At 40.3% G+C, this 72,089-nt stretch overlaps 2 protein-coding genes across 4 annotated transcripts in view; both read right to left on the minus strand.

Annotated features, from left to right (window-relative positions):
• Window positions 1-10,701: 10,701 nt before the first annotated feature.
• Window positions 10,702-23,670, minus strand: LOC143026292 (cathepsin B-like). The gene is made up of 4 exons (XM_076186426.1): window positions 23,514-23,670; window positions 17,229-17,349; window positions 14,803-15,015; window positions 10,702-11,777 (listed from the first exon to the last, which is right to left on the minus strand). Exons 2-4 carry the CDS (start codon window positions 17,337-17,339, stop codon window positions 11,103-11,105), a joined length of 999 nt encoding a protein of 332 aa, XP_076042541.1. The 5' UTR covers window positions 17,340-17,349; window positions 23,514-23,670; the 3' UTR covers window positions 10,702-11,102.
• Window positions 23,671-30,749: 7,079 nt separating this feature from the next.
• LOC143026293 (uncharacterized) overlaps window positions 30,750-72,089 on the minus strand; it is a 78,525-nt gene continuing 37,185 nt past the window's right edge. For 2 of the 3 annotated variants that reach the window (XM_076186428.1, XM_076186427.1), the window contains 8 exons: window positions 66,844-67,058; window positions 65,125-65,305; window positions 64,853-64,943; window positions 49,647-49,811; window positions 47,080-47,207; window positions 41,010-41,099; window positions 33,539-33,751; window positions 30,750-31,817 (listed from right to left, as the gene is read on the minus strand). In XM_076186428.1, the coding sequence (XP_076042543.1) occupies window positions 31,541-31,817; window positions 33,539-33,751; window positions 41,010-41,099; window positions 47,080-47,207; window positions 49,647-49,811; window positions 64,853-64,943; window positions 65,125-65,305; window positions 66,844-67,058 (1,360 nt within the window). In that variant the 3' untranslated portion in view covers window positions 30,750-31,540. The remainder of the gene's footprint in view (window positions 31,818-33,538; window positions 33,752-41,009; window positions 41,100-47,079; window positions 47,208-49,646; window positions 49,812-64,852; window positions 64,944-65,124; window positions 65,306-66,843; window positions 67,059-72,089) is intronic. The other variant, XM_076186429.1, reaches the window with a different exon arrangement.

A 72,089-nucleotide genomic window follows, 5' to 3' on the forward strand; every position in this document is an offset into this window, starting at 1 on the left:
GTCTTGCCAACTAACCCCTATTCATTTTATATTTAGTTTATTCATTACAGTTTTATCAAAATAAATGTTTACATAATTCATCGGAAATTTGTTCTCATATTTTTGTTGTAGTAGTGTTCCTCATTGTTCTATTAATATTTTCTCATTTTCCTCGTTATGTTCCATCATATGTAAATCAGTTTAAAGTTTCTTTCTACCTAGATCTGATCTAGATAGAAACTTTTCACTGAATGAATGATCTAGTAGATCATTCATTCAGGCTTCGAGGTTTTACTTGAGACGTTTTTGTCAAGTGATTCATATTTTTGTTTACAGAATTGTCCCTCGCTGTTCTATTAACGTTTTCTCATTTCTTTAGACACAGTATATTTAGTTACATATAACATAAGAGTTTTAAGGATCTTTTTTTATTTTTAACGACCAAGAACCAGTTTATTAGTCTGTCTGTAGACTATGTACTGTATGTACTATGTATAATGTTGGGTTCACTGAGTTTTAATCATCATTCGCCAGATCTCCTGCTTAGAGGTAACCTGTGTGTTTTATATTACTTCTTGTGTTTAAAAGATCTGATGATAAGAGTAAACTCCTCGAAACGTAACATTTGAAAATCAAAGATGCTAGCTCAAGTACTACTATACAATCAAGGTTTTCAATCTGCTCGATTTGGTGACATTCCCTCGGGACATTCATTTACATTCAATTACTTTATTGTACATCTTGACACACACTCAGAAACAGCCAGAGTAATAGACAGTTGGAACAAGTTAGATGAGAAAGTGGTGTGTGCAAAAACAATACATGAATTTAAAAATTGTTTAGATAAAATGAGAAATGAAGACGGGACCCCACGAGCATAGCTCCCCTTCCCGTAATATACAACTAGGTAAATACAAATAGGTAAATACACGCACGCTCAAACAAGAATGGTTGTTCGGTGGCGGATTTTTAACGCGCTGGCCCCGCGAGCTAGAGATCAGGAGTTCGATTCTCCGGCCGGGTATAGTTAATATTGGTTTGGAAAGCGATCCACAATGAGTCAGCACCGCCTTGGTGTGTTGGCACTTCTGTGTATTGTAAGAGATTTGCTATCCGAAATTGACTTAAGTTTGATGAGTTTGCTACTGTCAATGCAAGAAAAGTGAAAATTTAATAATGTATACAAGAACACATGTATGTAGTAGTACCTTACCTTAACATATGTAAAATTGATAAGGTTTTGTTTAGAAATAAATGTTTACTAATGGATAGTTGTTATTGTACAATGATATAAATGTTATCATTATTTCAGGCCATATTTTAAAAAATCTTGAAATTTGCCTTAGGGCCACAAGAGCCTTAATCCGCCACTGCTATGTAGTTATATGCGCCCGTGTTCTCTATACATTTGTCAATGTCGTGTAGGTGTGTGGAGGTATCTATGTGCGTGCGTGTGTGTGTGCATGTGACTTAACAAAGTTGTTAACCAGCTAGTTCATGCATCTGTGATGTCAGAAGTTGAGATAGTACCGTTGGAGGAAAGTGAGGAGGGATTGTCAAGGAGGTTTAGAATCAGTCGACCTCAAAGAGGTCAGATACGAATATGAATAGTACAAATTAAATAGAGTAGCACAAACGGGTGTGAGGCTGACAAAAACACTGGTTGTGTTGGCTCACTTTATTGTGCAAACTGCGATTATGTCTCGAAGTCAGACGGGGAAGAGAGGTGGCAATTACTCTTTGTGGAGCAGCAACGCCTTGCTCTTTGTGGAGCAAAAGACGCCGTGACCGGCCTCGTTACCTGCATAGATCTTAATGGGCAGAAATAAAGAAACGACGGGAATACAAAGTGTGGGTGTCCACTACACCACTCCACATAGCAACCATCTAACACAAGTGTTATAACAATACCCACCTTAATCAATATTCCTTTGTGGCCCATTATTTTCCTCTCCCAAAAAAGTCCTTTTCCTGGCATCTCCTACTGCCTCTCTTTACCCATCTCTTTATTAAACAAATCTCTTAAATACTTTCTCCATATTTCCCGTACCGCCTTCCCTTTCATTTGTACCTTTCCATCTCCACCCTTGACCTTTTCTCTGCCAGACAACCTCTCCCTTCATACATTTCATTTCCCTCTAAAACAGTGGTTCTTAACCTGGGGTACCTGTACCCCGAAGGGGTATGAGACAAGATAGCCCCAGTGCAATGACACTGTATATTTACAATGAGAAAGCAAAGCAAGGTTTGTATCACAAATCCTTTTCATATGTTTGCATTGTATTTAAATTGGATGGGGGTATGGGATTTTTTTTTAGAGATGCCAATGGGTACTAAGGGCAGTGAAATAGGTTAAGAACCACTACTCTAAAACGTCTATTCATTCTTTTTAAACTTCTCCGTCAAACGACTGACCTACATTATACCTCCTCTTTCCTCCCTCACATCTCGTTTTGCTTCTACTCTATTTATGTTGTACTTCTCATATGCTTCCTCATTTCTTCTTCACAACCTATCACCAACGCCATTTTGTGGGAATTTTCCACACATTTGTGTCTGAGAAATTTGCTCACATGGGATGTTTTGTGAGCAAATTATATGTTACAATGAACTTATTTGCGTCTGTATAATCATTACTTCTTTTTTGTGGGAAAAAAGTGGAATCCCAGATTTCCTTGTGGGAATTTTGTGGAAAAAATCTCGCTCATTTGTGGGAACTGGCACAGATCACAGTGGCAACACTGCAACCTATATCTATGTGCTTCTTTCTTCATCAACACTGCCATCACCTTTTCATTCCTCAATTCATTGCCTCTACCCTCTTCTTCTTTTCCCTCACCTCCTCCTCATTCCACGTACCGTCTTTGCGAGCTTTAGCACTTCCTCCTTACAGCATACCCACTGTTCTTCTACTCCTGTTCTTTCTTGATCTTTCACTAAATACTGTATTTTTCTCAGCTTTGCTTGGAAATAGGCAAGAATTGGTTTACTATTAGGGTGGTCGATGAATGGAATAAACATCCCCCCCAACTTTATGGATGGGGGGGGATGACAGGTGATGATGGATACGGAGCTGCTTAGTGTAGGCCTTATGGTCTCTTGCAGTCTCCTTTATTCTTATGTTCTATTTTTTTTTTCTCCTCTCGTTTCCTCCCTTATCTAGTTTGTTTACCTTTCCCACTTCTCTGCCCACCTAACTTTTCTGACCCTTCTACATAACCTCTACTTCCAATTTCCCTTCTAACAATCCGATGCACTCTCCTTTGAATACGTTAATCCAGAATTCTTCCAATCCTCATTTTGGGCACCGTTTTATAGTTCATTAATGCCTCCTCAACTCATACCTACCACTCTGCCCCACGTATACTTATTCTAGTAGCTCTTTTTCATTACTGCCTTCATTGTCACAATTTTCCTTTCATTGCACATTTTAACAAATCTCCGCTATAAACGTAAATATCCACTCCCCCCCCCAAAAAAAAAATCAGGTTTGCCACAACTGACAGGGCTTTGACCTCCCAGGGGTTTTTCACTTCCCATTTCGTGGAAGTGGGATGGTGAGTTTATATATATATATATATATATATATATATATATATATATATATATATATATATATATATATATATATATATATATATATATATATATATATATATATATACTGTGTGTGTACGCATGTATATGTACTCGTATATATTTATGTATGTATATGCGTTGGTATGTGTGCAATGTAGGATTTTAGGTAATCTTTAGTAAACATGATGAGATCATTTACTATCATGCTACTCATGTAACTTACTTTAGCCCGTTTCCTAACTGTACCTTTTGCTCTGTTCGGATTTAACATTCAGTCTTTCACGTTCTATTTATACCTTATCTCGTGTGTGAAATCTGTGTTATTTTCTTTCCTGTAGCCTCTGGAAATATGTTTCTTACAATGATGTTTATGTGAATTTATTTATTTTGAAATATCCAAAATAATTTTCTTTTTCTTCTGTGTATCCTGACCATATGGAGATATTCAGGTTAACTGCTCACATACACAGCTCAGAACTTTTATTTTAACTTTATATCTAAATAGTGAATTACCTTTGGGCTTGAAATAACCTGGGGCCGTATACACAAAACTTGTTAGCACTAACAAATAGCTGTTAAGGGTAACAAATTCCTGTTAAGACTAACATTTAGCTGTTAAGCACTAACAGTGGATACAGAAAACTTGTTAGGGCCTTAAAAGTACTGTTAAGGTAAAAGTGGTGTGGAGGACTATTAAGCTCTTAACAAATTTCTGTTAGTAGAAAAGATGGCGGAGCAACAACAACAAATACAAAGACGACGGCGAGTATGTCGACAGCGACGGGACATATTTAACGAGTACAATGACGACGAACTCATCAAACGCTTCAGAATGAACCGTGCTGGTATAATAACAATGACTGATTTAGTGAGGGACAAACTTCAATCCCGAACAGAACGGAATCGACCACCGAGTCCTGAGACGAAGGTGGAAATTACCCTATGATATTTAGCCACAGGTAAAATGCAGCAGCGACGACTTTGAGACCTCACAAGCAACAATCAGCCGTGTCATTACTCAAACAATTGATGCACTATCAGAACCAAGAAGCGCAAGTAAAACAAGCAGAGTTCATGGAAGACTGTAGGTTTCCCGGTGTTGTGGGTACCATAGATGGCACAAATATTAGAATTGTGGCTCCAAGTGTAGATGAACATTTATATGTAAACAGAAAACGATACCACAGCATCAACGTGCTTTGCCATGCCTCCTTCTTGTCCTTGTGTCCTTGGCTTGAATCGCCCATTTATAATTATTTTTTCCTCCATAATCACGTTGACCAAGAGGAGTGTTTCCTCTTGTGACCAGTTTGGCTTCCTTTTCTTTTTCTGTGATTCTTCTGCCATGTCTATATCCTCTGAAATAATTGTTGAGTCATCTGTCGGAAGATTTGTCTGTGGCGCGGCCGCCTACACAATGCGCCTTCGTCCAAAAATATCTGTCGTTGGTTAATAAGTACTCCTAAAAAAACCATACATACGATATTTATGTGCTATCATGATACTCTATTAATAGATTTTGAACAACTGCATTAATAACACTGTTTTATGTGTGCAATTTTTAATAATACGTCCATTTACACGTTCATAAGCTGCTAACTTTAGCACTGTTTAGCGCAACTTGACAAACAACTGTTTACTAGCTAACAGTTGTTAGTTAAGCATTGGTGTATAACTTTTAGTAGTTTTCTGTTAGCTAGCAGAGATTGTTAAGGCTAACAAAAAAGTTTTGTGTATACGGCCCCAGAATAACAATATTGTTTGTTTGGCAACTGTGACGTCACGAACGCGGAATGTTTCGAATAGCAGAAGACGCAATTAAATGAAGACAAAACTGTTTTTTGACCAATTTGATAAGATGTAGATGGTGGAATTATATAGAATACTGTCAGTATGTTTTTTTATGTACATTAAACTGTAAATACAAAAAGTTATGGAAGTCTTGATATCTGACCATTAAAAGTCAGATATCAAAACTTCCATAACTTTTTGTATTTTCAGTTTAATGGACCTAAAAAAAAACATACTGACATTATTATTTATAATTCCACCATCTAAATATTATAAAATTTGCAAAAAAAATGTTTTGTATTAATTTCTTTGCGTCGTCTGCTATTCGAAACATTCCGCCCGTGCGCTTCGGGGAATTCCGCGTTCGTGACGTCACAGTTGCCAAACAAACAATATTGTTATTCTGAATATCTAGACTTCGGAAAAGTGGTATGCGAGGCGCAATTAAAAGTGAATTTTCTGAATAAATTCGTCTGTTTATTTGTATGCTTTTAAAAAGTACTTTTTCGAGCAACACGATGATTTTTAGCGAATGGTATATGTTGATATCTAACCTTTAATCAGTTATCAATTTGATCTTATTACTTCACTACACATGTTTAGGCATGCATAAGCATATAAGCATGTCACTACCAGTATACTTCTCATTTGGAAAATCAACCACAAGGTTATCTGTGAAATCCTTGTATCAATAATGGGAATGTCTTTCAATACCTCTGTATTGTGATTCTCATCAGTACTCGTACTAGAAAGCTCAGTCAATTTAATATGGGGGCAAATTCAACTATTCACTGCCTCCTGCAGATAATCTACCATCTTAGGTTATTCAACTTGCACAGAGTACAGATCCATAACATTTGCTGAATGCTGTACTTTCATAAATCAACCTTCCTAATTCATATTTCAAGTCCAAACTTGTAACCAAACCATTTATCAAATTCTCCACTAGTTAAATCTTAGAGCAAGTATCTTTCCTTCATTCTGCCTTCTCCTTAGAACCTACCATTCCAATCTTCCCCATTCATTAGTAATTGTACTTTAAATTATTGCATCAAACACTATATTACTTAAAACCAATGTAGCTAATATGCAATCTTGCTTGGTTACCCGCCTTAGGGCCATCCTTTTGTTCATCTACTACTTGGACAAAATTTACATAAACTTTGTCTTGTTCTAAATAAATACTCAAACATGAAAATATTATAAAGATATCTCTATAACTAAATCTCCAACTCCTTTCCTAACTTTGTTGTTTGAGGTGACCTCTTCAGTACGGACAAAAATATCACGGGCAGCATTACCTGCCAAACGTACGATGTGTCATAATAATACTCGCATCATAAAATATAGTCACTGCTTATATTGATCGTTCTCTCTTTCACCCGTGAATATTGATAAACATAGAAAATGTGATGAAGACAGTTTAGAGCAGTGGTTCCCAAACTGGGGGAAATTTTAAGCTCCCAGGGGGAAATAATTACACTACCTCCTAACTAAAAAAAATCTCTGATGGATTTTCTCATGTCTGAGAGAGAGAGAGAGAGAGAGAATGCCTGTATATCAGTATATTTGTACATTTGAAAAATAGATTAGTAGATAGTCACAGTGTATTTTAACTAGTCTTTCCCTGCTACACATGAAGGGGGAAATCTGGATAGTTGACCTGGGTGCAGGGGGAAATGACAGAAAAAAGCCTGGGAACCACTGGTTTAGAGAGTATGTCATTACGTAGGGGCAACTACAATAAATATAATCAAGACGCCAATATGGCAGCCTCGCGTATCCACTTGCTCCTCCTGCCGCCTACGTATGCGGCACCGTATGGAAGGGGTTAAAGCATTTTGGCCTAAGAGTTTGAGTTGGATATATGATATCCTTTTTTTTTGTGGTGGAGGAGGCTTCTTCATGTGTTTTAATTTTCTCTTATTTTCCTCTGTTCTGGTATGGTGGGCTTGAAGCTTGTTTTGGAGTAATGCTTGTTTATGATGTTCATGTTGCACTATTGCTTAGATGTTTTTTTTTTTTTTTTTTGTCTTGTGTTGCAATTATTGTTTCATTGATGGGAGGGCTTAGTTTAATTTTTTTATTGTTTTTACCGCTCTCCATATTTTTCTGTTGTCCGTCTTTTTCTCAATTTCCTCTCTGTTGTTGATTTGTTTTGTGATGTCACTGTTGCTTTGGTATTTCTTTTTCTTGTTTTGTGAGGGTGTGGTTTTTTTTTTTGTTATTTTTTTTTAATGAAGCTATCTCGTGTATAAAGTTTGGATTGAAGTTCTTTTTGTAGCATTTGGGGATGTGTATTTAACTTGCTTTGAGTGATTGTTACTATTTTGTTGGCAGCTTTATCCTAGGATAGGAATTTGTCAACAAATTTTCCTATAATGTGTTCAGAATACTTTGGTCAGTTTACTTTTTGGTAATTTATGAAATCAAGTAGAATTAAAAAGGTAAAAGATGCAGATGGAATAATGATAATGGAAGAGACAGCAGTAAGAGGAAGATGGGTAGAGTATTTTAGGGAGTTGCTAAATGTGAAGGAGGATAGGGAGGTAAAGGTAGTTGCAGTAGGAAGTGCTAAGAAAATGACAGTGATGAATGAGGAAAATGAGAGAGAAATAAGGAAAGATGACATGAAGGCAGTTATCAAAATGAGGACAGGTAAGGCACCTAGGTTAGATGAGTGTCTAAAAAAGGGAGGTACAATAATGGTGGACTGGCTGTGAGGTTGTTTATTGTTTGTTCAAAAGAGGATAGAGTGCCAGAGGACTGGAGGAGTGCCTGTATAGTTCTGCTTTACAAAGGAAAAGGAGACAAGTGTGAGTGTAGTAGTTTCAGAGGGATTGGTTTGTTAAGTGTAGTTGGGAAGGCTTATGGGAGGGTTATGAGTTATGATTGAAAGGATTAGGAAAGGAACAGAGGGAGTAATTGGTGTGGAACAGTGTGGGTTTAAGAGAGGTAGGGGTTGCATGGATCAGATTTTTATACTATGGCAGATATGTTAGAAAGCTTTAGAAAAAGATAAGGATATTTTTTGGGCCTTTATGGATTTGGAAAAGACTTATAATAGGGTAGACAGGAAGGCACTGTGAGAGGTATTGCAGATATATGGGATAGGAGGAAAGCTGTTAAAAGTAGTCAAGAGTTTTTACAAGAATAGTAGAGCTTGTGTTAGAACTAGAAATAGAGTGGTTTGAGGTAAAGGTGGGGCTTCGCCAGAAATGCGTCATGTCGCCTTGGGGTGGTGTGAGAAATGCAAGGGTAATAGCCCAGGGATTGGAGATGGTTAAAGAAAATTGAGAAAAATGAGTGACGAGCCACTTGTTTGGTGACGACGTAGCACTTGTAGCAGAATCAGAGGGATTAAGGAAGTTAGTGACAGAGTTTGGGAAGGTGTGCAAAAGAAGGAAGTTGAAGATAAATGTGGGTAAAATTAAGGTGATGATGTGTACAAAGGGAGAGGATGGCAGCGAGTTGGAAATGAGTATTAAGGGTGAGAGACTGGAAAAAGTGATACTCGTACTTGGGGAGAATGTAGTGAAAGGGAGGAATGGAGGTAAAATGTAGATTGAGAGAAGCAAATAAATGCCTTGGGGGATTAAAAAGTGTAATGAAAAATAGACTTGGAAATGGATACTAAGAGGAGATTGTACAAAGGGGTGTTTGTGCCGACAGCACTATATGGGGCAGAAACATGGAACAAAGAGAGGAAGAGTTTGTGTTTGAGATGAAATACCTGAGAAGTATGGTAGGGTTTACTAGGCTGGATGGAGTGAGAAATGAGACGAGGAGGAGAACAGTGGTGAAAAGGGAGTTAGGAGATAGGGTTGATGAAAGAATATTGTGATGGTTTGAACACATGGAAAGAATGAGTGAAGAAAGATTAGTAAAATAGGTGTGGAAGGTAGAGGTAAAGGGAGTGAACATGAGTAATCAAGGATGAGATGGTTGGATGGGGTAAAAGGGCCATTGGGAAAGAGGGGAATGTCTGTTGAGGAAGGGAGAAGATAGAAGATATGGGTGAGTGGAGAATGGTTGTGTATGGATTATGCTGTGATGCATGAGAGTGGGTGGGGGATGGGGGAGTGAAGGAGTATATGTGAATGATGTTTTGATGCAGCCTGAAGGGATTTCCCCCAGTCTTCTCTTTTTCTACATGAGAGGACAAAGAGGGGTGGGGGTCACTGATTAAATGAAGCAGCCTTGCTGTGGATGTGCTGTCTTGCTGCATTGCTTCTGACCCAGGGCAGTGGGCAAGATGCAGGGATGACCTGTCATCCAGGAGAAGCCAAGAAAAGAGGGAGGGAGGGATGGTGAATGGGAGTGGAGTATGTGGGGATGAAATGGGTGGGAATGGATTTATGCCTTTGACTTTGGCTACCTCCCTTGTAAGGGGGAAAAAGCCATTGGTATATGTATGAAATTTCCAGAAACATGGAACATAAGAGGGGATAAGTTTAAATTTGTTGGAGAAGTATGGTAGGGGTTATTAGGTTGGATAGAGTGAGAAATGAGGTGAGGAGGAGAGCAGGGGTGGAAAAGGAGTTGGGAAATAGAGTTGATGAAAGATTATTGGGATGGTTTGGAGACATGGAAAGAATGATTGAGGAAAGATTAGTAAAAGAAGTGTAGAAGGCAGAAGTGTATGGAGTGAACAGGAGCAACCGAGGACAAGATTGATGAATGGGGAAAAAAGGGTTGAGAAAGCGGGGGATGTCTGTTGAGAAAAGAAGACAGAAGATAGGGATAAGTGGAGAATGGTTGTATATGGATGATGCTGTGATGCGGGGGTTTGGGATTGGTTAAGCATGAATATTCTGACGCAGCCCAGAGATTTATCCCCTTTTCTTTTTCTGCATGAGGGAATGGAGAGGAAGGGGGTTGCCGATTAAATGAAGTGTCGTTGCTGTGGATGTGTTGTGTCTTGCTCCATTGCTTCTGAACCAGGAAAATGGGTGAGATGCAGGGATGACCCATCATCCAAGAAGAGCCAAGAAAAGAGGGAGGGAGGGGTGGTGAATGGAAGTGGAGTGTGTGGTAATGAAATGGGTGAGAGTGGATTTATGCCTTTTGACTTTGGCTACCTCCATTATAAGGGGGAGAAAGACCTTGGTATATGTACATATGTATGTAAAGTTCTCTGTCTTGGATTGTAACTTTTCTTCTAGTTCTCTGGTGATCTTAATTGGAGAGTGATCAGATGATAGGTCCTGTATTATTTCCCATGTGATTTGGGTTTGTATAATACACACACATATGGAAGGACCAGTATATAAGGAAAATAGAGAAAAAGTTTGAAAGGCCCCACAGATTTTCACTGTTTTGTTTGTATGATTGCAGAAGAATTAAATTAGGTTATACTAAGTAAAGAACTTTATTGTTTAAAATTCTCACATATCTTACAGCTACATATGTATCACAAGGCTTTATTCTGTCGCCCAGCTTATAAAGACTTCTTAAAATGCAAGGACAGAAAAAGAACAAGCTTAATCTTTATGTAGACCTGGGACTGAGTGTTGAGCAAGAAAGGAATGTTGCTTCAATTTCCATAACATTAAGGCATGGCCTACCCACAATTCCATAGCATAATAAAGGTATCAGTGTAAATCATAAAAGCCAACTACCCTGTTTACACAACTTTCACCTCAAAATGGCTAACACTCATCCACATGGAATAGAAACATAATTCCCAAAATATTACAATACAAAGGGACAGAAAATATTCAACTTATCTTTAACTATCATGGGAATTGCCTTTAAGCCTTCTGAGCAGGTAAACCAGCGGTAATCTCGCTTTCAATACCACAATGGTCAGAACCTCGCAGTATCTTGAAGTACCCATTGTCACCCCAATCAGTATTCCATGAGTTAGCACAGAGCCAGTAAGGTACCCCATCCTCCTCACCCCACCCCAGAACTCTAATAGCATGTCCTCCCAAAGGCAAGCCATGTCTGTGCTGATAAACCCCTGACTTGTAATGCAGAAAATCAACATAAACAGTGAATGCACCCTCTACAGGTCCATTGGTCATGATTTCATATTTGATCTGTTCTTCATCTTGATCAATGCTATAAGCCTTCCTGCCCTGATGCAAGTCCGATTCATATGGCACACTGTAGCTATTCTCGCATGTCATGTGGCATTTGGGAGTAACACCTCCCTCAGAACATTTGGGACGCTTTCCCCTCACATGATGCTCACAAGGGGCTATTTCATATGGCTGACAACCCTGTGTGGAATTATAACTTCCACCTGACACAATCCCTATATGAACCCAATAGGTAAAAGCTGCACCTGGAAATCCACCATTGCAGCCAAACCCACATTGGTGGCAACATGACACCAGATTTTCTGAAGAAAAATGGAAGTTCTCCTCTCCCTTACTATGGATGCATACCCGATCACTCATTGCTTCCACAGCTCCAAAAGCCTGAAACCAACAAAAAAGTCATCAATGTGTGCATAAGATGTGTACATGTGTACATACCAAAAGGCCCTTTCCCACTTGTAAGTGTGATGGCAAGCCAAGGCTTTCCACCCTTCACCAATACCCATACACATCCAACACCCTTTCGTTGTCCCTTTTATATTAGCTCCTTGCAGATAAAGAGCCACCCTTGTCCTCTGTCTACTGCCTGGATTAGAAGCAATGCAGAAATATAAGCACCTCCACAGCTTCATTAAATAGTAGCCCTCCCACCTCATCCACTCAATAAATTACAAAACAGACGAGGAAATGAGTTTGGCCTGCATAAATTCATCATCCATTCATACTTATCTCTTGCCTTCTCTCTCCCCCCAGCTCAACAGACTTTCTCCTTTTACCTAAGCCCCCTTTCACCTTATCCATACATCCCATTCTTGGTTTTCCCCTCAAGTTCACTCCATTTACTTTTGCCTTCCATACTTTTTGTTAGTCTTTCTTCATCCTTTCCATATGCCCAAACTATCCCAATATTCTTTGATCAAACCAATCTGCCAGTTTTCTGTCCCATTTCTCACTCTATCCATCCTCATAATCCCAACCATGCTTTTTAAACACCATCTCAAACACATTTCAACAACTTCTTTCTGGTTCCCTTAAATTCCAAGTTTCTGCCCTCTTAGCATTGTGGATACAATTGCATGTTCATACAGACTGTACAATGAAGCTAAAGTGCCCAACACCAACCATCAAACATAACACCAAAGTACTCAATTACACAGATGACCTGATAATAGTACTTAACACGTGCAAAATAATGGCTAAGAGCATGAGTTTAAAAATAAACTAGAACAGGGTCTTAGAAGCAATAGAATGGAGTCTACCCTTCTTCTACTCCATTTCTTCATTATCTTTCGCTATTTGCATACCTTTCAGGTTCACCTGGTAGTCTCTTTCTCCTCATTCAAGTTCCTCATTTTCAGCACCTCTCTGACTCTATTTTCTTCTTTCTTTACTGAAACTCAACTCTCAATTTCTCTTCCACCAGATAATAATTAGACATTCCACCACCCCCTCATATGAACACATCCATGTTCATAACTCTTTCAATCCTTCTTTTGGGCACCACTACATAATCCAGTTATGCCCTCAACTACCCTCCCACTAGCCAATCTATACCATGTATACATGTATTTACTTTCCTAACACTATTCACTATCATTTTCCTTTCAATATACATCCACTATCATTCCTTACTACCACATCATCTCCCCATTACTCTATTTACTGGCTTATCTCCTACTCTAGGTTTAAGATCCCTCAACATTCACATTCCTCCCAAAAACAGTCATTTACATAGCTAAGACATTTCCTTTGCCTCACTATTCTATCTAGGTCATATGTACTCACACTACATAATCCAATCATGCCCTCAACTACACTCCTACTAGCCAATCTATACAATGTATAATTGTATTTACCTTCCAACACTGTTCACTATCATTTCTCTTTCAATATACAACCACCATCATTCCTTACTACCACATCATCTCCCCATTACTCTATTTACTGGTTTATCTCCTACTCTAAGTTTAATATCCCTTAACACTACATTCACATTCCTTCCAAAAACATTCATTTAAATTTCTAAATCATTTACCTTCCTAACACTTTGGTGGAAGGTAAGTTGAGAGTGGAGGATAGATGGAGAAAGAGGAAAAGGACAGAAGGTAGGGAAATGTCTAGAGTAAATTGCTTAAATGAGAAAGAAAAGGAGAAGTAGTACAAGAAGTTGAGAGAGGAGTGGGAGGAAGTGAAGGATAGAGTAGAACTAGGAGTGAAGGAGGAATGAGGATGCTTCAAAGTGGGAGTCACAAGGTGCACAAAGTTGGTGTGTGGAACATGGCGGATGGGAAGAATTAGAAGGAAGGGTGGGATGATGAAGCAAAGGTTGTAGAAGAAACAAGCATTCACATTCTAAAATGGTTACAAAATAGGACAAGAGAATCATACGAGAGGTACAAAGAAAAGAGTAGTAAAGCTTAAGATAAAGGAGGCAAAGAGAAGAGCAGATGTGAAATGGGGCAAGATTGTGAGAGAAAATTTTGAAAGTAATAAAGAGATGTTTTGGAAGGAAATTAAGAGAGGAAGAGGAGGTGAATCAAGTAGAGAAGAAAAGGTAAAGGGTGCAGATGGAGAGATGATAATAGAAGAGATGGCAGTAAGAGGAAGATGGGCAGAGTATTTTAGGAAGTTTCTAAATGTGAAAGAGGATAAGGACTGAAAGGTAGTTGCAGTGGGAAGCACTAAGAAAATGACAGTGATTAATGAGGAAAATGGGGGAGAAATAAGGAAAGAGGAGGTGAAAGCAGTTAAAATGATGACACCTAGGTTGGTTGGGTGTCATGTGGAGTGTAGTTGAGTGTAGTTGGGAAGACTTAAGGGAGGGTTTTGAGAGGTTTAGGAGAGGAACAGTGGGAGTAATTGGTGAGGAAAAGGTGTATTGAATCTAACCATAAGAAATAGTATTGATAAGCTTTTCTATGCTACACCTACTTCCTGCATGTACAGGTTTACAAGGTGGATAAAAAGACACAAGTTTGGGTCTAAATTTACTCATGACTAATTTCACACTAGTTTCCTATGAAGAAGCTTAGTGCATAACTAATCAGGAATACACTCAGACCAAGACTGGTGTCTTCTGTATCCACCTTACTCAGTTTGTCATTATGTCTAAACATTTATAAGTTTGCCTTGTATTCAGTGTGGCAATTACAAGTAATCAAACAACACTACCATATTGGACCAAAAAAGTACTAGAGAACTAACAGATTTTACGGGAAAAATGATTAGGCTCAGACAAGGTCAAAATACAATAATATAAACTACAGTCAGAGAAATAATTTTACATTAATGTAAACTTTGTTGATTGTACTTTCTTGTACTCACTGCACACAATATAAAAAAAAAATTACAACACTAAATACTCCCTCACAAGAAACATAAGGAAATTAATAGATACATAACTTACCCAGCAGGAACCACAGGAGCCTTGGTCTCTGATCTCTCCAATGGTAGGGCACATACTCCATGCAGTTCGGGAATCAAACTCATTTGGAAGGTCAGACAAATTTATGTTTTCATGGTGGAGGACTGGTGGAAGGTGCCATTTGGAATCCTTATGTACTCCCATGAGTCCCTTGATGTACTTGATGGGTAGGTGTTTGTTGAAGTTCCTTCCAGCCTAGTCAGAAATCAGGATCCAATCATTACTTTGACTTGCATAATTATAAGTACACACACATGTAGGAGTTGTTGGATAGAGGTCAAAGGTGGACAAAATATATACGATAACAGACTGCTCACTCAGAGAGGTACTGGAAGACTGGAAAAATGCCAATATTGTGCCAATATATAAAGGGGGAAACAAGGAAGACCCAACAAACTATGGACCGGTCTCCCTTAGAGTAGTGGATGTCTTGAACAAACTGGATGAAACAACAGTGTGTGCAAACACCAAAAATTAATTTAACAACTAGATGTTGCGAGATACAAAGAAGGAGCACCATGAGCATAGCTCCCCTTCCTGTATAATACAACTAAGTAAATAGAGAGAGATACTGAACAAGACTAAGTGTGGAAATGGGCAAGATGAACTTGACATTAAGACCAAGAATTAGGTGGATGGACAGAGTAAAGTGGGTACTAATAGCATGAGGAATGTATTTCACAGAAAGAAAAAGTACAAAAGCTAGGAGTGAATGGAGAGTTTGTAAAATGAATAAATTATATGACCCAGAGTGATATGTATTTTTTTCTGTTCCATAATCTTTATGAATGGATAGAAAATAATATAATCATAAAGTGGTCAATCAAAAAGTATTTCATTAACCACTTCACTACAGGCCAAAATCTCGTGGGCAGCATTAGCTGCCAGACGTACGATGTTTCGTCATAATACTCGCATCATAAAAAATAGTCACCGCTTATATCGATCGTTCTCTCTTTCACCCGTGATGAAGACAGTTTAGAGAGTATGTCATTATGTAGGGGCAACTACAATAAATATAATCAAGATGCCGATATGGCAGCCTCGCATATCCACTTGCTCCTCATGCCGCCTACGTAGGCGACACCGTATGGAAGGGGTTAAGTTCAATCATTAGCATCCAACAGCTCAATGAATGGCGTGTATAAATCTACATCAATATATAAATAAAAATATAACTCTTTTAAAATGATTCTGAAATGACCTCAGTGGTGACAGTGTTTGGGGGACACTTTTGTAAGGGTGATTGGCTGTACAATGCAGACTACCAATATGTGGTGATGTCACGGCAACGGGGACAACTGATTGGCCGAGAATGGTGACGTCACAGCAATGGAGACGACTGATTGGCCAAGAATGCTGACGTCACAGCAATGGAGACAATTGATTGGCTGGAAGCGAAGGGCAGGATGTGAAGCGCCCTCTCGTAAAGCAGTCCAAGCACCCATGGCGAAGCCATAGCAGTGAAGCCAATGCCAAGAGACGAAATGGCGAAGAAGCGTAGACTAGTGGCTAAAGGCTACCAAGGGTATAATGAAGAAGACGTCCTAAGAAGATAAGGTGTTGGCAGATAGATTAAGGCCTGTGAGTGAAGCAAGCAAGCGCTGCAGACCAAGCAACCTGCCGAAGGCAGGTGCGGCATAGTCACTGCTTGTAGATTATAAAGCAAGTCAAAATCATAGTATATTGAAAACTGATATACCATATTTATATGAAGTGGAATTGGCATTGGCAACTAAGAGTGAATAGAAATTGGCATGGGTATTGGCAGTGGCAATTAATGGTAAATAGGAATCGGCATTGGCCAAAAATAATGGAATTGGCATACCCCTAGTATTATGTGTCTGTCATAATCATACAGGGTCAAAGGTAATGCAGCAAGACAGTACTTTTATACCAGGGCCTGATAGCAGCCAGAGCTGGTTTATCCCCACTGCTTCATTATATGGCAACCCTCCTCACCTACTCAAAAAATTAAAAGCAAACAAATAACATCCTTTCAGGCCATTTATTTCTAAGTATCAATACCAAAGGGTTTCCTTTAGTTCTAGGAATCATTATCATAGATACATGCCATAGCCTCCCCCCCCCCATTAACCCATCTAAAAGCCTATTAATTGCCCATTCAATCTTAGCACCTTCCACATGAAGGGTCATCCCTGTCCCATGCCACAATGCTTGGGTCAATGGGAATTCAGTGCAACAGTGACTCCACAGCATGGTCATAAAGTTGCAGCTGATTTACCCCTGCTGCTTCCCCACAATTAGTTAATTCAAATGACAATGAAAAATATTAAAAAGTACATAAATCTAACATTTCAAATGCATAGAGTTATATTTGATATGATGTGTGCAAAACTAGTAGGAACAAACTTTGGTGAACAATGTCAAGTACTATATATGCTTACCTTCCAAGTTTTTGCCACCTGGTTTATATGATTAATAGTCTTATCAGATAAATAAGGGTGGTCCAGCCCTAGAGCCAGGCCAATTAATCCCACTAAGAGGATTAACTTCATCTCTGCAGTTCTGGAAAAGAAAAGAACAAAATGTCTATATTATATAATCATCAGTGCCAATTTGATGATTTTCAAGTTTTTTTCTCCCCAATATTTCATGTTGTTGACAACAGTCTAATAAGTAATGAGGATGCTGATTCAATTTTAAACATGAGAGGGCTCATGACTCCACTACAATATTTTTTTTTTGTCAAATTACAAAACCACACCAGAGGCAAACCATTATATTTCACAAACTGCTCAGTTTATATTTTTCCATATAAAATGTTGGGTTATCAATCAATCAATCCCTTGCCCCAGATCTCTTGCAGGTGACCCATGGCACCCAGATTACCAGCAACAACCACCAGATTGGTCCGCAAGTCAATTAAGGAAGAAATATTGTGCTGTTACCTAGGTATGGCTAGGGTGGAGCAGTGTGCATGCACAATGTTGTCTTGAAGTCATTCAGCCAATCAGCTTAATTTATACTCATAGCCTACCCTGTCTTCTATTCTTCTGCATGAGGGGGTGGAGCAGGGGGTCACTGATTAAGTGGAACAGCCTTGCTGTGGATGTGCTGTCTTGCTGCACTGCTTCTGACCTAGGGCAGTGGGGATGACCCATCATCCATGAAGAGCTAAGATGAGAGTGAGGAAAGGATGGTGGATGGGAGAGGAATAGGTGGGGATGAAATGGGCGAGAGTGGGTATATGACTTTTGACTGACTACCTCCAGGTAAGGGTGAAAAAGCCCTTGGTATATGGATTGATGGTTGGATATACAGACGGTCCTCAACTTACGTTTTAGTTACGTTCCGAACGGCCAAACGTAAGTTGAAAATGAACGCAAGTTGTTACTGTACTATACATCCGTAAATTCTATTACCGTATCTTATAAAACACCCCTAAATCATTAATTATACACATAACATTGCAAAATAATATTATTAATTTCAAATAAATTAAATTCAAGCAACATAAATTGAGATGGTGGAGGAGGAGGCAAGGCATGTTCAGTTTGTCGTTTGTGCAATGTAAACAATGGATGCAGCGTCATGCACAAGTATCGTTTGAACTACTGAGAGTGCGCTAAACTAAAAACATTATTTTTTATAAAAAAAAATTTACAGTCAGTTCAAACATATAATCGAAAAAACGTAAAACGAATGAACGTAAGTAGAGGAGCGTCTGTATATGTATTTTACCTAGTTGTATCTTACAGGACGGGGAGCTACACTTGTGGTGTCCTGTCCCTGTACCTTGCCATGTCTAATTTGTTCTTAAAATCATATATTGCTTTTACACACACTCTTGTTTTATCTAGCATGTTCCATTCATCTACTACTCTGTGGGGAAAGCTTTTCTTTTTCAGGTTTTCTTCTACAACTGTCCTTTTTGAGTTTCCTTCCATGTCCTCTTGTATTTCTATTATCCCAATTTAGTAAGTCTTCTCTATCAAGGATTTCCATACCTCTCATAATTCTGTAGGTGGTCAACAAGTCACTTTTTTCTCTTTGTTCCATAATTGGCAATTCTAGTTTTGACAATCTCTCTTCATATGACAGTTTTGATAGTGTTGGGGCCATCTTTGCAGTTGCTCTCTGGATCCTCTCAATTTTCTTTATTTTCTTTTTAGTACTGGATGACCATAGTGTTGCTGTGTACTCCAACTTTGGCCTTATCAGTGTGAATAGTATTAGTAGTATTTTGTTTACCATTTCTTTATCCAAGTTAGTTAGTAAATGCAACTTTTACTGATTTTAGGAAGTTACAGGTTTCTCCAACAATTTTGTTTATCTGTTTGTCAGGGGACATATACTTTGTGATGATTACTCCCAGGTCTTTTTCAGATCCCACTTTCTTTACTTCCTTTGCACCAATATTATACTGACCTGATTTTTTTTATACTTTTTTCCAAATTCCATTATGCTAAATTTCTTAATGTTGAAGTCCACTTCCCACTTCTGACTATATTTATTCCCAAACCCTGTTCAGATCTCTCTGTTGTGAATTACAGTCTGTTTCAGTACTCACTTTCTTCAAAAGTTTTGTGTCATCTGCAAAGAAGCTCATGTAACATTCCATACCCTCATCCATGTCATTCACATGAAAAGCAAACATTATTGGAGCCAATACTGATCCTTGTGGAATTCCACTAATCACTTCTTCCCAAGTAGAGCTCTTACCTCTGAGCACTACTCTCATTTTTCTTCCATGCAATAAGTCCTCCATCCATTTCAGTAGTTTACCTTGTATCCCTCTTTTAGTTTCCAGTTTCCTTGATAGTTTTTTGTGTGGAACTTTGGCAAAAGCTTTTTGTAGGTCTAGGAAAGCACGATCAGCCCATCTGTCCCTTTCCTGTATTATACATAGCAGTCTTGAGTAATAACAGATCAAATTTGTGGCACATGATCTTCCCTGTCTAAATCTGAATTGTCTTGGATTTAGTATATAGTTCTCCAGATGTCTTATCCATCTACTTTTTATAACTTTTTCACAAATTTTGGCTACTGTGCTTGTAAGGGAAACTGGTCTGTAATTTGTCGAGTCTTCCTCGTTTCCTCCTTTATATATTGGTACAATATCAGCATTTTTTCAGTCTTCTGGTATTTTGAGTGAGCAACTTATGCTATATATTTTTTCTATTAGTTCTTTTTTACTTTCTTTTAATATCCAGTTTGTTATTCCATCCAGGCTGTTCGATTTCCTGACATCAGGGTTCATTTTTTGGTCCATTATTTCTTTTCGGTGTTACTATCATTTCCCTCCAGCTAGGGAATTTCACTTCTCTCACTTCATCTCGATATTGTACATTTTCTCTAGTGAAAACAGACTCGAAGTGTTTGCTCATAATTTCAGCCATTTCTGTATTTTCTGTGTATTCCATATTCCCTTGGCATAGTTTAAATATTTCTTTTTTTTTTTAGTTTACTGTTCACATGTATATGGAATAGTTTTGTGTGTGTATGTATTTATCTAGTTGTATTATATGAGAGGGGGAGCTATGCTTGTAGTGACCAGTCTTTGTATCTCTCAGCATCTAGTTTGTTCTTGAATTCTTGAATGGTTTTTGCACACACTGTTGTTTCATCCAATTTGTTCCAGACATCCACCACTCTGTGGAAAACTATTTTTTTTTCCAGATCTCTTCTATAACCATCCTTTTTGAGTTTCTTTTCATGTCATCTTGTTTTTCTTTTATCCCACTATAATAAGTCTTCTCTGTCAAGGACTTCCATGCCTTTCATGATTCTGTAAATGGCCAATAGATCTCCTCTTTCTCTTCTTTGTTCCAGGGTTGGTAGTTCTAGTTTAGACAATCTTTGTTTGTATGTCAATTTTGAAAGTCTTGGTGCCAAATTTGTTGTTGCTCTTTGAATTCTTTTTATTTCTTCATATTCTTTTTTGTGCTGGGTGTCCATAGTGTTGCAGCATACTCCAATCTTGGTCTTATCAGTGTGACTAATATTTTTTTTACCATTACTTCATCCAAGTAATTAAAAGCTACCTTTATTGATCTTAGTAAATTGTAGGTTTCTCCAACTATTCTGTTTATATGCTTGTCTGGTGACATGGCTTTATTAATTACTCCTAGGTCCTTTTTGGAGCTAACTTTTTTTTTTTTTTTTTTACATTGTACCAATTTTACATTGTCCTGATATTCTTTTATTTTTTCCAGACTCTATTATACTACATTTCTTGATGAAATTCATTTTCAGTTTTGGTTCCATTTCCAGACTGAGTCCAGGTCTCTCTGTAGTAATTCACAGTTTTTTTCTGTACTTACTTTCTTTAGTAGTTTTCCTTTTTCTGCAAAAAAGTTCATATGTTCTACACCTTCATCCATGTCATTTATATATACAGACGCTCCTCTACTTACGTTCATTTGTTTTACGTTTTTTTCGATTTTACGTTTGAACCGACTGTAAAAAAAAATTTGAGTGGATTTTTTAGTTTAGCGCTCTCTCCGTAGTTCAAACAATACTTACGCATGACGCTGCGTCCATTGTTTAAATGGCACAAACGACAGACTGAATGTGCCTTGCCTCCTCCTCCTCCCCCTCCTCCTCCACCATCTCAATTTATGTTGCTTGAATTTAATTTATTTGAAATTAATGTTATTATTTTACAATGTTATGTGTATAATTAATGATTTAGGGGTGTTTTATAAGATACGGTAATAGAATTTACGGATGTATAGTACAGTAACAACTTCATTAATTTTCAATTTACGTTCGGCCGTTCGGAACATAACTAAAACGTAAGTTGAGGAGCGTCTGTACAGCAAACATTATCGGAGCTAATACTGAACCTGGTGGGACTCCACTTATCATTTCTTCCCAGGTTGAATTTTTATCTCCAAGTACTACCCTCATTTTCTCCTATGCAAGAAATCTTCTATCCATGTCAATAACTTTCCTTGTACACCTCCTGTTGTTTCAAGATTTCTTAATAGCTTTTTGTGTGGTACTTTATCAAATGCTTTATGTAAATCCAGGAAAGCATAAGCTGCCCATCTGTCCCTTTCTTGCATTATATCTATTAACCTTAAATAAAAACAAATCAAATTTGTGGCACGTATGTGTGTGTATACCAGGTTAACCAGTTAACCACTTGCAAGTAGTTAACTTTACATTTCTAGAGCACATTATGTTTTTATTTTATTGATATATTTATATATATATATATGTTTATATATATATACACATGTGTATATATATATATATAATATATATATATACATATGTATATATATGTTTATATATATGCTGGTACATTGTGACAAGTTGATGAAGGTGGAAAAAGAAGTCACAGGTCTAGTTCTGAGTTTCTGAGTTTGTTCCAGACCAGTTTTGCATGGAGTGAAACTGGTCAGGAATAAACTAAGAAACTTGGAACTAGACCCGTGACTTTTTTCCACCTTCATCATATATATATATATATATATATATATATATATATATATATATATATATATATATATATATATATATATACATTTTACAGTGACCAAAAGCAGTGGGTTCGAATCCTACATGCAACTGTCATAAAAACTATATATATATACTGTGTGTGTGTATATATATATATATATATATATATACACCATATATGATTAAAAAACATTAATAAAAGCTAGCTAACTTTTCAAGATTTACCTTGGTTGGGTTAGCTTAGGGTATGTTACATTAGGCTTGTTACGTCTACCAAATTCACTCATTTTCCTTCTAATGGGGGGAGGAATTTAGATTTGAATCCATGTATTATTCCAGCTTGGGTTAATTCTAAGTTTTTATGCATCCTTTGTTCTCATGACCTCTTAAAGCTCTCCTATCCCTATTCAAGAGATTTCTTCTGTCAATGTAGTCTATCCCCTTTTGCGACCTGAATACTGTACTTATCACCCATCTTCGATCTTTCAGAGCTGGCAGACCCAGTGATCTCTCATATATTCATATTGTTAGGCTGGGAACTTGTTTGGTTGCTGCCCTTTCTATTGTCCAAATCTTCCTTAAATCCTTCACTGTACAAGGGGACCATACCATTGATGCATGTTATATTCTTGGGTCAGGATTTTTTTTTTTTATCACTATCCATACATGATTATCATGTATGGATAAAACAGACTGAAAAGAGATTGGCATTTCACTATATCATGATGATATAGTGAAATGCCAATCTCTTTTCAGTCTGTTTCTCTCACAAACCTGCATTGTTCATCTGGTGATTATCTTTTATCAACTCTCCCAAACCTTTCTACTCTTTTGCTTTAGTAATGGGGGAGGGCAGGGTTTTGAAACACTTACATACAAAAATCTGAGGTCAAACCAGTATGAATCTACTAGGATCCCACCGGATGGTCAAAGAATCTAGCTCCTTGGTCACCCACTAACTCGTGATTTCCTTTCAGTAATTAATTGAATGCAGGTGCCCACATATTGCCTAAATTTCATACAGAATATTAATCATTCCATACATTGGCTACGATATTCCTATACCTAAATAAATTTGTTGATGGGTATAAGGAACTGGATTGTTCTTGGGCATTAGTAGAGACGAAATGTCACTATCACTAACTGCAAATGTTTCCTTATTACAGCTGATTCCAATGTTCTAATGCATCTTTAAGCACAATCATAAGGATTCTTATTCAGCTTCCTCAAATAAAGTAGAATGTAATAACTATACATACCTCGTGCTGACCACTAGTCACAAGACACGGACGATGACTAATGGTCACACTAATCTGAAGAGATTGTTGCTCTTCCACCCGAATCTTTTACTCCTTGGTCTGCACTTTGTACGTAGTTTATATGGACGTTCTCTTTTTGGTTGTTACGCGCACAAGAGAAAACGGCACGTTTCGATTAAAAGCTACAGCAAACTGATGAAATAGATTAAGCCCAATATATTTATTTTACTATTAATTATATGAATGGATATATTTTGCTTCCTTGAACTTCGTATTTGCTCTCCAACAGTCTATGTGATAAGTCAAATAGGCGTTTTAAATATTTTTGCTAGGGGTATACTATTGTATTGTCGGTGGTCGGTCAAAACGTCCCCGGGACACACTAACGCTTTTATACCCATGGATAATATCATGCCGCTGTAAATATGTATTTCAGGTTCATAGCTCTGGTCTACCTGACAGAAAGTGGGTATATATATACCTGTATATGGGGATGGTATTCCTACTTTACAGGAATACTGGGAATACTATGTGTCACGTTCAGGAGAACATGATATGGGCTAATCATAGCTTAGAAAGGATTCCCGTTTCTTGCAGAAAAATGTGGATAGAGGTTAATGCCTCCAAGTTTAAGTGTAGTGTGATAACTGAGGCAGTGGTGTGCAGAGGTCTGGTGATGTCCGGTGCCTCAAAGATATATAAGGCCTCATGCTACAATTAAAGAAATATTATGAGAAAGGAAGATATTTTGAATGTGTAAACACATATGAAACAGAAGGTAAACACTTTATTCAATTTAGATATAAATAAACAAAATTTTATTAAGTTGTTTTCCCTGGAGTATGTATGCCAGCTATGGTCTCCACACAAATTAAGTTTAATAGGTCCAGAGGGTATTCACGAGCAGGTTAGTTGGGGACTCCCTGAATTATGGGGAGAGGCTGGAAATTCTCAAGCTCTATTCACTGCAGAGACGTGGAGAGCACTATATAGTGATTAACGTATAAAAAAAATCCTGGAGGGCACAGCACCAAACCCATCACAAAAAGAAGTATCAAGGGAAACACCGTCCCAGGTTTGGTAGGACCTGCGGAAGAAGGTGGTCCGTAAGCAACTGCTCCCAGCGACTGAAGACTATCAAGTCGGAAAGTTTCACCTGGGCTGGCTCCAGCCTTTACAACTATCTCCCAAGAGAGATCAGGTTCCTAACGGGAGTCAGCACGGATGCTTTCAAGAAGAGGCTTGACAAATTCCCAGCCAACATCCCAGATGAGCTTCAAGTCCCACATGGCCCAACCTCATGATCGAGGACCGGCAACGAACTCGATCGCAGGCCAGCTCCAGTACGAGAGGCTCGGGCAGAGATGTGGGAGTGGTATCTCCCCAGGCTGGCCATGGTGTTGACACCAGAACCTACCTATAAGACCTAACTGATCTGATTGGATGCCCCCCCCCCCCATTTAGACGCCCCTTCACCCCTCTTCTACACGCCACTGAATTGAGGAGAAATAGGAAAATAGAAATTACAAGGGATTGTGTAGGGAGATTATTCGAGAACTAACACCTTCACGTTGGCAGGTAGGAGGCTACAGTAACTTAATAACTATAAGATCTATATCAGTTAAGCAGTGGAAAATCTCTGCAGTCATCCATATCGAACAGTTCGCATCATTGAGTTATGGATCACTTTACATGCCTTCACAGTCGGAGGAGCCCACTGATAACTGGAACGTACTTTGTCCCTGATGGTGGACAGGGAAATCACTCACGAAATACGATCATAATGACGACGTGGACCATTGGACACCATACATATTCCACCGAATATATGGAATAAGGTGGCACCATAAGGGTTGATTCACACTATCGGTCCGGTCGCGCTCCGCTCTCGGTTCTGAGGTATTCACACCATCGGTCCGCTCTCGTTCTCGTCATCCCCCCCTCCCTCGACACCAGTAGAAGTCTTACCATCAGTTACGAAGGATGTGTGACTTTTCTGACGCCGAGTTGGCAATAATCGCTATTGCACTTGATGATGAAGAAGAAGGAAAACAAAATAGAAAAAGAGATTGTGGGTTCATCCTATGTTGCAAGATAGGAAGACTGAAGGAGAATTTCATACTCTGTATCCTATTCTTATTGATGATGAGAGTAAATTCCACAGCTATTTCAGAATGAACAAAGGAACATTTGAGAAAATACTATCCAAAATTGAGGATGACCTGAAATGTACAAGAAGATGCTGCACTTCCTGGCACTGATGTGCTTGCACCATACGTTATAGTGGGAGATGAGGCTTTCCCGCTGAAGAGAAATTTGATGAGGCCCTACCCAGGTTCACAGACTGAACATAAGGTAGAGAAGAGGATTTTTAATTATAGATTATCTAGAGCCAGGAGGATAGTTGAGTGCACATTTGGTATTCTAGTGCAAACCTTCAGAATATATTTAAGGAAACTTAAAGCTATGCCTTCTAACGTTAATGCAATCATTACACAACATGCATACTTCACAATCTGATACACCCAAATGCTGTTGCATTACCAGATACTGTTGTCATGCCTCCATCAAACACAGTATGTCCAATGAGAGGAAGAGGGGGAAATGCTACAAAGGAGGCTTTTGGCATGAGAGAAACACTGAAAGATTATTTCAGCTCCCCAGCTGGTTCAATGCCTTGGCAAAATTATAAAATATAAGTAGACAAACAAACTTGGGTAGGAATATTTGTTGAGTGAGCTAAGGAGATGCATTTCCGCAGTGGATAATAGGTTGTTATTATACATATGGAATTTCTTTCTTCGGTTAATAATGTGTATTTTTTTCTCAGTACCTTGGCAATATGATAAGTATGCAAACATTATTGTATAGGAAAATTGTTTAGTGAGGATAGGAAATGCATTTCCACAGTGGACATTAGGCCATTGTATGGAATTTCTTACCTTCACAACCCAGCTGCCTGGTTATTTCAACACAGCTTCTTCTTTTCGCCACGTTATCACTGTAGTGCAGCGAAGTCAGGTCATACAGCTCTGGTTTACCTTTTGACTAATTCTATTAGCATTTCATCTGAATCCACAAAATTAAAGTAAGTTTTGTAGGTTATATTTTATTCAGTTGGTGCTTATGTACGAGTATATCCTCGCTGTACGCATTGTCATTGTATCAGTGATAAATAAAAAGAAAACGTATTTTTATAATTTTTCTAACTTTCTCATGATCCCATTGTGGTGTTTCCTTTGGATTATCCATGGTTTGGTAGGACAGAAGGTATAACTACTTGCTTATATGAAGGCTGAATCTCGACTGGAGTGGAGCAGGAGGAGCAGGACCGTGGCAACTGAGTTCACACTGGCGCTCACAGTCTGGTCACGCTCCGCTCTCGCTCCAGTAAAAATATCTTTTGACGGAACCGTGACCGGAGCGAGACCGGAGCGAGAGCGCCAGTGTGAATGCTTCCATTGAAATTAATGAGACAATATTGGACCGTATCGATAGTGTGAATCAAGCCTTAATGTACCTCGCCAGAAATTGTGTTCTTGTCATGAGATTTATGTCTGAAATCTCAGGAGTGGGTAGATCATCAGGAATGAAGAACTTATGCTTTAATTCCAAGTCCGGCTAAATTCATGACAAGGCCAACTTTCCCAGGGTTGGACATCACTGATCCGCCCGCCAACAAAAATCCTGACCCTAGCCTTCCTCTTTTTCCTGGCAAGGCTCCTTATCAACGACAAGGGTCGCCCCTGTATCTAACAATACCCGTATCGGTCATTTCTTTGAACCCACTACCCTTGCTATTACTGTAGCTAAACCAACTCGAGTTTCATCAGCACTTGTATACCACGACACGAAAGTCCCTCTACTTCCTTCTCACTTGTCCTAGTTATGCGTGCTTCTAGATATATGCGGACTTGGAGACAGGTTGTAATGGTGTTGTAATGGGTTACAGTGGGCTGTAATGCGTTGCAGTGCGTTGTAATGGGTGACAGTGGGTTGCACTGGGTTGTAATGGATTGCAAGGGGTTGTAATGGGTTGCAGTGGGTTGTAATAGGTTGCAGTGGGTTATAATGGGTTGCAGTGGATTATAATGGGTTGTGGTGGGTTGTAGTAGATTGTAATGGGTTGTAGTGGACTGTAATGGGTTACATTGGGTTATAATGGGTTTCAGTAGGTTGTAATAGGTTGAAATGACTTGCAGTGTGTTGTAATGAGTTGCAGTAGGGTGTAATGAGTTGTAATGGGTTGTAATGCATTGCAGCGGGTTGTAGTTGGTTGTTTATTGGCCTGACTGTAGCCTGTAACACTGGTCAACAAATAATTTGTCCCAAGAAAAAGGAGAACTAGACATTTCAGAGGCTAAGTGTGGCCAAAAATCCAATATTACCGTCTTAAAAGTCAGTACATTGGTGATATTATCGTGATATATCAATGAAAGACATGAGTGGTGTAGAATTAAACTGTGATATCACAAGAAAACCATACCTAATAGACAAATTCCAAAAAGCTGGAAGATGACCTAAACGTCAGCCTAAAAAAACCACACACTGACAGCACAACTGACAGCACTTGCCCTACCTGGGGTTTCTCACTTTCCACTTTGTGAGAGTGGGATGGTGATTTTTTATTTATTTAGTCATTTGTCTATTTACTTGTTCACTTATTATTTTTTTCTTTTACAAAAAACAAGTATCATTCTGTTGACCAGTTACTATTCACAAGAACATGAGGATCTATTTTCTCTTCCTTTTCTCCCAGAATACGAGCAAACCTGGGCAAAATTACATTAATCTAAGTCTACCATGCAGGGCTCCTTGTCTGGTCAAGGTATCCCCTATTGTTGCAACCACATTTGCCAGCCTTAACTCATACAAAGGAGGAGCATTTCACTCCCTATTTCCATTGCACTTAGAACTCCCTTTCAAGGTTTCCCCAGTGGTTAGGGTACTTCCTGCATGCAATCTTGGTTGATATAGCTCCATCACCCAGTACCCTTTTTTTTCATCATCCTAAACTTTTCCTCTGCTACTCTGCTGCCAGACCCGATTGATGGGTGGTGTTAATAAGGGGAGCGGGATAGCATCAATCACTGCCATCTCCTTCACAAGCCATCTTTGTTCGGTATTCTTACTTCTTTTTTCTTTTATCAGATATACTACATGGCTCACTAGGTAAGATTCAGGAAGGTGCAACTGTGGTAAGTGGGTGCATGTAACACTTGTCAGTAACCCGAGACTGCCACCACTGTAGCATTTGGCCAATCTGGTCTCTGGAGGGGAAATGATACACATGGAGGATGTCTGTATTTTTTGGTGTGTAGTTTTGAGAGGCAGAATATCAAAGGATTGAAGGACTTACCTGGATGTGCAGAAGGGGTCCAAAATGTGGGTTCTTTCAACACACTGCATCTGCCATCACATGGGAGAAAGTGGAAGAGGATGGGGCTGAGCATGTGGGTTGCAGGCCTATACAGTGACCCTAGTTTCCATGTTTGTAGGCACTCCTCTTGGGTCTTTTGGAGTTATAATTCCACCCTATTACTGCCATTGCAGGTAGAATCATATTTGTGGATTGGCACTCTATGCCTGCAGGGCTTAGCCCACTGTGACCTTTGTTGATTTCATGTTATGCTTGGAGGTTACATTGCCTCACCACATGAGCATGTGGAAAGAATGAGTAAGACAAAACTTGCAAAAAGTGTGAAAGCCCGAGGTAGATGGACTGAACTTGAGGGGAAGACCAAGGAGTTGGATGGACAGGGTGAATGGAGCCTTGAGGCAAAACGCATTTTTTTTTTTTAGACTATGGTTTTGGAGATGGCTTATGACAGGGTGGACTGGAAGGCACTAAGGTAGGTAATGCTGATTGGGGGAAAGCTGTTATGGGTAGTCAAGAGTTTTGTGTTAGGACTGGGAATGGTGAGAGTGGTTTGAGGTGAAGGTGGGGGCTGCATCATGTTTGTCATGGCTGTTCAATGTGTAACTGAATGGTGGTAGTATTGGGAGGCGAGTGAAAGGGTGATGGGCAGGGAATTGGAGATGGTTTCAGATATGAGAGTTGAGCCAGGTATTGTTTGTGGATGATACTGGATTTGTGACCAGGTCAGAATTTGGAAAGGTGCCAAGATAAGAGGGAGGGAGGAGGGTGGAGGGGAGTGGAATATATAGGAAATGGAATGGGTGGGAGTGGTTTCTAAGCCTTTTTCTTTTTGGCTACCCCCTCGTGTAGGGGGAAAAAGCCTTTGGTATATGTATGTATGATACGAGGTAAAGTAAATGTGGATAAAAGCAAGATGATGAGATGTAAAGGGGAGAGGGTGGCAGCAAATTGTCTTAGAGGAGACAGGCTGAGGAAGTGGATAGTTATAAGTATTTGGGGTCACATATAGCACAAAATGGAAGAATGGGGATGGCAGTAAATTGTAAAGTGAAGCAAGTAAACATTTTGGAGGACAGTGTTATGAGAAATAGGTATCTGAGACTGGATGCCAAGAGATTATATGAAGGGGTGATTGTGCCTGCAACACTACATTGGGGTAGAGACTTGAATTTTAAGAGGCAGAAAGAAGTTTGAGATGAAGTGTCTAAAAAATATGGTGGGGATAACAAGGATATATGGTGAGAAATGAGGAAGGCTGATGAAAGATTATTAGGATGGTTTGGACGCATGGAAAAAACGACTGAAGTAAGATTACCAAACACAATGTGGGAAGCAGGGTTGGATGGAGTTAGCTTCAGATGGATAGGGTGAAAGGGGCTTTGAGGAAGAAGGAAATGTCTGTTAAGCAGGGAAGGGAAAAGGCAGGGGATAGGTGGGAGATCAAAATGTCATCCATATTTTGATGCAGCCTAAAGGGATTTTTGTCTTCTCCATTTTTCAAACAAAGGGTTGAGAAAGGAGGGTTGCCATGTAAATGAAGCGGCACTACTTTGGATATACTATGTATTACTGCATTGGTCCTGACTCAGGCAGTGGTTAGAAGACAGGTGATGATGGCCCTTCATCCATGAAGAACTGAGAGGGAAACAAATGAGTGGAATGGATGGGAGTGGGCGTGTGCCTTAGCTGGCTACCACCCAAAGGGGGAGGAGGCCTTTTTATTATATGGGAAGGGAGCTATGCTCATAGTGACCTGTCTTTGTATCTTTCAGCATCAAGTTCTTTCTAAAAATCTTGAATTGTGTTTGCATGTTCACAGTTCAAGAAACAGGTGAAAATAAATAAAATCTCAAAACTGCAGTATTGTGTTCTTTATAGGAAAAGTAAAACTTCAGTGGGCATAATAGTTATCAATATTCCAAAACCAAACCAAATTAAGGATATTGACAATGCTGGCCTTGTGTGGGGCATCAACCCATTTTGTGTGGGAAGTCCTTCCACCACCAGCATGTGCAGTAACCAAACAAAACAATATTGGCATAAACACCAGCCCAAATGTAAGTATATCTTGTAGTTACTGGAATGGATAACTTTTCCCTAAAATTGACAGCACTCTCTCCTGCTTTCACCATTCAACATAAAAACTCTGTAGAGAAAATAATTATAATTCATTCATAATTTACCTATGCTAATGTTACATTATTCAATTTTTTTATCACAAGCTTGTGAAATGTACTTGGGATTGTAAAGGAACCTAACATAAGGTTGTGGCAAAGGAACTTTGCCAACACTTTTGGCAGAGGAACCTGACACAGCAGGGCTGCAGCAAATGTGTCACAGTTAAAAACCCTAAATCAATGTATGTGACAGTCGCCACTAGCACTATCACCAAGTTTCACTCAGTGGTATCAAAGGGCTTTGTCTTGTGATTTACACTGATGTTTAGTTTCCCTAGTTAGTTATATCTTTCCTGATCCATAATGAGCCAATTTCCCAATGTTTTTCTTCTTTTCACTCTGGCAAAAGCCATTGTGTGGGTGTCCACCGAAGCATACAAATACTGAATCATAATTGGTCAAAATGATTGATTACAATGTGATAATATAAAAATTATATTACTGCATAATGGTATAGACAGGCTACCATATCACTTCTGCCATGGTTTCCTGTCTATACCTTTGTTTTTCTTAATGTGCTTGTGTTTGCACGATTCTCCGAAGGCACACCCGGTTGTCCGCCAGAAGTAACACTCATCCCCGTTGACTGTGTTGACTGGACCACGCAATTTATTACCATTGCTTCCTCCAACTGCTCCAGCTGCTGCTGTTATTTGAGTAACTGGAGCAAGCGATGTTATAGTTGTAGGCAAAGATACTACTGGTTTTGGTGCAGCCAAAATAGTAGGGGGTGGGGGAATGCTGGGCCTGGTGGAAAGAAAAATATACACTTTGTTATTATATGATATCATGTTAATGGAAAAGGAGAAAAATAAAATAAATTGTTGCATTTTTTTTTTTTTTTTTTTTTTTTTTTTTAATGAATTTGCCCTAACAGGTTACAGAAAGTAGGAGCCTAGTCCTATCCTCTGTCCTATTTTAGTCACCTTTTATGATCAAGTGGGAAGACTCAGAGGAAGTATTCTTTCTCCCCTACCAAAGGGTTTGGAGAAAATGGAAATGTATATTCAGAGAAGTGGTACAGGACAGTATTAAGAGGGGGGGGGGGCAGTTGCAGTACAATAAAGTAGCATAATTTCTCTATGAGTAGATATTTTCTCTAACATAGACAATATGTGTAGCTCTGGTCTCTAGGGGCAGCCAAGATAAGAGGGAAAGAGGGAGGGATGGTGAATAGGAGTGGAATGGGTGGGGATGAAATTGATGGGAATGGAATTATGCCTTTTAATTTTGGTTATCTCCCTTGTAAAGGGGAAAAAAGCCCTTGATATATGTATGTATATCTCTAGTTTTACATACATACATACATATACCAAAGGCTTTTTCCCCCTACACAGGGAGTAGCCAAAAAGAAAAAGGCACAGAAACCATTCCCACCTATTTCATTTCCTATATATTCCACTCCCCTCCACCCTCCTCCCTTTTATGAAGTGAAAACCTGTAGCACCACAGTGGCTGACAACAATCCTCAGAACCTCCCACAGATCCCTTTGAGAAGAAACTTTGGATTGCTGTCTGTGTTGTCACTGTGGGACTGTTTCTATGTTACTAGCTTGAAGTGGTAGGAAGGGGAGAGCAGTCACCAGTTGGCAGCTCCCCATGTGTGAAAATAACTATGAAGTACATAATATATATACCAAAAGGCCTTTTCCCATTACAAAGGTGTTGGCCTGCCAAGGCATCCACCCTTCACCTGTACATACATACATATACCATGGCTTTTTCCCCCTTACAAGGTTGTATATGGATGATGTCATGATGCATGAGGTGGAATGGGCGGGGGGATAGGGGGTGAGGTAGTATGTGTGAGCAAAATTTGACGCAGCCCGAAGGGATTTCTCCCTGTTTTCTCCTTTTATGCATAGGGGGACGGAGAGGGGGTCACTGATTTAATGAAGCGGCCTTGCTGTGGATGTGCTGTGTCTTGTGACACTGCTTCTGACCCAGGGCAGTGGACAAGGTGCAGGGATGACCCGTCATTCAGGAGGTGCTAAGATGGGAGGGAGGGTGGAGAGGTGTGGAGTGTATTTAGGGATGGAATGGGTGGGAATGATTTTATGCCTTTTCCTTTTTGGCTACCTCCCTTGTAAGGGGGAAAAAGCCTTGGTATATGTACGTATGTATGTACAAGGGAGGTAGCCAAAATGGAAAAGGCATAAGATCATTCCCACCCATTCCATCCCCGAATACACTCCACACCCCTCCACCCTCCCTCTTATCTTAGCACCTTCACCTGTACCACCTCTATACAACTACAACACCCTCTTTTCTTAGTTTCTTGTGAATGAAGAGACATCCCTGCCCCCCACACAGCCTAAGTTGGATGCAATACAGCAACACACAACCCCTTCATAGCCGGGATCAATGGCTGAATGTGGTTTATCCCCACTGCTTCATTACATACAGTAAAAAAAATTAATGTTTAACAATAACTTATGATTTATGAAGAACAAAACTTCAATACTTACACTTTGGTAATAGGCAATTTGTTTTTTCTAATAATAGTGCTATGGTTGCCATTGCCTATAGGATTGTCTGGAAACTTTATGAGCAGTTTATGTCCACATAGTTCAGCACCCTGTAGGCCCTCCATGGCACGTCCGGCACAAATTTTGTCTGCATAGTTGATGAACGCACAATATTTTTCTTTCAAGAGTCTTACACTTGTAACTGCACCATATCTGTAATGCAATAAATAACATTTAAGCACTTACTACACAACTGTAATCATTAATAATTTGAAGAAAGTTAAATTTCACTAAGGAAGTAGAACTTAATTACATTTATGCATCTGCCTACATAATTCACTTTTAATGTCATGGACTTCTGCTTGCAGAGGCAGCTAGGATGGTGCTACCTTATGCTTTTTGAAGCAGGAAATTTAATATATTATCTCCTTAGTGTGCTGGTGGTGTAATTGGAAGCATACTGGTCTAGCATTTGATTAGATGTGAGTTCAAATCCAACACTTTTCTCCAATTCCTAGCAGTGACTGTTATCTGCTCCCAACCGTCCAAGTTTATGAGGTAAAAGGGGACAGGTTTGGCTGTGGCTACTCTGGGTTTCCTGGCAAAGGCTCCTCAACTTACTATAAGCATGCTTGCTGCCCAGCAGCTTTGAAGTGTCTCCACTCCTGACTTCTAACCCAAGTACTGAAATTCTAAGCCTCCCAGCTTGTGAACATTCCCATCTATATGTTTTTAAGTATGTTGTGAGATGAACCTTCAACTAGGCCTAATTTATTTCAAAGACCTTCCTTGTGGAAAGCTACTTTCTATTTCATCAATATATCAAGGGCCACTTATCCCTTTCCCCCTTTCCTCTGAATCCTCTCTTCCCTGAGAGGACGGAGTCCATTTGGCCAGGCTGCAATACGGCCACCACCCAGCCCTTCTAAGTTACCAAAAGTGGAGGGATGAACACATCTTAGATATCTGTCCAGGATATAACACTTCACCCCATACTATTGAACATAATATGGAAAATTGCTTTGTATACAATTATGCACATGCACAACACAACTTATATCTTATATAGGATTTATGGGAAAACCCCATTTTGGTTATGGCATTCCTTAGGGAGATGGGACTGCTTGGCTAGACAGTCCATCCAACATCATCATCATCATCTCCCTAATAAGGGATGTAGCCAGCCAAGGCAAGCACCCACTTCAACACTTTGCACTCCCATCCAGCATCCATTGTTTCCCTTTCATCTTAGCTATTCCTGGATGAAACCCCTGTCTCCTGCCCACTGCCTGGGTCTGAAGCAATGAAGCTAAGATACTTTACTGCCCTAACATTTCAAAGTCTTCAAATTCACATTTTCCTGAAAAACTTGGACAAACTAATAGCTACTCCAATAGGGCTGTAATTCTCATGAAAAGAGTAAACATTCAAATATCAGAACATGCCTTTAAATCTATATTTTATATCTAAAATCTGAAGAATTAAAATGTAAGAAGGTTAGACAGCTCCTGTGTAAGTGCCATGTCTTGCTGCACTTTTTCTGACCTGGGTGGTGGTTGGGATGATCCTTCATCCATGAGGAGCTAAGAGGAAATGGAAATGGGAGACAGATGGGAGTGGGACGGGTGGGAGGATATGCCTTGGCTGGTTACCTCCCTTATAAGGGGAAAGAAGCCCATAGGTATACAGAGAGATATATCTATCTTGGTGTTGGATGGGGACCTGAATAAAGTTATGCAAATGTGGTTCTTGCTTCTCTTGGATGTGATTCTTCTGTGGAGCTAAGTCTGGAAGGGGATTACTTGAGAGAGCAAAGTGGTTAGTTCCGGAGTGCTTGTTTTGTGCCCTAGGTGTGGATGTGTTTTTGTATTGATGTGTTGCATTGTTTTGTGTTGTCTGGGGTAGGTGGCAAGCTGTTGCAGATGTTGGAGTATCATGCTACTGGTGTATTTTTTCCTCTATTTAGGTGGTTGTGCATACCAACAGCTTTTTCCCCCTTACAAGGGAGGTAGCCGAAGTCAAAGGCACAAATCCACTCCCACCAATTTCATCCCCACTTACTCTGCTCCCATTCACTATCTCTCACTTCCTCCCTCTTTTCTTGGCTCCTCCTGGATGATGGGTCATCCCTGCATCTCTTCCACTGTCCTGTGTCAGAAGCAATGTAGCAAGACACAGCACAGCCACAGCAAAGCTGCTTCATTTAATCAGCAACCCTTCCTCTCCATTCCCTCATGCAGAAAAAGAGATGGGGATAAATCCCTTTGGGCTGTGCCAAAATGCCATTCCCACATAATCCACCCCCCTCCCATGCATCACAGCATCATCCATACACAACCATTTTCCATTCACCCCTATCTTCTGTCTTTTCCAGTCCTTCATCAACAGACATTCCCTTTTTTCCCAATGACCCTTTTACACCATCCACCAATCTCATTCCTGGTTGCCCCCTCATGTTCACTCCTTCCACACCACTTTAATGATCTCTTCACTCATTCTTTTTTGTTCAAACCATCCCAATACTCTTTCATTAACCCTATCTCCTGACTCCCTTTCCATCCTTGCTCTCCTCCTCACCCCATTTCTCACTCTGTCCAGCCTAGTATCCCCTACCATAATTCTCAGGCATTTCATATTATACATACATATACCAACGGCTTTTTCCCCCTTATAAGGGTGGTAGTAAAAAAACAAAGGCAGAAAAACCACATCTAACACATTTAAACTCTTCCTCTCTTATGTTCCATGTTTCTGCCCTATACAGTGCTGTTGGCACAATTCCCCCTTCATAAAATCTCCTCTTAGTATCCATTCCCAAATGTCTATTTCTCATTACACTGTTTAATCCCCCAAGGTATTTACTTTACTTCTATCAATCTACATTCTACCTCCACCTCCTTTCCTCCCTTTCTTGCCATATTTTCACCATAGTATTTAAAGCTATCCACTTCCTCCAGTCTTTCTCTCATAATACTCACTTCAAAATTGCTGCCATCCTCTCCTCTTGTACATCTCATCACCTTATTTTACCCACATTTATCTTCAACTTTCTTCTTTTGCACACCTTCCCAAACTGTCACTTACTTCCTTAATCCCTCCTCTGATCCTGCTACAAGTGCAGTGTCATAAGCAAACAACTGGTTTATCTCCCATTTTCTCCATTTTCTTTAAAGCTCTCCAATCCCTGGCCCTTTACCCTAGCATTTACCTCTTGCACCACCCCATCAATGTATAAATTGAACAGTCATGGTGACATGACACATCTCTGGCTAGTCTCTCCTTTACCTCAAATCACACTCTCCAGCACCCTAAGGTTTGGGTCTTTTAATGTGCGTGGATGTGGTACAGATGAGAGTAAAAGGGAAGAGATAGGTAGTATGTTTGTGAGAAGAAAGTTGGATGTGTTGGCTTTGAGTGAAACTAAGTTGAAAGGGAAGGGTGAGTGTAAGTTTGGGAGTGTAAGTGGGAGGTTATCAGGAGTGAAGAGAGGGCGAGGGAGGGAAGGGGTGGCTATTCTAGTAAGTGAGGAGATAGGTAAAGGGGTAGTGGAGTGGAAGGAGGTTTCCTCAAGGATAATGTGGATGAAGGTGAAACTGGGAAAGGAGATGTGGGTCTTTGTAAGTGCATATGGGCCGGGCAGTGAGAAGAGCATGGAAGAAAGGGAGGCCTTTTGGATAGATTTAAATGAGTGCATAGAGGGTTTAGGAAGAAATGTCAATGTAATAGTACTGGGAGACCTTAATGCTAGGGTGGGAAATGGTCCAATCGATGGAGTGGTTGGGAAGTGTGGAGTTCCAGGAAAGAATCGTAGTGGAGAGTTGATGGTGGAAATGTGTCTAGAAAGAGAGTTGATGATAGCAAATACAGTGTTTCGGAAGAAAGTCAAGCATAAATACACATGGGAGAGGGTGGTGGAGGGAAGGGTGGTAGAGCGCTAATGGATTATGTAGTGGTAAATAGGATTATGATAGGAAGAGTTAAGGATGTACATGTGCTAAGGGGAGAGGGTGGGGGAATATCAGATCATTTTTTGGTGGAAGGTAAGCTGAGAGTGGAGGATAGATGGAGAAGGAGGAAAGGGACAAAAGGTAGGGAGGTTCTTAGAGTGAACTCCTTGAATGAAAAGGAAAAGGAGAAGGAGTACGAAAAGAAGCTGAAGGAGGAGTGGGAGGGAGTAAAGGATAGAGCAGAGATGGGTGTGGAGGAGGAATGGGGATGGTTCAAGGAGGGAGTCTTAAAGTGTGCAAGGATGGTGTGTGGAACAAGAAGGACAGGGGGAAATAGAAGAAAGGGTAGTGAATGGTGGGATGAGGAAACAAAGAAGGTTGTAGAAGAGAAGAAGCGAGCATTCACAGATTGGTTACAAAAGAGGACAGGGGAGTCATATGAGACATACAAAGAAAAGAAAAGAGAAGTAAAGCAAAAGGTAAAGGAGGCAAAGAGGAGAGCAGATGTGAAATGGGGTAGGAGTATGACAGAAAATTTTGAAAGTAATAAAAAGATGTTTTGAAAAGAAATTAAGAGAGGAAGAGGAGGCGAATCAAGTAGGGAAGAAAAGGTAAAAGGTACAGATGGAGAGTTGATAATGGAAGAGATGGCAGTGAGGGGAAGATGGGCAGAATATTTTAGGGAGTTGCTGAATGTGAAGGAGGATAGGGAAGGAAAGATAGCTGCAGTGGGAAATGCGAAGAAAATGAGAGTGATGAGTGAGGAGAATGGAGGAGAAATAAGGAAGGATGAGGTGAAGGCAGCTGTAAAGATGATGAAAGCAGGTAAGGCACCTGGTCTGGATGGATGTCATGCAGAATGTCTGAAAAAGGGAGGTTCAGTGATGGTGGACTGGTTGGTGAGGTTATTTAATGTTTGCTGGAGAGAGGGTAGAGTACCGGAGGACTGGAGTAGTGCCTGTATAGTTCCTCTTTACAAGGGAAAAGGGGACAAGTGTGAATGTAGTAATTTCAGAGGGATTAGCCTGTTGAGTGTAGTAGGGAAGGCTTATGGGAGGATCTTAATTGAGAGGATTAGGAGAGGAACAGGAGTAGTAATTGGTGAGGAACAGTGTGGATTTAGGACGGGTAGAGGTTGTGTAGATCAGATCTTTGTGGTAAGACATATGTGAGAAAGCTATAGGAAAGGGGAAGGATGTTTTTTGGGCTTTTATGGATCTGGAAAAGGCTTATGATAGGGTAGACAGAAAGGCACTGTGGGAGGTTATGCAGATTTATGGGATAGGAGGAAAGCTTTTGGGAGCTGTCAAGAGTTTTTATGAGAGTAGTAGAGCATGTGTTAGGATTAGAAATGGAGAGAGTGAGTGGTTTGAAGTAAAGGTGGGACTTCGTCAAGGATGCGTTATGTTGCCCTGGCTGTTCAACTTATACATGGATGGGGTGGTGCGAGAGGTGAATGCTAGGGTAGTGAGTCAGGGATTGGAGATGGTTATAGAAAATGGAGAAAAGTGGGAGGTGAGCCAGCTATTGTTTGCGGACGACACTGCGCTTGTGGCAGGGTCAGAGGAGGGATTGAGGAAGCTGGTGGCAGAGTTTGGGAGAGTATGTGATAGAAGAAAGCTAAAGATAAATGTGGGTAAAAGTAAGGTGATGAGATGTACAAGGGGTGAAAGTGGCAGTAGACTGGAAGTGAACATTAAGGGAGAGCGACTGGAGGAAGTGGATAGTTTTAGATACTTGGGTGCAAGTGTAGCAGGAAAAGGTGGAGTGAAGGTGGAGGTAGAATGTAGATTGAGAGAAGCGAGTAAATGCCTTGGTGGTTTAAAGAGTGTAATGAGGAATAGACATTTGGGAATGGATGCGAAGAGGAGACTGTATGAAGGAGTGATTGTGCCAACAGCACTGTATGGGGCAGAAACGTGGAACATAAGAGAAGAAGAGAGAAGGAGTTTGAATGTGTTTGATATGAGGTGTCTGAGAAGTATGGTGGGGGTTACTAGGCTAGATAGAGTGAGAAATGAGGAGGTGAGGAGGAGAACAGGGGTGAAAAAGGATTTGGGAGATAGGGTTGATGAAAGAATATTAGGATGGTTTGGACACATGGAAAGAATGAGTGAAGAAAGACTAGTAAAAGAGGTATGGAAGGCAGATGTGGAGGGAGTGAACATGAGGGGACGTCCTAGGATGAGGTGGATGGATGGGGTGAAGGGGGCTTTGGGGAAGAGGGGAATGTCTGTTGAGGAAGGAAGGGAGAGGACGGAAGACAGAGGTGAGTGGAGAATGGTTTTATATGGATGATGTTGTGACTGCATGAGGAGGAATGGGCGGGGGGGTGGGGGGTGGGGTAGTATGTGTGAGTAAATTTTGACGCAGCCCGAAGGGATTTCTCCCCGTCCTCGCCTTATATGCAAAGGGGGACGGAGAGGGGGGGTCGCCGATTAAATGAAGCGGCCTTGCTGTGAATGTACTGTGTCTTGCGACACTGCTTCTGACCCAGGGCGGTGGGCAGGGTGCAGGGATGACCCGTCATCCAGGAGGTGCTCAGATGAGAGGAAGGGTGGGAGGGGTGTGGAGTGTATTTAGGGATGAAATGGGTGGGAGTGTTTTTATGCCTTTCCCTTTTTGGCTACCTCCCTTGGAAGGGGGAAAAAGCCTTGGTATATGTATGTATGTACTCTCTCCATTTCTAATTCAAACACAGGCTCAACTACTCTTGTAAAAATTCTTGACTGCTCTTAAAAGCTTTCCTCCTATCCCATATATCTGCAATACCTTCCAGAGTGCCTTCCTGTCTATCCTGTCATAAGCCTTTTCCAATCCATAAAGGCCAAAAAAACTTCCTTACCTTTTCCTACAGCTTTCTCACATATCTGCATTACCATAAAAATCTGATCCACACAACCCCTACCTATCCTTAACCTACATTGTTCCTCACCAATTACTCCCTCTGTTCCTCTCCTAATCATCTCAATTATAACCCTCCCATAAGCCTTCCCAACTACACTCAACAAGACTATCCCTATGAAACTACTACACTCACACTTGTCCTCCTTTTCCCTTGTAAAGTGGAACTAAAAATGCACTCTTCCAGTCCTCCAGTACTCTACCCTCTTTTAGACAAACATTAAATAACCTCACCAGCCAGTCCACAATCACTGTACCTCCCTTTTTAGACATTCTGCATGACACCTATCTAACCCAGGTCCCTTATCTGCTCTCATCATTTTAATAACTGCTTTCACCTCATCTCTTATTTCCCCTCCATTTTTCTCATTCATCACTGTAATTTTCTTAGTGCTTCCCACTGCAACTACCTTTCCCTCCCTCTCCTCCTTCACATTTAACTTGCTCTTTCTCTCTCTCTCTCTATATAAATAGAAAAACATCTATCCCTTTTCTATCATTGTGATAGTTTCCATTTACAATCTTGGTATAAACTATTCTTTATTTGTCTTACTGTCAAATTGACTGACACTGCAAATATCATTTAGAATTGAGAAAACAAGTTAAAAGAGTTCACTTACTTTGAAAATAACTGAGTTAATACTTTTTCAGTCACTTCAGGTAAAACATTTCCGACCCATAAAGACGTTAGACCTTCTGGATTCCTGGGACTGCAAAACAGCAAAATATATTTATATTACTCGTACATCCATCTAAGCTAGTTGTCTTTGCTTTCCAACACTTGCTATTTCATGGAGAAAAAAAGAAAAGAAAAAAAAAAAAAGTATATTCTACTGTACTGACCCAGGGCAATGGACAAGGTGCAGGGATGACCCGTCATCCAGGAGGTACTAAGATAAGAGGGAGGGTGGAGGGGTGTGGAGTGTATTTAGGGATGGAATGGGTGGGAATGATTTTATGCCTTTTCCTTTTTGGCTACCTCCCTTGTAAGGGGGAAAAAGCCTCGGTATATGTATGTATGTACTAACAACAAAACAAAGTTAAAGAAATGTCAAAACAAATGTTTATGTGCAATGAGTATCTATCTATATACTAAATGCTTTTCCCCCCTTATAAGGGTAGTAGCCAAGTAGCCAAGGGTAGTAGCCAAGGCATGTACCCACTTCCACTCATGGTAGGCTCCTCATGGATGATGGGTCATCCCTGTATCCTCCCCACTGTCCTGGGACAGAGGCAATGTAGCAAGACACCATACATCCACAGCAAGGCTGTTTTACTTAATTGGCAACCTCCCCTCTCTGTCCCCTGATGTGGAACAAGAAAGATGAGGAGAAATCCATTTGGGCTGCATCAAAATATCACACACACAACCACTCCCTACTTCCCCCTCCACCTCATCCTTGCATCACACTATCATCTATACACAGCCATTCTCCACTCACCCCTATCTCCTGACTTTCCCCTTCCTTGCTCAACAGATATTTCCCTCTTCCCCTCTTGCTCAACCTTGGTCATCTTCTAAGTTAACTCCATCCACCTCTGCCTTCCACACTTCTTTCACTAATTTTACTTCACTCATTCTTTCCATGTGTCCAATACTCTTTCATCAGGCCTTTCTCCCATCTCCTTTTCCACCCCTGCTTTCTTCCTCACCTCCTTGTTTCTCACTCTGTCCAACCTTGTAACCACTACCATATTTCTCCAAAAATACACGGGGCAACAAAAGGTACCAGTGCCTCTGGGGTAATTTGTTTCTGTGGCCTGGCCTATTCTACATAGGTATCGTTTTAAACTTAGATGGTGGCCTGAATGAAGTAGGGAGATTGGTTGTTAGTCTTGAGTACTTGTTTTGAAATTTATGTGAATTTTTATAGGGATCTGCTGCACAGTGAAGGTAGTAGGTTGTTGTATGTGTTTGAAAAATATGCTGCTGGTGTGTGCATCTCCACTATATTTCTTACCCGACACTCCATACCTCTCAATTATCACACCTATTGGTACATCTATTCTGGCGTTGAGATCTCCAGTATCAATTAATCAATCAATTCAAACCCAAGTCTTCTCTTGTGGAAGACCCATGACCTCCAAGAAACTGGCTAATGCCTCCGGTTGGGGCCGTAAATCAATTAAAGAAATAGATATTTTGTTGTCTGTGGACTGTTAGTGTGGGGCATTGCATTATGTGTTGTTCTATCTTCTATGTGGTGATTTCATCTGGGGCAGTTTGAATCAGTGGCCAGGACTATTCTGTCTTGGTACCATCTTCATGCTAGTGTTTGGACTGCAGCACCAATACATACATACATAATCAATCACTCACTCACTCACACTTACTCACTCTTACACACATACACATACACACACACACACACACACACACACACTTTCAACGAACGGACGGCTTGAAGAACGTTCTGAAGAAAAGTGAAGATTGTGGATCCCAACGCAAAGAGAAGTGCCTTTTTGTATTTGCAGGGTGGGGGGAAATTGCTCGTGGGGTAGTGGGAAAGTAAGGAAAGAGGAGAGGGGGAGGGATTGCTGGGGAAATGGAAGGTAATGAGGAGGTGGAGGAAATGGTCCTGACGGGCCGCCGTAAGGTAGACAAACGACCCCAAGACGAGTTGGATGATGACGACATGTCTAATAGGAATGTGAAGATTAGAGGTATAGATAGGAGCAATATAGCAGAAAGTGATGAGAATATTTTCAAGGGATTTAAAGAGGGTGGGGGGGACACACCCCCACCCCCCCCCCCCCCCCCCCCCCCCCCCCCCCCCCCCCCCCCCCCCCCCCCCCCCCCCCCCCCCCCCCCCCCCCCCCGACTGACAAGACTAGAAGAGAAGGTCGATAAGATGATCGAGGACTTGGAGCGTAGGTTCGGTCATATGACCACCATTTTACAAAGGGTTGAACGATTGGAAGAACTAGAAAAGGTGAATAAAAACTTAACTGATGAAATAGAAGACCTAAAAAGACAGTTAAGAGATGTAAAGGTGGAGAATGAGGAATTGAAGAAGAATAGTAAAGAAAACAGAGAAACGATAGCTAAAGAAGCTAAAAATTGGAGAATAACTCAAGAAGGGAATAAGGTTTCATTCACTGACATAGTCAAACAGCAATTGAAAGAACATAATGAAGACTCAGTTATTAAAGTGATGAGACAAAAGGAGGAATATAGTAAGGGATTTAGCAGACAAGAAGAAATGTATAATTATATTAGGAATGGAAGAGAAACACAACACAGATAGAACCACAAGAATCAAAGAGGAAAATGAAAAAAGTAAGCCAATTACTAGAATCAGTTTCAGGAAGATGAACCAGGAATTATGAAACAAATCGAAGAGAAATTTAGACTCGGAAAGTATAGCACAGACAAGACCAGACCAATTAAGATTAAATTCAAGTCACAAACAACGGCAGAGAATATTTCTTATCCAAAACAGGGAAACTAGCAACAAGTGAACAATACAATACAAAAAGATATGGATAAAAAGAGAAATGAATAAAGAGGAAAGAGAGGAAGAAAAGCAGAAAAGACTGGAAGCTAAGGCAAAAAAACGAGAAACAGAACGGAGTCAGAGAAAGAAGAGATTCTATTGGAGAGTAGTGAACATGAAACTAAGGAAGTTTCGACATACAAAAGAAAAACATAAGGGAAACAGAGAACACAATGGAAGTGGCAGAAAACTAAGAGTGTCTTACACAAATATAGATGGATTAATAACAGGATTGAATGAGCTGAATGATTATTTGAAAAAGAACCGGACATAATGGGAATTGTAGAAACAAAATTAAAAGGCCCCACTACCACCCAAACAGTGTAGGACATGATACATACAATTATTGGATTAGAAACAGAGAGAAAAAGCAAGGGGGTGGAGTTATGTTCCTGACTAAGAAGGATATAAACGTGAAAGGTGTCATATATGGAAAGAATACAGTAGAGATGATTATGATAGAAGTGGAAGACAGAGATAAGAAGAGCAGAAAATTTGTGATCAATTATGTGCCTCCGAAAACAGCCTCATGGGAGGAGAGTGAATATAAAAGTATGTTAGAGGACACAAAGATAGCATTAACTAAAAATAATGGAAGACGGAGGAAGAATAGTTATGATGGGCGACTTTAATTGCAAAGAAATCTGCTGGGGAAGAAATGACAGTAAAGAGTGGTGATGACTCATGGGGAAATGCTCTACTTGAGATGATTACTGACCATTCAATGACACAATGGATACAAGAGAACACTAGGTATAGAAATGAAGAAGAACCATCGAGGCTAAGACTTAATAATTTACATCTGAACCTAGAATAGTGGACAAGATTGAATATAAAACACCAATAGGTAAAAGTGACCACATATTGATTGAACTGGAACTTAATGAAGAAAAATATATGAAAAGAAATGAACAATATAGAAGAGGAAGAATGATGTATGAAAAAAACAAACTTTGATAAAATAAGAGAATTCTTCCAACAAGAAAACTGGGAAGAAATATACAAAGAAGAAACATCAGTGGAAGAGAAATGGAATATTTTGACAAAAATTTACAAAAAAAGGAGTGGAAAAGTATGTCCCAAGACAAAAAAAACAAGAAAAAGAATATGTAAAATGCTGGGTACAACAAAAAGTTGTAGGGAGTTAAAAGACAAAAGAGACAAAGCCTGGACCAGATGGAAAAAAGACAGAAGACCTGAAAAATGGAAAATATATACTGGTTATAGAAATGAATATGTACAAAAGTGCAGAGAGGAAAAAAGAAAATATGAAAAAGATGTTATAGAAAAGTGTAAAGATCAACCAAAACTATTCTACAGATTTGTAAACAATAAACTGAAAAACAAACAAGACTTGGAGAAATTAAGACAAGGAGGAGTTGAATACACTGAGGAAATGGAAATGGCAGAAATTATGAACAAACATTTTGAATCAGTGTTTACAAGGGAAAATATACAACCTGAAGAGATTGAGTGGAAAGAAAAAGTCCCCCCTATGGAAGAAATAGAAGTAACAAAGAATGAAATATTGACACACTTGGGTAATTTTGATGTCAGAAAATCGCATGGACCAGATGAAATAGCAAACTGGATTCTGAAAGAATGCAGGAATGAACTGGCAGACAAAATACATAACATAATAAGCAGTTCCTTAAAAGAAGGAAAAGTTCCAGAAGATTGGAAAAAAGCAAATATAGTACCTATATATAAAGGAGGAAATAAAGAAGAACCTACCAACTATAGACCAGTCTCTCTAACAAGTACAATAGCAAAAATTTGTGAAAGAATTATCAAAAGTAGATGGGTAAAATACTTGGAAAAAAAACAACGTACTAAATCCAAGGCAATTTGGATTCAGACAAGGACGATCATGCGTCACCAATTTAATATGTTTCTATTCAAGGCTAATAGATATAATACAAGAAAGAGATGGATGGGCTGATTGTGCATTTCTAGACCTAAAAAAAGCTTTTGACAAAGTACCACATAAGAAGTTGCTTAAGAAATTAGAATATGAAGGAGGAATACAAGGTAAATTGCTAAATTGGATGGAAGACTTTTTGCAAGAAAGAAAAATGAGAGTAGTGATAAGAGATCAGCACTCAAAATGGAATGAAGTAATAAGCGGTGTCCCGCAGGGAACAGTTCTGGCCCCAATAATGTTTGCTATATATATTAATGATATGGATGAAGGAATTGAAAGCTATATGAGCTTCTTTGCAGATGATGCAAAACTACTGAAAAAAGTGAAAACTGAAGAAGATTGTGAATCACTACAGAGAGATCTAAATAAAGTACAAGAATGGAGTAGGAAGTGGGAGATGGATTTCAATACAAAAAAGTGTAGTATAATTGAATTTGGAAAAAGCAAAAACAGAATAACAGGATCATATAATTTGGGAGAAGAAGGAATAAAAAAAGTAGAAAATGAGAAGGACCTGGGAGTCATTGTTATGAATAATATGTCACCTGAGAAACATATAAATAAGATTTTTGGAGAAACTTATAATTTAATAAGAACAATCAAAGTGGCATTTACATACCTGGATGAAGAAATGGTGAGGAAAATCCTAATCACCCTGATAAGACCAAGATTGGAATATGCAGCAACGATATGGTCACCAAGTACAAAAAAATGTATAAAAAAACTTGAAAGAATACAAAGAGCAATCACAAAACTGGCACCAACACTCTCAAAACTATCATATGAAGAGAGACTACAAAAATTTAAACTACAGACACTAGAGCAAAGAAGAGAGAGAGGAGATTTGATAGCTATTTACAGAATCATGAAAGGCATAGAAATTACTGATAGAGAGAATCTGATAAAATGGGATGACAGAAATACAAGAGGACACGGAAAGAAAATAAAAAAAGACAGCTATAGAAGAGATTTGAAAAAGAACAGCTTTCCTCACAGAGTAATAGACAGTTGGAACAAGTTAGATGAGAAAGTGGTGTGTGCAAAAACAATACATGAATTTAAAAATAGTTTAGATAAAATGAGATATGAAGACGGGACCCCACGAGCATAGCTCCCCTTCCTGTAAAATACAACTAGGTAAATACAACTAGGTAAATACACACACACACACACACACACACACACACACACACACACACACACACACCATTTTAACTCAGAATCAAAATAAAATTCTGCAATCAATTTATAACATGAGCACCCACTTACTTCATTTTGACATCCTGCTGGGGTCTGAAGGCCCCTGCTGGTTCAAACAAGTCATCATCCTCGTCAGAAAAAAATACATCGTCCATATGGTCGTTGAAGTGGCCTGCTAATAAGGCATCCAAGGCGGGCTGGAAACATAATACAATTTTAAGTCATACATTACAAAGAGCACATGAGCTTTTGCTGTCTTTATACCATGGACTTCTTCCCCTTAAAAAGGGAGATAGCTAGTCAAGCTATGCACCCACTCCCACCCATTCTACTACCATCCACCACCCCCTATTTCCCTCTCATCTTAGCTCCTCATGGATGAAGGGTCATCTCTATCTCCTACTCAGTGTCCTGATCAGAAGTAATGTAGCAAAACAGTTCATCCACAGCAAGGTCACTTACACAGCAACCATCCCTCCTCATTCCCTCATGTAGAAAATAGAGAAGATGGGGAGAAATCACTTCAGGCTGCATCAAAATATCCCTACGCAACCATTCTCCACTCACATGTATCCCATCCCTTCCCCCTTTCATGATCAAAGCCCCTTTCACCCCATCCATCCATTTAATCCTCAGTTGTCCCCTAAAGTTCACTCCCACCTCTGCTTTCCACACTATTTTTGCTAATCTTATTTTTACTTGCGACACCGTTTCTGACCCAGGACAGTGGTTGAGATGCAGGGATAACCCATCATCCAGGAGGAAGATAAGAGGGAGGGATGGGGGGGGGGGGAGTGGAGTATGTGGGGATGGAATGGGTGGGAATGGTATTCATGTCTTTGGTTTTTGGCTTATGACAGGGTGGACAGGAAGGCACTATGGAAGGTATTGCAGATATATAGGATAGGAGGAAAGCTGTTAAGAGAAGTAAAGAGATTCTAAGAGAAGTCAAGAATTTTTACAAGAGTAGTACAGCTTGTGTTAGAATGAGAAATGGAGAGCGAGTGATTTGAGGGGAAGGTGGGACTTTGCCAGGGATGTGTTATGTTGCCTTGGCTGTTCAACTTATACATGGATGGGGTGGTGCAAGAGGTAAATGCAAGGGTAATGGGTTGGGGATTGGAGATGGTTAAAGGAAATGGAGAAAAGTGGGAGATATGCCAGTTGTTGTTTCCTGATGACATTGTGCTTGTGGCAAGATCAGAGGAGGGATTGAGGAAGTTAGTGACAGTTTGGGAAAGTATGCGAAAGAAGGGAGTTGAAAATAAACGTGGGTAAAAGTAGGGTGATGTGATGTACAAGAGGAGAAAGTGGCGGCAGACTGGAAGTGTATTAAGGGAGAGAGACTGGAGGAAGTGGATAGTTTTAGATACTTCGGTGCGAATGTGGCAGGAAAGGGTGGAGTGGAGGTGGAGGTAGAATGTGGACTGAGAGAAGCAATTAAATGCCTTAGGGAACTGAAAAGTGTAATCAGAAAAAGACATTTGGGGATGGATGCTAAGAGGAGATTGTATGAAGGAGTGATCGTGCCGATAGCACTATATGGGGCAGAAACATGGAACATAAGAGGGGAAGAGAGGAGTTTGAATGTGTTTGAGATGAGCTGTCTGAGAAGTATGATAGGGGTTACTAGGGTGGATAGAGTAAGAAACAAGGTGAGGAGAATGAGGTCAAAAAGGGAGTTGGGAGATAGGGTTGATGAAAGAGTATTGGGATGGTTTGGACACATGGAAAGAATGAGTGAACAAAGATTAGTAAAAGAGGTATGGAAGGCAGAGGTAGGAGTGAACATGAGGGGGCAACCAAGGATGAGATGGATGGGGTAAAAGGGGCATTGGGAAAAAGGGGAATGTCTGTTGAGGAAGGACAGAAGATAGAAGACAGGGGTGAATGGAAAATGGTTGTATATAGATGATGCTAAGATGCATGAAAGGGAGTGGGTGGGGGATGGGGGTAAGGGAGTATGGGTGAAAAAATAATTTGATGCAGCCCAAAGGGATTTCTCCCTGGCTTCTCTTTTTCTACATGAGGTGGAGAGGGGGGCTTGTCGATTTAATGAAGTGGCCTTGCTGTGTCTTGCGGCACTGCTTCTGACCTAGGGCAATGGGCGAGATGCAGGGATTACCAGTCATCCAGGAGGAGCCAAGATAAGAGGGAGGAACAGAGGGTGGTGAACGGGAGTGGAGTACGTGGGGATGGAATGGGTGGGAGTGGATTTTATGCCTTTGTTTTTTGGCTATCAATTTGATGAACTGGCCTTGCTGTGGATGTGCTGTGTCTTGCAACACTGCTTCTGACCCAGGGCAATGAGCAAGATGCAGGGATGACCCATCATCTAGGAGGAGCCAAGATAAGAGTGAGGGAGGGGGGGTGGCTGGGAGTGGAAAATGCAGGGATAGAATGGATGGGAGTGTTTTTTATGCCTTTGTTTTTTGGCTACCTCCCTTGTACAGGGGAAAAAGCCTTTGGTATATGTAAGTATATGTATGTAAAAAGAGGTGTGGAAGGCAGAGGTAGGAGTGAACATGAGGGGGCAACCAAGGATAAGATGGATGGGTAAAAGGGGAATTGGGAAAGACGGGAATATTGTGTAAAATTATTTCAAAGGTGACCCATACAATCAGCTGTGTGCTTACCTGTACAAATATATGTCTCTTGATTGCTGCTTTGGCTTGGTGATCAGAAAATCCCATTTCTTTTATACGAATAATGCGCACTTTTGTAATTTCTTGCTGGGCTTCTTCACACCTTCTGTCTAATCTTAAAACATGCTCAAAGGCCGATTCAGCATCTATCCATCTCTGAAGAAAAAACAAAACAAAAAACTATATACATATATTTTTTATAAACATTTCTTTCAACCTATAGCATACACCATTTCCCATACAATGATGTAGCTAGGCATGTGAAAAATCCTCACCCATCTACTTCCCAATATATGACAAAGCCTCTCCTTATCCTTTGTGTGTGTGTGTGTGTGTGTGTGTGTGTGTGTGTGTGTGTGTGTGTGTGTGTGTGTGTGTGTGTGTGTTTACCTAGTTGTATTTTACGGGAAGGGGAGCTATGCTCGTGGTGTCCCGTCTTCATATCTCATTTTATCTACACTATTTTTAAATTCATGTATTGTTTTTGCACACACTACTTTCTCATCTAACTTGTTCCAACTGTCTATTACTCTGTGAGAAAAGCTATTCTTTTTCACATCTCTTCTATAGCTGTCTTTCTTGATTTCCTTTCCGTGTCCTCTTGTATTTCTATCATCCCATTTTATCAGATCCTCTATCAATAATTCCTATGCCTTTCATGATTCTGTAAATAGCTATCAAATCTCCTCTCTCTCTTCTTTGCTCTAGTGTCTGTAGCTCGAAGTTTTACTAGTCTCTCTTCATATGATAGTTTTGAGAGTGTTGGTGCCAATTTTGTAATTGCTCTTTGTATTCTTTCAAGTTTTTTTATACATTTTTTTGTACTTGGTGACCACATCGTTGCTGCATATTCCAATCTTGGTCTTATCTTAGTGATTAGTATTTTCTTCACCATTTCTTCATCCAGGTATGTAAATGCCACTTTCATTGTTCTTATTAAATTATAAGTTTCACCAAAAATCTTATTTATTTGTTTCTCTGGTGACATATTATTCATAACAATGTCTCCCAGATCCTTCTCATTTTAAACTTTTTTCATACTTTCTTCTCCCAATTTATATGATCCTGTTATTCTGTTTTTGCTTTTTCCAAATTCCATTATACTACACTTTTTAGTATTGAACTCCATCTCCCACTTCCTACCCCATTCCCAGACTTTATTTATATCACTCTGTAGTGATTCACAATCTTCTTCCATGTTCACTTTTTTTAATAGCTTTGCATCATCTGCAAAGAAGCTCATATAACTTGCAATTCCTTCATCCATATCACTAATATATATAGCAAAAATTATTGGGGCCAGAACTGTTCCTTGTGGAACACCACTTATTACTTCATACCAATTTGAGTGTTTGTCTCTTATCACTACTCTCATTTTTCTTTCTTGCAAAAAGTCTTCCATCCATTTAAGCAGTTAGCCCTGTATTCCTCCTTCAATTTCTAATTTCTTAACCCCTTCCATACGGTGCCGCACACGTAGGCGTCATGAGGAGCAAGTGGATTCGCGACGCTGCCATATCGGCGTCTTGATTATATTTATTGTAGTCGCCCCTGTGTTTTTACATTCTCCCAAATGCGCCCTGAATCCCATTCTCTGTGGTTTTCAAAATTCGCGGGTGAAAGAGAGAATGATCGATATAAGCGGTGACTATATTTTATGATGCGAGTATTATTACGACAAGTCATACGGCTGGCAATGGCTGCTGCCCACGAGATTTAAGTCCCGTACTGAAGTGGTTAAGCACTTCTTATGTGGTACTTTATCAAAAGCTTTTTTTAGGTCTAGAAATGCACAATCAGCCCATCCATTCTTGTATTATATCTATTAGCCTTGAATAGAAACGTATTAAATTGGTGACGCATGATCATCCTTGTCTGAATCCAAATTGTCTTGGATTTAGCACATTGTTTTTTTCTAAATATTTTACTTGTCTACTTTTGACAATTCTTTCACAAATTTTTGCTATTGTACTTGTTAGGGAGACTGGTCTATAGTTGGTAGGGTCTTCTTTATTTCCCCCTTTATATATAGGTACTATATTTGCTTTTTTCCAATCTTCTGGAAATTTTCCTTCTTTCAAGGAACTGTTTATTATGCTATGTATTTTGTCAGCCAGTTCATTCCTGCATTCTTTCAGAATCCAGTTTCTATTTCATCTGGTCCATGCATTATTTCATTCTTTGTTACTTCTATTTCTTTCATAAGGGGGACTTTCTCTTTCCATTCGATCTCTTCAGGTTGTATGTTCTCCCTTGTAAACACTGATTTAAAATGCTTGTTCATAATTTCCGCCATTTCTATTTCCTCTGTGTATTCAACTCCTTGTCTTAATTTCTCCAAATCTTGTTTGTTTTTCAGTTTGTTGTTTACAAATCTGTAAAATAATTTTGGTTGATCTTTACATTTTTCTATGACATCTTTTTCATATTTTCTCTTTTCCTCTCTGCACGCTTGTACATATTCATTTCTATAACAAGTATATATTTTCCATTTTTCAGGTCTTTTGTCTTCCATTTGGTCCAAGCTTTATCTCTTTTGTCTTTTAACTCCCTACAACTTTTGTTGTACCAGCACTTTACATATTCTTTTTCTTGTTTTTGTCTTGGGACATACTTTTCCACTCCTTTTTTATAAATTTTTGTTAAAATATTCCATTTCTCTTCCACTGTTGTTTCTTCTTTGTATATTCCTTCCCAGTTTTCTTCTTGAAAGAGTTCTCTCATTTTATCAAAGTTTGTTTTTTCACACATCCTTCTTCCTTTTCTATATTGTTCATTTCTTTTCATGTATTTTTCCTCATTTAGTTCCAGTTCAATCAATATGTGGTCACTTTTACTTATTGGTGTCTTATATTCAATCTTTTCCACTATTCTAGGTTCAGATGTGATTATTAGGTCTAGTCTCAATGGTTCTTCATTTCTATACCTAGTGTTCTCCTGTATCCACTGTGCCATTGTATGGTCAATAATCATCTCGAGTAGATCATTTCCCCATGAGCCGTCTCCACCCTTTACTGTCATCTCTTCCCAGCAGACTTTAAGTCGCCCATCATAACCATTCTTCCTTCATCTTCCATTATCTTATTTAATGTTATCCTTGTGTCTTCTAACATACTTTTATGTTCACTCTCTTCCCACGAGGCTGTTTCTGGAGGCACATAATTTATCACAAACTTTCTGCTCTTCTTATCTGTCTTCCACTTCGATCATAACCATCTCTACTGTATTCTTTCCATATGTGACACACCTCACATTTATATCCTTCTTAGTCAGGAACATAACTCCACCCCCTTGTTTTGTCTCTCTGTTTCTAATCCAATAATTATATGCATCATGTCCTACACTGTTGGGTGGTAGTGGACCTTTTAATTTTGTTTCTACAATTCCCATTATGTCCGGTTCTTTTTCCTTCAGATAATCATTCAGCTCATTCAATCCTGTTATTAATCCATCTATATTTGTGCAAGACACTCTTAGTTTTCTGCCACTTCCATTGCATTCTGTTTCCCTTTTGTTTTCCTCTAGTATGTCATATTTCCTTACTTTCATATTCACTACTTTCCAATAGAATTTCTCTTTTTCTGACTCTGTTCTGTTCTCGTTTTTTTTCTTTAGCTTCATGTCTTTTCATTTTTTCCTCCTCTCTTTCCTCTTTATTCATTTCTCTTTTTATCCATACCTTTTTATATTGTTCACTTGTTGCTAGTTTCCCTGTTTTTGCTAAGATATTCTTTCCTCTTTATTCATTCTCTTTTTATCCATACCTTTTTATATTGTTCACTTGCTGCTAGTTTCCCTGTTTTTGCTAAGACATTCTCTGCCGTCGTTTGTGACCTGAATTTAATCTTAATTGGTCTGGTCTTATCTGTACTATACTTTCCGAGTCTATATATCTCTTCAATTTGTTTCATGATTTCAGGTTCATCTTCCTGAACTAATTCTAGTAAACTGCTTACTTTTTCTTTTTCCTCATTGATTCTTGTGGTTCTATTTAGGTTATGTTTCTCTTCCATTCCTAATATAATTATACATTTCTTTTTATCTGCTAAGTCTCTTACTATATTCTCCTTCTGTCTCATCACTTTAATAACCGAGTCTTCAGTTTGTTCTTTCATTTGCTGTTTAATTATGTCAGTAAATGCAACTTTACTGTTTTCTTGGATTTTTTTCCAACCCTGTGCTTCTTTTGCTATGGCCTCTTTGTTGTCTTTATTATTACTCTTTAATTCTTCATTCTCCTCTCTTACTTCTTTTAACTGTCTTTTTAATTCTTCTATTTCATTAGTTAAGTTTTTGTTCACCTTCTCTAGTTCTTCCAATTTTTCAACTCGCTGCGCAATCTTTGCTATATTACCGAACCTCTTCTCCCAATGTTCGGTCATTTTTTCAAGTTTTTCCTTTAGTCTTGCTAATCGGGGGAGGTTGATATCTGCTCCCCCCCTCATCAAATCCCTGAAAATTATTATCCTCACCTTCCATTGTGCTGCTCTTATCTATATTTCTAATCTTTACATTTTTGTTAATCCCTTCACCAAAATCATCAGTCCTTCTCTTGTTTAAAAGATGCCTGGCCTTCTGGACCAAGTCCTCCCCTTCCTCATTTCCTTCCATTTCCCTCAGTAATCCCTCCACTTCTCCTTTTTCCTCACTTTCCCACTACACCACGAGCTTTCCCCTTCCCTGTAAATACAATAAGGTGTACTTCCTTTGCCTTGAGATCCACGAAAATTTCACTTTTTCTTCAGAACTCCAATCTTCGCCGTCCATCCGACGAAAGTGTGTGTGTGTGTGTGTGTGTGTTTACCTAGTTGTACTTTACGGGAAGGGGAGCTATGCTCGTGGTGCCCGCCTTTGTATCATGCAGTGTCCAGTTTTTGCACACCCTATTTTTTCATCCAGTTTGTTCCAAATGTCCACCACTCTATGTGGAAAACTGTTTTTCTTCAGATCTCTTCTATAACTATGTTTTTTTATTTTCTTTCCATGTCCTCTTGTGATTCTCCTGTCCCAGTTTAACAAGTCCTCTCTATCGAGTATTTCTGTGCGCATTTACCTAGTTGTATTATACGGGAAGGGAGCTATGCTCATGGTGACCCGTCTTTGTATCTCTAAGCATCAAGTTTTTTCTTAAACTCTTGAATAGTGTTTGCACACACTTTTTCTTTATACATTTTGTTCCAAGTATCTCACTTTGTGAGGGAAGCTATCTTTTTTCAGATCTCTTCTGTAATTATCTTATCTTTTTTTGAGTGTTTTTTTGTGTGTGTGTGTGTGTGTATTTACCTAGTTGTATTATATGGGAAAGGGAGCTATGCTCGTGGTGTCCTGTCTGTATCTCGCAGTGTCTAGTTTGCTCTTATGGGAGGATCTTGATTGAGAGGATTAGGAGAGGAACAGAGGGAGTAATTGATGATGAACTGTGGATTTAGGATGGGTAGAGGTTGTGTAGATCAGATTTTTGTGGTAAGACATATGTGAGAAAGCTATAGGAAAGGGGAAGGATGTTTTTTGGGCCTTTATGGACGTGGAAAAGGCTTACGACAGGGTAGACAGAAAGGCACTGTGGGAGGTTTTGCGGATATACGGGATAGGAGGAAAGCTTCTGGGAGCTGTCAAGAGTTTTTATGAGAGTAGTAGAGCTTGTGTCAGGATTAGAAATGGAGAGAGTGAGTGGTTCGAGGTAAAGGTGGGGCTTCGTCAAGGACGCGTTATGTCGCCCTGGCTGTTCAACTTATACATGGATGGGGTAGTGCGAGAGGTAAATGCAAGGGTAGTGGGTCGGGGATTGGAGATGGTTAAAGAAAATGGAGAAAAGTGGGAGGTGAGCCAGCCGTTGTTTGCTGACGACACTGCGCTTGTGGCAGGATCGGAGGAGGGATTGAGGAAGTTGGTGACAGAGTTTGGGAGAGTGTGTGATAGGAGAAAGCTGAAGATAAATGTGGGTAAAAGTAAGGTGATGAGATGTACAAGGGGTGAAAGTGGCAGTAGTCTGGAAGTGAGGATTAAGGGAAAGCGACTGGAGGAAATGGATAGTTTTAGATACTTGGGTGCAAATGTGGCAGGAAAAGGTGGAGTGAAGGTGGAGGTAGAATGTAGATTGAGAGCAGCAAGTAAATGCCTTGGTGGATTAAAAAGTGTAATGAGGAATAGACATTTGGGAATAGATGCTAAGAGGAGACTATATGAAGGAGTGATTGTGCCAACAGCATTGTATGGGGTAGAAACATGGAACATAAGAGAAGAAGAGAGAGGGAGTTTGAATGTGTTTGAGATGAGGTGTCTGAAAAGTATGATGGGGGTTACTAGGCTGGATAGAGTGAGAAATGAGGAGGTGAGGAGGAGAATTGGGGTGGAAAGGGAGTTGGGAGATAGGGTTGATGAAATAGTATTAGGATGGTTTGGACACATGGAAAGTATGAGTGAGGAAAGACTAGTAAAAGAGGTATGGAAGGCAGATAAGGAGGGAGTGAACATGAAGGGACGTCCTAGGATGAGGTGGATGGATGGGGTGAAGGGGGCTTTGGGGAAGAGGAAATGTCTGTTGAGGAAGGACAGGAGAGGACAGAAGACAGGGGTGAATGGAGAATGGTTGTATATGGATATGTTGTGATGCATGAGGTGGAATGGGGGGTGAGGTAGTATGTGTGAGCAAATTTTGACGCAGCCTGAAGGGATTTCTCCCCGTCTTCTCCTTTATGCATGGGGGGACGGAGAGGGGGGAGGGTCGCCGATTTAATGAAGCGGCCTTGCTGTGGATGTGCTGTGTCTTGCGACACTGCCTCTGACCCAGGACAGTGGACAAGGTGCAGGGATGCCCCGTCATCCAGGAGGTGCTAAGATGAGAGGGAGGGTGGAGGGGTGTGGAGTGTATTCAGGGATGGAATGGGTGGGAATGATTTTATGCCTTTTCCTTTTTGGCTACCTCCCTTGTAAGGGGGAAAAAGCCTTGGTATATGTATGTATTGTTTTATTTAGTTTGTTCCAGATATCCATCACTCTGTGTGTGTGTGTGTGTGTGTGTGTGTGTGTGTGTGTGTGTGTGTGTGTGTGTGTATGTGTGGAGAGAAAGATATATATATACATAAATTATAATATTGTTTAACATCACAAACTCTCCCCTATCAGAAGGCAAGGACGGTGCCCCTTACAGAAGACTTTGTGGTGTGGAATTTAATGAACCATACCCTTGGTTCAACTTTGCCGGTGGCAGGGTTTGAACCTCCATCCCCTTGACCTTCACTGCAAGTAACAACGCCCTAACCCATTCAGCCAGCAAGCTTCCCTTTGTGTGTGTGTGTGTGTGGAAAGATACATACAGTAACCGCAAAAAGGTTCGGACCTACCCGGACTATAAACAAAATTGGCAGCCACGTACAAAGATAACAAAAAAAATGGGCATATAATGTATATAAACACTTTCTTTTAATATTTAGTCATGTTCTCCTTGTTCTTGATGACGTCTTGTAGTCGTTTTGGCATGCTGTCTCTCAATTTGCGGAAGTAATCCTCTCCCATTTCAGTGCACCACACTTTCTTAATTTGCATTAATGAGCTTAGGCAAGGATGACCGTTTGTTTTCTGCAAGTTTGTTTTTCATTACATGCCAACAGTTCTCAATCAGACTGAGATCAGGACTATTTCCTGGCCACTGCAAGACCTGAATATTCTTTTCAGAGAGCCAGTCGGTCACCTTCCTTGCTTTGTGACACGGAGCACTGTGATGCATGAAAATATTGCTGGCATGAATATTGTAACACTGAAGGAGATGGTCATTTAACACACTAATATACCGGTCACTATTCATCATCATATTCTTTGGCAGGAAATACAGCCCTCCTCGACCAAATGCACCACTAAAACATGCCCAAACCATGACAGATTCACAGAGCTTCACAGTAGGGGATGTGTAGGCCGCATCATACTGGCTTGCTGTTGACGGGTGTCTGACCTTCACGTGCTGGCTTGGGATGAGTTGAAATGTGCTTTCATCAGACCACATGACCTTAGACTACTCTTCTTTCGTCCACTTAGCATACTGCTTTGCAAATGCCAGCCTACCCTTCTGCATACAGTCGGTGAGTAAAGGCTTCCGGGCAGCGGTACAGCTAGGGAGCTTCAGGTCCTTCTACAGGCGGTGCATTACTGTCCTTACCGAGACATTTTCTAAAAGTTTCAGGTGACTTTCCTTTAGTTGTGCAGCAGTAACCCTTGGATTTTTCCTTACTTCCCTTTTTAGAAGGTTGTCAGTTGCCTTTGAAGTCTTTTGAGGGCGTCCAGGGATGGGTTTGTGCTCAGGACAAATGTCTGGTGGGAGGCCATGAGCTGCCGCCAGCAACGCCATTACTGTAGACTTGGCCTGGCCAGAATGCCTGACGATCTCTTTAATTGGCACATTTTCCTGTCTCCAGGCCAAAATCCTAGCTTTTTCCTCTTGGGATAAATATTTGTGAACCATGTTTAAAGCATTGGAGGCAAATCATAGGCCAGAAAAGCTGTAGCTTCAAAATCCTGGGCACAATGGTCAGGAGCAAACCTCTACAGCATCCCCCCTCAGCCTCTCAAACAACACTGAGTGGCAAAGCAGTCCGCCATGTGGTCCACAGACTCGCTGAGAAAGATGCCAGATGTCGCCAGCGACAGCAGCCGACTGTATAACCTACTCATTGCAAATAACATACATACCTCGGTTCCATACCATTTTGCGGTGATATACATAAATACACAAATTTAAAAAACAAAATACATACCCACCCTCCACTCATCTTACACACTTGTTTTCCATTTTATCTTAGTTTCTTGTGGATGAAGGGCCATCCATGTGCCCTGCCCACTAGCCAGATAATTAATAATCCATCAAGAAACAGCACCTTCACAGCAGTCCTTGACATACGAAGTTGGACCACCCTCACTGTTTTATTACATTCCAACGGTACCCCCCACATCCATTCATGAATTTAGAGAATGGACAAGAAATTCCTCTGGGCCATCTCATTTCATCATCCACTCAGACTCTCCACTAACACGTATCTCTTGTCCTCTCCCTTCCCAGCTTGAGAGACATTCCCTTTGTACACAAGACTCCCTTCACCCCCACCCATTCATCCAATTCTCGGTCTTCCTCTCATGTTCACTTCATCCACCTCTGCCTTCCATACTCTTTTTTGCTAGTCTTCACTCATTCTTTCCATATGCTCAAACCACCCTATCTGTCAGGTCACTTTTCACCCACTTTCTGCCTCACCTCCTAATTTCTCACTCTAATCTTCATAACCCCCATCATACTTTTTAAACCTATTATATCAAACACATCTAAATGCCTCCTGGCTCCCTTAAATTTGAAGTCCCTGCCAATACAGTGTTGTGGGCACAATCATCCCTTTGTACAGTTCTCTCTTTTGCTTTCATCTCCAGATACATATTTCTCATGATACTTTTTACCCCCTCCCAGACATTTATTTGCTTCCTTTATTCTATGATTTACATCCACTCCCACTCCTTTATTCCCTACTACATTTAATCCTAAATACACTTCACTTCCTTTAGTATCCTTTAAGATTTACCTCCAAATCACAGCCATCCTCTCCCTTTGTCTATCTCATCATCTTACTTTTGTCCACAGTTACCTTCTGCTTTTTCCTGTCACATACTGTCCCACACTCCCCTAAAACTTCTTCAGACCCTTCTTTGACCCGGCCAAAACCAGTGTCACAAGTACTCTTCAGTGTCCTCATGACATATTCTACTCCCATTAAACCTCACTAGCCAATCCAAAACTGCTCTTCCATTCACCAAACAAGCCATATGATAACTATTTAACCCAGATGCCTTACATACATACATACATATACCAAGACTTTTTCCCCCTTCCAAGGGAGGTAGCCAAAAAGGGAAAGGCATAAAAACACTCCCACCCATTTCATCCCTAAATACACTACACACCCCTCCCACCCTCCCTCTCATCTGAGCACCTCCTGGATGACGGGTCATCCCTGCACCCTGCCCACCGCCCTGGGTCAGAAGTGGTGTCGCAAGACACAGCACATCCACAGCAAGGCTGCTTCATTAAATTGGCGAGCCCCCTCTCCATCCCCTCATGCAGAAACCAGATGCCTTACCAGCTTTATACATACATATACCAAAAGCTTTTTCCACCTTACAAGGGAGGTAGCCAAAAAACAAAGGCATAAAAACCACTCCCACCCATTCCACCCCCATTTCTTCTTTTCTTGACTAATCCTGGATGACGGGTCATCCCTGCATCTCGCCCACTGCCCTGGGTCAGAAGTGGTGTCGCAAGACACAGCACATCCACAGCAAGGCTGCTTCATTAAATTGGCGAGCCCCGTCTCCATCCCCTCATGCAGAAACCAGATGCCTTACCAGCTTTACTTACTTTCAATGTTCTTTAGATCTTATCTTTTCCTCACTGCAGTGAGAAGAACATGGAAGAAAGGGAGGCCTTTTGGATAGATTTAAATGAGTGCATAGAGGGTTTAGGAAGAAATGTCAATGTAATAGTACTGGGAGACCTTAATGCTAGGGTGGGAAATGGTCCAATTGATGGAGTGGTTGGGAAGTGTGGAGTTCCAGGAAAGAATCGTAGTGGAGAGTTGATGGTGGAAATGTGTCTAGAAAGAGAGTTGATGATAGCAAATACAGTGTTTCGGAAGAAAGTCAAGCATAAGTACACATGGGAGAGGGTGGTGGAGGGAAGGGTGGTAGATAGAGCGCTAATGGATTATGTAGTGGTAAATAGGATTATGATAGGAAGAGTTAAGGATGTACATGTGCTAAGGGGAGAGGGTGGGGGAATATCAGATCATTTTTTGGTGGAAGGTAAGCTGAGAGTGGAGGATAGATGGAGAAGGAGGAAAGGGACAAAAGGTAGGGAGGTTCTTAGAGTGAACTCCTTGAATGAAAAGGAAAAGGAGAAGGAGTACGAAAAGAAGCTGAAGGAGGAGTGGGAGGGAGTAAAGGATAGAGCAGAGAGGGGTGTGGAGGAGGAATGGGGATGGTTCAAGGAGGGAGTCTTAAAGTGTGCAAGGATGGTGTGTGGAACAAGAAGGACAGGGGGAAATAGAAGAAAGGGTAGTGAATGGTGGGATGAGGAAACAAAGAAGGCTGTAGAAGAGAAGAAGCGAGCATTCACAGATTGGTTACAAAAGAGGACAGGGGAGTCATATGAGACGTACAAAGAAAAGAAAAGAGAAGTAAAGCAAAAGGTAAAGGAGGCAAAGAGGAGAGCAGATGTGAAATGGGGTAGGAGTATGACAGAAAATTTTGAAAGTAATAAAAAGATGTTTTGGAAAGAAATTAAGAGAGGAAGAGGAGGCGAATCAAGTAGGGAAGAAAAGGTAAAAGGTACAGATGGAGAGTTGATAATGGAAGAGATGGCAGTGAGGGGAAGATGGGCAGAATATTTTAGGGAGTTGCTGAATGTGAAGGAGGATAGGGAAGGAAAGATAGCTGCAGTGGGAAATGCGAAGAAAATGAGAGTGATGAGTGAGGAGAATGGAGGAGAAATAAGGAAGGATGAGGTGAAGGCAGCTGTAAAGATGATGAAAGCAGGTAAGGCACCTGGTCTGGATGGATGTCATGCAGAATGTCTGAAAAAGGGAGGTGCAGTGATGGTGGACTGGTTGGTGAGGTTATTTAATGTTTGCTGGAGAGAGGGTAGAGTACCGGAGGACTGGAGTAGTGCCTGTATAGTTCCTCTTTACAAGGGAAAAGGGGACAAGTGTGAATGTAGTAATTTCAGAGGGATTAGCCTGTTGAGTGTAGTAGGGAAGGCTTATGGGAGGATCTTAATTGAGAGGATTAGGAGAGGAACAGAGGGAGTAATTGGTGAGGAACAGTGTGGATTTAGGACGGGTAGAGGTTGTGTAGATCAGATCTTTGTGGTAAGACAGATATGTGAGAAAGCTATAGGAAAGGGGAAGGATGTTTTTTGGGCTTTCATGGATCTGGAAAAGGCTTATGATAGGGTAGACAGAAAGGCACTGTGGGAGGTTATGCAGATTTATGGGATAGGAGGAAAGCTTTTGGGAGCTGTCAAGAGTTTTTATGAGAGTAGTAGAGCATGTGTTAGGATTAGAAATGGAGAGAGTGAGTGGTTTGAAGTAAAGGTGGGACTTCGTCAAGGATGCGTTATGTCGCCCTGGCTGTTCAACTTATACATGGATGGGGTGGTGCGAGAGGTGAATGTTAGGGTAGTGAGTCAGGGATTGGAGATGGTTAAAGAAAATGGAGAAAAGTGGGAGGTGAGCCAGCTGTTGTTTGCGGACGACACTGCGCTTGTGGCAGGGTCAGAGGAGGGATTGAGGAAGCTGGTGGCAGAGTTTGGGAGAGTATGTGATAGAAGAAAGCTAAAGATAAATGTGGGTAAAAGTAAGGTGATGAGATGTACAAGGGGTGAAAGTGGCAGTAGACTGGAAGTGAACATTAAGGGAGAGCGACTGGAGGAAGTGGATAGTTTTAGATACTTGGGTGCAAGTGTAGCAGGAAAAGGTGGAGTGAAGGTGGAGGTAGAATGTAGATTGAGAGAAGCGAGTAAATGCCTTGGTGGTTTAACCCCCTTCCATACGGTGCCGCACACGTAGGCGTCATGGACTTAGATCTCGGTGGCAGCAGCCAATGCCAGCCGTACGACGTGTCGTAATAATACTCGCATCATAAAATATAGTCACCGCTTATATCGATCGTTCTCTCTTCACCCGTGAATTTTGATAACCATAGAAAATGCGATTACAAAAGAATTAGAAAGAATGTCATTATGGAGGGGCGACTACAATAAATATAATCAAGACGCCGATATGGCAGCCTCGCAAATACACTCGCTCCCCATGACGCCTACTTGTGCGGCACCGTATGGAAGGGGTTAAAGAGTGTAATGAGGAATAGACATTTGGGAATGGATGCGAAGAGGAGACTGTATGAAGGAGTGATTGTGCCAACAGCACTGTATGGGGCAGAAACGTGGAACATAAGAGAAGAAGAGAGGAGTTTGAATGTGTTTGAGATGAGGTGTCTGAGAAGTATGGTGGGGGTTACTAGGCTAGATAGAGTGAGAAATGAGGAGGTGAGGAGGAGAACAGGGGTGAAAAAGGATTTGGGAGATAGGGTTGATGAAAGAATATTAGGATGGTTTGGACACATGGAAAGAATGAGTGAAGAAAGACTAGTAAAAGAGGTATGGAAGGTAGATGTGGAGGGAGTGAACATGAGGGGACGTCCTAGGATGAGGTGGATGGATGGGGTGAAGGGGGCTTTGGGGAAGAAGGGAATGTCTGTTGAGGAAGGAAGGGAGAGGACGGAAGACAGAGGTGAGTGGAGAATGGTTGTATATGGATGATGTTGTGACTGCATGAGGAGGAATGGGCGGGGAAGTGGGGGGTGGGGTAGTATGTGTGAGTAAGTTTTGACGCAGCCCGAAGGGATTTCTCCCCGTCCTCGCCTTATATGCAAAGGGGGACGGAGAGGGGGGGGTCGCCGATTAAATGAAGCGGCCTCGCTGTGGATGTACTGTGTCTTGCGACACTGCTTCTGACCCAGGGCGGTGGGCAGGGTGCAGGGATGACCCGTCATCCAGGAGGTGCTCAGATGAGAGGAAGGGTGGGAGGGGTGTGGAGTGTATATAGGGATGAAATGGGTGGGAGTGTTTTTATGCCTTTCCCTTTTTGGCTACCTCCCTTGGAAGGGGGAAAAAGCCTTGGTATATGTATGTATGTATGCATCTTTTCCTATTGCCCTTTCATTTTCTTTTCATATCACAGATGTTTTCCTAGCATCTCCCACCACACCATCCAACATTCCCTAACCTCCACATTCAACAAATCACTTAAACACTGAACATATCTTGCCCTTATCCACTTCACTTTCATCAACTCCCTATCTAAACACATCTCTCCACAATAGTTCTTATCCGACACACCAAACCTCCACACAACTCTACCTACTGGTTCATCTCCTACTATAGCATCGACATCCTCCAATACCACTATATTATCATTATGCACAAAACTCTCGATAAACTCATAAATCAATTCATAAAGCCCATTCTCCTCTTTACTTTTCTAACAAGACTGTGTGTACTCAAAAGAGCAGGTCCCAATTTTGACTTCACCTACAATATCCTCCAAGATGCTTCCTCAATTTCACCTTGTTTTCCTACCTCATCTCCTCACCACAGGTGCCACTCTTCCACCTACCTGTCACTCTTGATCTCTTCCCCATCACACTCCCAATTCCAACTCATCCACACTTTTAACTTAATTCACTCTACTCTAGCATATCCATCTTTCTTTTGGCAAACACACCATTAACCTCTTCCATTTTACTCTCATCTGTACCACATCCACACACATTATTGAACCAATTACAAGGTTTCATGCTAGAGTCCTACTCTAAAATCATCTTGTGGATTAATTTTTTCTATTCTATTTATATACCAAGGACTTTTTCCCACTTACAAAGGAGGTAGCCAGTCAAGGCATGCACCCACTCCCACCCACCACCATTGTTTTACTCTTGTCTTAGCTCCTCATAGAGCCTACTGCTCAGGTCGGAAGCAATGCAGCAAGGCAAAGCACATCCATAGCAGGGCTGCTTCATTTACACGATATCCCTCCTTCTTTATCCCTTCAAACTGACAATAGAGAAGATGGGGACAAATCCTTATGGACTGGGTCAAAATATTGTACATACACAACCATTCTCCATTTACCCCTATCCCCTACTTTCCTCCTCCTTTGCTCAACAAAGGAGGAAAATAAAGAATGGATGATCCCTGGTCCCATCACTCAATTCCATTTAGTCACCTTTTATAACATGAATGAGAAAACACTGGCAGAATCCCTCACCCACCCAGTTTGCATGTGTTATTTGCATGTGTTAAACAGAACAGGTGTAACAGAATGCACAAGTGTGGAAAGTCTTGACGACTTTACTATCACACTTTCTCACCACTAGTTTTTTAAATTTTTCTTAAAAATTGAGTTACCATATATGACCCTGATATTGACAAATTGAAGTATTTCATTATGAGTCTATTTTCACCTTCACTTTCATTTTCTTGCAGTTCAAAATTCACACAGAGAAGAGGAGACTGAAAGATACTTTTAAAACTGGATGTTTGTTAATAAAATGTAAAAACAGAATTCCAGTTACGAGTGGAAAACTGGCAAACCCTTAAAACTTACCCCTAAACCTCGAAGGGCTCGTCCTTTCCTAAAATATCCTTTGGGCCAAAGTGGTGATATACTAATTGCTTTTTCTGCATCCTGTAATGCCCTACCAAAAAAGAAACAACATTATTATATCCAAAAGATTATATATATATATATATATATATATATATATATAAAAGATCCATTAAATTTTGCAATCAAAAGCTGGTACAAAGTTAGGAAATAAGTAACTCCACTGTTACATCAACTTTGACATTAAGGAAATTATGATTCAGCTTCCTCACTTTTCATGTAATTCCATCTGGTCGTAACAATATGACCGATTTCCAAAAAACCTGTAGTCACTGGGGTCAAGTTGAATGGCATCTGAGAAAAGACGAACAGCAACTTTATATTGCCCCATGTTTGCTGCCTCATTGCCTCGGATAGCCAACTGCCGTGACTGTAGCACCATGGGTTCTATACCTACAAAAGACATTATTATAAAAAAACGAGTTTCCTTGGAGTTTATACATACCGTATATATGTACATATACCAATGGCTTTTTTCAACTTACAAGGGAGGTAGTCAAAGTCAAAGGCATAAATCCACTCCCACACATTTCATCCCCACATACTTCACTGCCATTCACCACCCCTCCCTCTTTTCTTGGCTCCTCCTGGATGATGGGCCATCCCTGCATCTCATCCACTGCCCTGGGTCAGAAGCAATGTAGCAAGACACAGCGCATCCACAGTAAAGCTGCTTCATTTAGTTGGTGACCACCCTCTCTGTCCACTCATACAAAAAAAGAGAAGACAAGGAGAAATCCCTTTGGACTGCTTCAAACTATTATTCAAACATACTAAAACCCCCCCCCCCCCTCATCACCATCCACTCCCTTAAAACAACCATTCTCCACTCAACCCTATCTTATGTCTTTCCCGTCCTTTCTCAACAGATATTCCCCTCTTTCCCTATACCCCTTTTACCCCATCCATCCATCCATTCATCTCATCCTTGGTTGCCCCCTCATGAGGGGCAGAGCAAGGATGGAAAATGAGATGGCAGATAGGGCTAATAAAAGAGTATTGGGATGGTTTGGACACATGGAAAGAATGAGTGAAGAAAGATTAGTAAATGTGATGTGGAAGGCAGAAGTGGATGGAGTGATCTTTTGGGGACGACTGAGGATGAAATGGATAGATGGGATATGGGTGTTGAGCAAAGAAGTGAGGAGGCAGATGGGGCTAAGTGGAGAATGTCTATGTACAGATGATACTGTGAAGCAAAGATGGGAGGGGCTGGGGGATGGGTGAGGAGAAGGGAGAGGTTATGTGTGAATGTTATTTTGATGTGGCCCAAAGGGATTTTTTCCTTCTCTTTTTCTGCATGAAGGGATGGAGGGGGTGTGGTGGGTGGGGTCACCAATTAAGTGAAGTAACCTTGCTGTGGATGTATGGTGTCTTGCTATACTGCTTCTGACCCATGGCAGTAGGCAGGATACAGGGATGACCTGTCATCCATGAGGAGCTAAAATGAGAGGGAGGAAAGAGTGGTGGATGGGAGTGGAGTAGGTGGCAGTAGGTACATGCTGTTTGACTTGGCTACCTCCCCTGTAAGGGACAAAAAACCCTTGGTATATGGACAGATATACATAATTTTATTGAAGAAGAAAGAAAAAGAAGGAAAAAAAATATATAATATATATATAAAAATATATATATATATATATATATATATATATATATATATATATATACGTGGAGTTAAAAACGACAGCATTGTTGTAGTTGTTCATTTTTTTCTTCGTATTCTCGATTTTCCTGATTAGAGATTTTCCATTAACTGGGTGGATTGAAACTAGGTCTCTATATACTTCCATTTGTTCTATTTGAAATCAACGTTTCGTCTTGAAAAAGACATTATCAAGATATATATATATAAATCCCTTCAATGAGGCATTATTTCAACTATGGCCCCCTTTAATTCCCCTGCCATCTTCCCTCGCATGTATGCCTACCTGAATTTATATCATCATCGTCCTCCTGACTACTTCCTTTGGTAAGACCTTTTGATTTGTCTTCTACCTTGGCACTGGTTCCCATGGCACCTATTCTTTTTCCAGCAGCAGCTTTGGCTACAAAGGCACTTGTTGGGTCAATACCCTCTTCTTCATCTTCATCATCTTCATCCTCCTCCTCCTCTTCATCTCCATCCCAACCAGAATTTTCCATCCTGAAAATAGAGGCAATAAATTGAATCTTAAAAACAGAGAAGAGAAACATACATATACAAGAAGTCAAGTAAAAGAAGTGGTAGTCTTATGAATCTATGGGTACCCTCATACACCTGTCATTCTCAACATACATGAATAAAATCAAAGCATTGAATTCAGTGGAAAAGGAGGATAAAAAATAAATAAATAAATAAATAAAAAATAAAACAAAACAAAATAAAAATATAAGTTATTGGTTGAACATTATCATTACTGTTATGGTCCTAATAAAAATATTTTTGTAATGATGTATTCTATCTCTCCTTTCTGCTATGGCTATACTTAAATCTTTCCTTTCCACTTCTTTGGTGTGATACTGTCCTAAAGAATTGAAGCACTCTTGTGAAACAAACTTCAGAAAGTTCTACAATAAAACCCTTTCCCCTTTATAAAGGGGATGGGCAGGTCAAAGCAAAAACCCATACCATTAACATATACAACTCTATCATCTAACCCTCCTACCTCTGCAACTTGAGGATGAAGGGTTGCCCTGTCTCCTGCCACAAAACTTGGGTCAAAAGCAATGCAGCAAGGACAACCACTTCACTGAATGGTGAAACCCTTTTCACCACCTCTATATATATATATATATATATATATATATATATATATATATATATATATATATATATATATATATATACAGAGAGAGAGAGAGAGAGAGAGAGAGAGAGAGAGAGAGAGAGAGGGGAGAGGGGGAGAGAGAGAGAGGGGGGAGAGAAAGAGAGGGGGGAGAGAGAAAGAAGGATAAGGAGAAGGAGAGGGAGAAGGAGAGGGAGAAGGAGGAAAGAGATAGAGAGAGCAGGAGAGAGAGAAATCCATCTTATGTGGTCATTTATCTGCTTCACAGACATTTCCACATTCATTCAAAACAATAATAATAAAAAAGGAGAGAAAAACCACACTGGCACACTAGGGTTCAGGACATCATCCAGCCCTAAGACAGTACATACATACATACATACATATACCAAGGCTTTTTCCCTCTTACAAAGGAGGTAGCCAAAAAAAAAAGGCATAAAACCACTCCCACCCATTCCATCCCCAAATACACTCCACCCTCCCTCTTATCTTAGCACCTCCTGGATAACCGGTCATCCCTGGACTTTGTCCACTGCCCTGGGTCAGAGGCAGTATCACAAGACACAGCACATCCATAGCAAGGCCGCTTCATTAAATCGGTGACCCCCCCCCCTCTCCGTCGCCTCATGCAGAAAAGGAGAAGATGGGGAAAAATCCCTTCGGGCTGTGTCAAATTTTTCTCACACATACTACCTCACCCCCCATTCCACTTTATGCATCACAGCATCATCCATATACAACCATTCTCCATTCACCCTGTCTTCTGTCCTCTCCCATCCTTCCTCAACAGACATTCCCCTCTTCCCCAAAGCCCCCTTCACCCCATCCATCCATCTCATCCTAGGACACCCCTCATGTTCACTCCCTCCATGTCTCCCTTCCATACCTCTTTGACTAGTCTTTCTTCACTCATTCTTTCCATGTGTCCAAACCATCCTAATACTCTTTCATCAACCCTATTTCCCAACATAATAAGCCAGGCCAAACTCAAACCATTTTGGATGCCACCCCCATCACCAAGCAGTGAAACAATAATGGCACAGACCTGTTTGCCAAGATACAATGTCCTGGCTGAAACCACCAGACAGGAAGGAGAGAGAGAGAGAGAGAGAGAGAGAGAGAGAGAGAGAGAGAGAGAGAGAGCAAGCCAACAAACATTGAGCAATGTAAGGATATCAATAATGATTGTACACAGGAAACACTGTATACTGATACATGGTACAGTGCAAGAGGTGGATACCCCACACTCATTCCAGACAACTCAACAATATCTTTTCATCAACTTCTGGAATGAAACGGTGGCTGTGGAACTCCTGCCGAACATGGGTAATGGACCAACAAACTAATTGAGAACCTGTTAAGGCTGATGCAAGCAGACAAAGAAGAGGATGAAGCTGTCAATGAAGACCTAGAATCATGACAATTCAACGCCTGACTGAAGTTTGGTGTTCAAGCAAACAGTAGACTTCTTATACAGCATAGATCTACCAATGATTAGTTACTTGGAGGGTTGATACACTGTCTTCAGACTGGGCCCAAGACCTCACTTTATCATCTTTGTTCCTTCACCTTTAAACACAAGAACTGACAACTAGTGACTACCTCCATCCTAATTTCAGCTGATGACACAGAAATAATACCAAACTAATACAGCACATATCGCTTGTTTGCGAAAACGTCGTCATAACTCAAAAAACTGAATTTTTGAGTTATCTATACAGACATATTCATCTTCAAACACGGATTTTTTTGGTAACAGTGTCATATCTGTAGCTCAAAAATTGACCGCTAGGGAGTGCTAAATGTCCCAACGACATAACCTTACATGTTCCAACTTGTTCCAACAAATATTTTAGACTTAGTAAAGATTATGATTGTTTCAACATCTATAAACTTTAGAGGTGTATTTGATGCTCCAAAAAATGTTCCACCTATGGTGTTTGAGGGCTTTTTATAATATTGAGAGCATTTTGAATCTTTAAAATGCCTCTCCTGAAAAATTAGATATTTTGAGTTATAACGACGTTTTCGCAAACAAGCGATATATCAGTCTATGATTTCTTCCTAGGAAGACCTATGGGAGGGTCTGAGGATCACTGCCAGCTGCTGAGGGTCTGCAAATTTACAGGAGATGAATAGGCCAATATCACAGCTGAGGATCTTTCTTATCATATGACAGGCAGGCAGGCAGGCAGACACACACACAATATAAACAAGATTGAGAGAATACAAAGGGCAGCAACCAAATTGGTTCCCATCCTGGTAGATAAACCATATGAGGAAAGACTAAAAGTACTGGGTCTATCAACTTTAAGAGATCGAAGAGAAAGAGGTGACATGATTACAGTGTTCAGGTCACTAAAGAGGATAAATTGCATTAATAGAAGAGATCTCCCAATTAAAGATGGGAGGGCTTCAAGAGGTCATGGAAGTAAATTAAAAAAGACCACATCTCGAAAGGTTGTGAAGAAATACATTTTTCCATATAGATGTACATCTGGAATAGTTTTGAAAGTGATAGCCCAAGCTCAAATAATACATGATCTCAAATCTAAATATAACTGGAAATCAATGATACATATTAAGTTGAAAATGTACATGAATTTACTGCTAGGCATGATAAACTGGAGAGTAGAAGATGGGACCCAATGAGTATTGCACCTTTCCCACTACAGTTAGGTAAATACTGAGTACAGATGATACTGTGAAGCATGGAAAGGTGGGGGCTGGTGTGTGTGTTTGTGTGGGTAGGTAGTGGTTTAGTATGAATTTTGATGTATCCCGAAGAGATTTCTTCCCATCTTCTCTATTTTCTGCACAAGGGGAGAGAGAGAAGTGGGTCAATTTAGTGAAGTGGCCTTGCTCCTGATCCAAGGCAGTGGGTGGGATACAAGGATAACCTTTCATCCATGAGGATCAAGATGAAAGAGAGGAAAGGGTGGTACATAGGAGCAGAATGAGTGGGAGTGGGTACATGAATTTTGACTTGGACTCCCTTATATGGGGGATAAAGCCCTTGGTGTATAGATAGATAGGTAAACACACACACACACACACAATATCTGGTTCACCACCACAATTGATAAAACCCACCATCATTACTGATTCAAGTTCTACCACACATTCATCAGCTGATGAAAAGTTGAGGGATCACCAGCTTGTTGCCCTTAGGCAATTTTTTCTCCACTTTCCTTTCGTCTTCTCTTACCCATTTTCTTCCTTTCTTAACCCCTTTTCTCCCATTTTTCCTTTTCCCCAACAATGTATACATGTATTACAATAAAGAGCATTGATATTCAACAAACATCCTTATCCCATATTATTCTTCCATCTTTATCATAAGTATTGTACTTATTACTTTGATTACTACTTATTTCACACTATCATATACCTATGTATATACCTGTATATTTTTTAGTGTCATGATGTGTATGTGTATTTTTTGTGAATATCTTAAGATTCACAAAAAGTGCACATACACATCATGACACTAAAAAGCACACAAATATATCATTGTTAACAACAAAATAATTTTATTATTTAACTTTGTAAAATAGTCTCAGGAATGACAAATATCATAAAAGCTGTAATCCAGTTTAATTGGTACTAGGAATATGACAATCAAATTCTTATGGGTTTAGGAAAACCTCCAAGAATATTAGGAGCTAATTGTGCATTAATCTTATTAGGATTTTCTTCAGCTTATCAGTAATTACCTCACAAGCAAGGTGGCTGAGCATGGATAATGAAAATTCTCACTACTGTAATTCACTCCTTCCTGCTTAAAGCATGAAAATATGATGGCACCTAGTGACTTTACCAGCAATACTGATGGTCTATCCCCAGTAATGCACCCCTCTCACACAGAACAGGTCATTCTCCTTTATTTACACATTCTTCACCAACCCTGTCACTCAGGCACATTCTCACTTGCTCATCACCCTAATGAAATGAGCTTCCATTCACCCCATCCACCCACTTCTTCCTTGGTCCCTTGCTCTCACTCCTGCTTATACAGACTTGTGCATCCTCAGAGTATGGTGACTTGTCCATTCTCATAACATCTTCATGCAACCTCAGGTCGGCCTGTTCTACCTTATCCCAAATCCCATCTGTACTTGTCCTTTTATGAATCCCATCATTTAGTCCTATTTCCTAATTCTATTAATAGCCCTCAAACCTCATTTGCATTGCTTCCGTATAACTTCTCTCTCTTGTATTCATTACTCATGCCTCATTCTCATACACAACTTGCTTTATACATTCAACACTTCCATTGATATCCTTTTTATTTCTCCATACACTTGTTGGGCCAATTCTTACCTTCTCTCCTTCCCTCCCTCACTATGGTCTATTTCTTCATTCAGTCTCTCACTTTTATGATGCCAACATTGTGTCCTTCACTCTTG

Source organism: Oratosquilla oratoria, chromosome 6 (assembly GCF_046742065.1).
Source record: "Oratosquilla oratoria isolate Oo_2021 chromosome 6, ASM4674206v1, whole genome shotgun sequence".
Classification (NCBI taxonomy): domain Eukaryota; kingdom Metazoa; phylum Arthropoda; class Malacostraca; order Stomatopoda; family Squillidae; genus Oratosquilla; species Oratosquilla oratoria.

Excerpts from the sequence above, each read along its gene's own strand:
- LOC143026292 (XM_076186426.1), bottom strand. The coding sequence starts at position 17,339 with ATGAAGTTAATCCTCTTAGTGGGATTAATTGGCCTGGCTCTAGGGCTG. Across the intron at positions 15,016-17,228 it reads AGGTGGCAAAAACTTGGAAG|GCTGGAAGGAACTTCAACAA; the intron begins GTAAGCATATAT and ends ATTTCTGACTAG. Across the intron at positions 11,778-14,802 it reads GCTCCTGTGGTTCCTGCTGG|GCTTTTGGAGCTGTGGAAGC; the intron begins GTAAGTTATGTA and ends TGTTGGTTTCAG.